The sequence below is a fragment of the Salmo salar genome, chromosome ssa02 (genome assembly GCF_905237065.1).
Source record: "Salmo salar chromosome ssa02, Ssal_v3.1, whole genome shotgun sequence".
Lineage (NCBI taxonomy): Eukaryota > Metazoa > Chordata > Actinopteri > Salmoniformes > Salmonidae > Salmo > Salmo salar.
This window is the reverse complement of record NC_059443.1, coordinates 78,547,603-78,619,691: the sequence shown is the minus strand read 5'-3', so window position 1 is coordinate 78,619,691 and position 72,089 is coordinate 78,547,603. Positions and strand designations below refer to the sequence as shown.

At 42.5% G+C, this 72,089-nt stretch overlaps 2 protein-coding genes across 8 annotated transcripts in view; both read right to left on the bottom strand.

Moving 5' to 3' along the window:
* Window positions 1-8,226, bottom strand: part of LOC106595473 (zinc finger protein 721) — a 28,784-nt gene extending 20,558 nt beyond the window's left edge. Inside the window, exon 1 of the mRNA XM_045710550.1 lies at window positions 7,816-8,226. Within this exon, the coding sequence (XP_045566506.1) occupies window positions 7,816-7,824 (9 nt within the window). The 5' untranslated portion in view covers window positions 7,825-8,226. The remainder of the gene's footprint in view (window positions 1-7,815) is intronic.
* A 7,795-nt stretch (window positions 8,227-16,021) lies between these two features.
* LOC106595501 (zinc finger protein 271) lies at window positions 16,022-49,686 on the bottom strand. Of its 7 annotated transcripts, none has more exons than XM_045710557.1 (9): window positions 49,583-49,659; window positions 49,087-49,119; window positions 48,517-48,682; window positions 45,749-46,177; window positions 45,193-45,597; window positions 44,609-45,034; window positions 18,099-18,503; window positions 16,808-17,938; window positions 16,029-16,584 (listed from the first exon to the last, which is right to left on the bottom strand). In XM_045710557.1, exons 1-9 carry the CDS (start codon window positions 49,604-49,606, stop codon window positions 16,532-16,534), a joined length of 3,072 nt encoding a protein of 1,023 aa, XP_045566513.1. In that variant the 5' UTR covers window positions 49,607-49,659; the 3' UTR covers window positions 16,029-16,531. The 7 variants fall into 7 exon arrangements, with proteins under 7 accessions (XP_045566515.1, XP_014042350.2, XP_045566525.1 ...); XM_045710552.1 differs by having other exon boundaries at window positions 16,032-16,584; window positions 44,609-45,037; XM_045710559.1 differs by lacking the exon at window positions 49,087-49,119 and having other exon boundaries at window positions 16,022-16,584; window positions 44,609-45,037; window positions 49,583-49,686.
* Between the last annotated feature and the right edge of the window lie 22,403 nt (window positions 49,687-72,089).

The following is a 72,089-nucleotide window of genomic DNA, read 5'->3' as shown; positions in this document are numbered from 1 at the left end:
TGTTAAAAGTTAATTTGGGAAATGTCTTTCCTTCTTAACGCATTAATATGATTTAACTGGCTTTCATGGGGAAAGGAAGACCCAGAATTACCTCTGCTGCAGAGAATAAGTTTATAAGAGTTAACTGCCTCAGAAATTACAGCCCAAATAAATGCTTCACAGAGTTCAAGTAACTGACATCAACATTAATTGTTCAGAGGAGACTGCGTGAATCAGACCTTCAAGGTCGAATTGCTGCAAAGAACCCACTACTAAAGGACACCAATAAAAAGAAGAGACTTCCATGGGCCAACAAACATGAGCAATGAACATTAGACCGGTAGAAATCTGTCCTTTGGTCTGGAGTCCAAATTGGAGATTTTTGGTTCCAACCGCCATGTCTTTGAGAAATGCAGAGTAGGTGAATAGATGATCTCGGCATGGGTGGTTCCCACGTGAAGCATGGAGGAGGAGGTGTGATGGTGTGAGGATGATTTGCTGGTGACACTGTTGGTGATTTATTTAGAATTCAAGGCACACTTAACCAGTATGGCTACCACAGCATTCTGCAGCGATACGCCATCCCATCTGGTTTGAGTTTAGTGGGACTATCAGTTTTATTCCAACAGGACAATGACCCAACTAATCTAGGCTGTGTAAGGGCTATTTGACCAAAAATGAGAGTGATGGAGTGCTGCATCAGATGACCTGGCCTCCACAATCATCTGACCTCAACCCAATTGAGATGGTTTGGGATGAGTTGGACCACAGAGTGAAGGAAAAGCAGCCAACAAGTGCTCAGCATATGTGGGAACTCCTTCAAGAATGTTGGAAAAGCATTCCAGGTGAAGCTGGTTGAGAGAATGCCAAGAGTGTGCAAAGCTGTCAAGGCAAAGGGTGGCTACTTTGAAGAATCTAAAACATATTTAGATTTATTTAACACTTTAAGTTACTACATGATTCCATGTGTTATTTCATAGTTTTGATGTCTATACTATTATTCTACAATGTAGAAAATAGTAAAAATAAAGAAAAACCCTTGAATGAGTAGGTGTGTCCAAACTGTTGACTGGTACTGTGTGTGTGTGTATATTTTTATATATGTTCCTTAACTATTTTCCCCTAACCCTACCTCTCCTAACCCTACCTCCCCTCCCCTAACCCTACCACCCCTCTCCTGACCCTACCACCCCTCCCCTGACCCTACCACCCCTCCCCTGACCCTACCACCCCTCCCCTGACCCTACCTCCCCTCTCCTGACCCTACCTCCCCTCTCCTGACCCTACCTCCCCTAACTGATTTTTAATCATTTAGCAAACATTTAAAAAAAAATGTTTTTGCTTTGTCATTATGGGATATTTTGTGTAGATTGATGAGAAAAAATTATTTCATACATTTTAAAATAAGGCTGTAACATAACAAAATGTGGAAAAAGTCCAGGGGTCTGAATACTTGCCGAATGCACTTTAACATTCTATTGGTTGCAAGAATTTTGTATAAATATTTAAAATGAAAAATGTAAAGTTTTGAATCTAGCGTCGTTTTGCGTTTTAGTTCATAAACCATGTGCTATGGAATTGGTACATCAAAAATCTCTTCCCAACTATTTTGCAATCTACATGGCACAGCTGTCAATTTTTGGTCCTTAAATGAAACTGGTATACTTTATTTACTACAATTTTCTTTAACCATTTAAGTTCTTTAATGCAGGGCCGACAGATAAGTTCCTTACTAATCCCCCTTCCACTTGCCTCTTCCATTTTTGCGGTAATGCTGCAATTATTTGGTTGTAATTTTGGGTAGAGCAGACATTCCATATATTTTTGTTAGCAGCATGTAGGGATGAAACGATTACCGGTTTCACGATAAACCATGGAAAAATTCCCAGTGGTTAGTATTACCGTTTGAAATTTGATTACCGCGGTTTGAAAAACTCATGGTAAATACTGTCCAGCATCAACCAAAGTTAGCAACAGTCTGATGCAGGTGCAGCTGCAACGTGGGTTTGGTTTTGTGTGAAAACATGGAGGAAGGCAGTGACGGCGCTCTGGAGATTTTTCAGCCTTCTAAGAGGACCAAATCTGAACTGTGGTTGTATTTTGGGTTTTACAAGGGTGCTGAGGAAAACTTAATCGAAGATGGTCACCCTGTCTGCAGAACATGCAACAAGGCACATGGTTCGCTGCAACTACTGACCTCTGGACCAGTGAAAGCAGGGGGTGGTTAACCCTACATCAGCTTCACTATCCATTACCTCACCCCAGACTGGCAACAGGAATCAAACTGCCTGGAAACACAGTTCTTCCCAGATCACTCGGCTCACAAAAATCAGAGTTTTTTGAGAATATGCTGGAAAAGTGGGGGATCAACAAGAAAGACCTGGTCTGCATAACCAGACCATGCAACAAACATGATCAAGGCTTTTGAAGCGTTCCCAGATCTGTGGCTTGGGTGCTTTGGCCATCATTTGAACCTGGCCATCTCAAAGGCTCTGAAAATTCTGAGAGTTAACACAGCAGTCAAGGCCTGCCGTCATCTGGTCCAATGCTTCTCACGGAGCTGGAAGAGAAGGAGAGAACTGAGAGAAAAGCAAAGCTGCCCTCAACAGGCCACAGAAGGCTCTGATCCATGATGTGGTGACCCGATGGGGATCTACACACAAGATGCTTGAGCGTTTCCTCAGCCAACAGCAGCCAGTCTGTGTGACACTGGCTGGGGAAAGAGGAACATGGCATCTGATGCCCATGGATGCCAACATAAGTGTCATGGAGAAACTGTGCCAGCTTCTTGAACCTCTGAGCAAGTTCACAGATGCACTTGCCTCAGAGACACGAGTGACACTGTCAGTCATCAAGCCTGTCCTGGACCACAACACCTATGATGTTCTGGTGGAAAAGGATACGGAGCCATCCCTGACTAAGGAGATGAAAAGGGTAATGAGAGAAGACCTTAACAACAGATACACCGAGAAGGCAAAGAGTCATGCACATGCCTTGTTTCATTGACCCCTGCTTCAAAAGGAGCTTGTTAGATGAGCCTGAGGCTGCCAAAGTTGACACTGACAGCTGTGTCCAGGAGGCCTTGAAGCTGGCAACTGCACAAGTCAGGGAACAACCACAAAGCACCAGCAGCACCTCCACCACCAACACCCCACAGCAGCATCGGAGGGGAAAGGCCTGGCTGGGTTGCTGAGAAGGATTACCTCAACAAGGCAGCAGAGAGGTGAAGAGGGTCAGATTCCAACCTCCTCAGAAGACAGAGGGAAAGAAGAGATCAAGGTCTACCTGTCTCTGCCACCCATTACAGCAGAAGAGGATCCACTGGTGTGGTGGAGTGGCCATGCATCAGAGCTGCCTCGCCTTGCCAGGGTTGCCAGGAAGCTTTTGTGCATCCCAGCAACCAGCGTGCCATCAGAGAGTGTTCAGTGCCAGCAGGCACATTGTCTCCCCTCGCAGAGCACCATTTAAACCGGACAATGTAAATATGTTGACATTTTTACATTTAAATCTCGAGTGAACAAAGATGCATACATACAGGATGTTAGGCCAGCAGCACCTTGTTTCTTTGTGAAGGAGAGAACATACATACAGGATGTTAGGCCAGCAGCACCTTATTTCTTTGTGAAGGAGAGAACATACATACAGGATGTTAGGCCAGCAGCACCTTGTTTCTTTATGAAGGAGAGAACATGCATACAGGATGTTGTTTCTTTATGAAGGAGAGAACATACATACAGGATGTTGTTTCTTTATGAAGGAGAGAACATACATACAGGATGTTGTTTCTTTATGAAGGAGAGAACATGCATACAGGATGTAGTTTCTTTATGAAGGAGAGAACATACATACAGGATGTTGTTTCTTTATGAAGGAGAGAACATGCATACAGGATGTTGTTTCTTTGTGAAGGAGAGAACATGCATACAGGATGTTGTTTCTTTATGAAGGAGAGAACATACATACAGGATGTTGTTTCTTTATGAAGGAGAGAACATACATACAGGATGTTGTTTCTTTATGAAGGAGAGAACATACATACAGGATGTAGTTTCTTTATGAAGGAGAGAACATACATACAGGATGTTAGGCCAGCAGCACCTTGTTTCTTTATGAAGGAGAGAACATACATACAGGATGTTGTTTCTTTATGAAGGAGAGAACATACATACAGGATGTTAGGCCAGCAGCACCTTGTTTCTTTATGAAGGAGAGAACGGACATACAGGATGTTGTTTCTTTGTTGTTTCTTTCTAGGTCCCAAGAAACAAAGATCTTCTGTTGCATCTGACAATTAATCTTGATGGTTGTACAGTCGTCTCAAATAAAACTGTGAAGGACCTCAACGTCACTCTGGACCCTGATCTCTCTTTTGACGAACATATCAAGACTGTTTCAAGGACAGCTTTTTTCCATCTACGTAACACTGCAAAAATCTGAGACTTTCTGTCTAAAAACGATGCAGAAAAATGTATCCATGCTTTTTTCACTTCTAGACTAGACTACTGCAATGCTCTACTATCCGGCTAAGGCACTAAATAAACTTCAGTTAGTGCTAAACACGGCTGCTAGAATCTTGACTAGAACCCAAAAGTTTGATCATATTACTCCAGTGCTAGCCTCTCTACACTGGCTTCCTGTTAAGATTAGGGCTGATTGCAAGGTTTTACTGTTAACCAACAAAGCATTATATGGGCTTGCTCCTACCCACCTTTCTGATTTGGTCCTGCCGTACATACCTACACGTACGCTACGGTCACAAGACGGAGGACTCCTTATTGTTCCTAGAATTTATATTTCTTATTGTCCCTAGAACAGCTGGAGGCAGGGCTTTCTCCTATAGAGCTCAATTTTTATGGAATGGTCTGCCTATCCATGTCGACCTTTAAGTCTTTACTGAAGACTCATCTTTTCAGTAGGTCCTATGATTGAGTGTAGTCTGGCCAAGGGGTGTGAAGGTGAACGGAAAGGCACTGGAGCCACGAACCGCCCTTGCTGTCTCCGCCTGGCCGGTTCCCTTTTCTCCACTGGGATTGTCTGCCTCTTACCCTATTACGGGGGCTGAGTCACTGGCGCTCTTCCATGTCGTCCCTAGGAAGGGTGCGTCACTTGAGTGGGCTGAGTCACTGACGTGTTCTTCCCGTCCCGGTTGGCCCCCCCTTGGGTTGTGCCGTGGGGGAGATCTTCGTGAGCTAAACTCTGCCTTATCTCAGGATGGTAAGTTGGTGATTGAAGATATCCCTCTAGTGGTGTGGGGGATGTGCTTTGGCAAAGTGGGTGGGGTTATATCCTGCCTGGTTGGCCCTGTTCAGGGGTATTGTCGGACAGGGACACGGTGTCTCCCGACCCCTCCTGTCTCAGCCTACAGTATTTAGTCTACGTGCTGGGGGACTAGGGTCAGTCTGGTGTAATTCTCTTGTCTTATCCAGTGTCCTGTGTGAATTTAAGCACGCTCCCTCTAATTCTTTCTCAATTTCTTCCCTCTGAGGACCTGAGCCCTAGGACCATGCCTCAGGAGTACCTGTCCCCAGTCCACCTGGTCGTGCTGCTGCTCCAGTTTCAACTGTTCTGCCTGTGGCTATGGAACCCTGACCTGTTCACCGGACGTGTCACCTTGTCCAACACCTGCTGTTTTCAACTTTCTCTCTCTCTACCGCACCTGCTCTCTCTAACTCAATGATCGGATATGAAAAGCCAACTGACATTTACTCCTGAGGTGCTGACCTGTTGCACCCTCTACAACCACTGTGATTATTATTATTTGACCCTGCTGGTCATCTATGAACGTTTGAACATCTTAGCCACATCTTAGCCATGTGTTATAATCTCCACCCGGCACAGCCAGAAGAGGACTGGCCACCCCTCATAGCCTGGTTCCTCTCTAGGTTTCTTCCGTGGTTCCTGCTGTTCTAGGGAGTTTTTCCTAGCCACCGTGCTTCTACATCTGCATTGCTTGCTGTTTGGGGTTTTAGGCTGGGTTTCTATACAGCACTTTGCGACATCAGCTGATGTAAAAATGGCTTTATAAATACATTTGATTGATTTTACAATTTGAAAGTAGTCAACTGGGTGGGATGGTTTAAAGAAGGATCCCATAATTCCATCCAGGTAGGCAGGAAGGACCTGCCAATTAATTATACTCATGAGCAAACATACCATAACTGCAGGCCAACCGTGGCATCATATCTGTTCAAATAACACACGCCAGGTGGCAGTATGCACCCTTTCAGTTTGTTTACCAACTCATAGAAGTAGTAAAAGAAGAAAATGAACTACTTCAAAATGGAGATGGCCTCAATGGCGCTGCCCGTGCGCTCAGAGACGCCTTAATGAGACAGATACAACGCTGCGATCTTTAGACATCTCTATTCCCCCACCAACACAATCAGAGACCGGTTAGATCTGGTTCAGGGCATCGGAGCTGAATTCCACAAAGCCTGGTCTCTGCTCAACTCCATTGGTGGAGTTCATCAGAAACTTCCTCCACCATGGAGTTGAGTTTAGTAACCTAGCTAGGTCAGGGGGAGATCTGTAGACCAACCAACAGCAATAACAAGGCATTCCACTAGTACTGAGCAATTCACCAAAATGTCTGTTATTCTTCATTTTTTAGTAGATAAAAAAACATGAGCTGGTGCACACCCAGAATAATAGTTTGTGTGGAGGTGCTGACTAACGGCGAATAAATAAATAAAGTCTTATTTTGATAGCTGATATTCTTAATTTAAACAACTAATTGACCAACATTTTGCTTCTTTCTGTGAGCTCAATGCGCACATTGCAGTTGCTCTAGAGGTACACCAGATCCAGCCTGAACTGTTTGATGTAGTAGGGAGTTCTAGTTTCTAACAAGCTAATATTCCACATAATTACCACTTTTTATGCGCTAAACTAACTACAATGACCATAATCTATTTGTCTGGTCTGTGTTTCTTTTATGCCTGTTACAGCATGATTTGAGAGGTATCGCTACCTGAAAATGCATGATCTAAGTGATTGATAGTTGCTTGGGGGGGCAGGTAGCTTTGTGGTTAGAGGTTTGGGCCAGTAACCGAAAGGTTGCTGAATCGAATCCCAGAGCTGACAAGGGGAAAAAATCTGTCCCTCTGCCCCTGACATGGTGGATGTTGATTAAGGCAGTCCCCGTACCTCTCTGATTCAGAGGGGTTGGGTTAAATGTAGCAGACACATTTCAGTTAAGGCATTCAGTTGTACAACTGACTAGGTATCCCCTTTCCCTATTCAGCAGTCATTAAAGTATGCCTTATTTACTTTAAATTACTACAAAATAGTGATTGTCAGGCAGCAGCTCTGATGAGATGACTTGGCATGAAAGTCATAAAATAAAACAAATGTAATATACACAACTGAAATATTTTAGAGTAAATTAATGGTTAATAGGTTAAACGCAGTAATTGGCATTTACTACCATCCTGGGACTTTTATTAATAGTTGGATCCTGTGTATTCAACCCCAATAATCAAAACCGAAAACAGTAATTTTTCTGAATCGAACCGACCTCAAAAATAACTAATCGCTCAGCACTGCGGGGAATGGTCGTGTTCGTGTGTAAGCCAAGTATATGTCGGGAGAAGAGTGGAGAACGCTAAAGGCTAGCTACTATTCTGCCGACGTGTACTTGGTTTACACAAGATCAATCCCCGCTACTGATAGCTAACGCTAGCTATCTCCATCCAGCCACTACTACTGTGCTAACACCAATCCGATGCTTGTTTTAAATCTGGGAGTGCACACTTTGGGAAAAGGGTGGAGAAACGGGAGGCAACTAGCTAACTAGAGAACGTTTCGTTTGCTAGCAACCAAAGTCATGGTTCTCACCTCATCCATCTTGAATCCTTCAGGAATTGTTGAAGCAGCTAGCTAAATGCTGTAGCGGAAAATGAATTTCTGAAATCGTTCACGTCCTTCCTCTGAAATTAAATGTTCACCACGAGGTCACGTTAGCTAGTTTGCTAGCGAATTAAATAGCCTCGCTACTAGTAGCACTTGCCATTACAATTTGACAAAGGTTAGCTAGCTAACTGCTTTGCTAAACCCGATTACAAAACTATTAAAAAAATAGTAGTTGGAAATATTGCCTGCTCCGTGTTTACAGTTAGAGTTTGGCAACGTCACAACATATTTTTCAACCGTATCATTGTGATATTTTACGAATTTTCCACAAAATTACGTGGACAGCTAATCCAGACTGCTGGCTAGCTACATCAGTGTCTTTCTGCTTCCGGTCTAATTTCCGGTCCGGATTATCTCTACTGTAGACTCTATACCGCCACCGCCAGTTCAGGAGCACACTGCAGTGGTATTTTACTAAATGTATATTTTAATTTCTTAAACCAAATAATGTATTTATAATAATACTGAGTTGACTGCTCCTGAGGCATCACCTAAATGGGTAATACACAGAGTGGAAGAGGAGAAGTCCAGTGGCTACATGACTCAGGTTGCTTCCCTGATTTGCCCTCTACAAGATTATCACCGGATTCCATCACCGTCATCTACCGTCCTCTGTCCACTCCCTCCGTTCAAACCATCAACTGACCCTCTCCTCTTCGGAGGATGCAGCGTTCAAAGACTTGGCCGATATTCGTCGACCCGTCATGATATATTGCTTGTCATTGTTGTTGTTGTTTTTTAAGCGTTTTGGGATTCTATGAAAAACCCTATATAAGTTTAATAAATTATTAGTAGTAGTGTATTGTAAATCCCAGTAATATACTTCTGACGAGGTGTAGCCAACCCTTCTCACGCAACGCTAGTGGAAAAAAGCAACGAGTAGTAACAACTTTTACAAGATGTAGATCACAAATTCTTACTCTTAATACAATTATCAATTAATGGTCTTAATTTTTCGGTTCCGCTTCCTGGACCATGAAACACATTTTCTGAAGCCTGTTTTGGTGGGTGGGCCTTAGAATTTACTTCCATGAAAATTTGACCATTGGAATTTACTTCCTGGATTGAAATCGCTGTGAAAGCGACAGCAAAGATTATGGATATACTGATAGGATACAGTATATGTCTCTCCGTTGGGAGTCGTTGTCCACAAAAGCCGCACGGAGGGCTGTCAAGCTTCGGTCTATCCTTTCTTTGGATTGGTGGATACATCTCATTATTGTAATCCAGTTCTGAATATTCAATGAGGGTTGTTGACGTCAACCGCCGTTATTCAATGGGGAGAGATGCTATGCCCCATTTCATGAATATGCATAGCCATCTTGAGACAACGCGGATTTAAAGTGTTTTTTTTTCTTAAAGTTGCGGGGATGTAACGTGTCCTACTTATATAAGTACACTCGTAACAACTTAAGCGTTACGAAACGCCTATTAGATCAAATAAACCTCAGGTAGCAAATAATGTTTTGTTGTTGAACATATCCGACACTCTCTTTGGCCTCCATACAAAACTCCTTGCTTGGTGGGCGAAACATCGCCACCTGCTGGAGGGAGAAAGATTTTCCGCCGAGTTGGACACCCTTCTTCCTTTTCTTCTGGTGATGGCCACTTCCACGTAATTTCTGGGTCGTGTCCCATAATCTCTTGAATGGGCTTCAAGATTATATGATCAAATTCATGAAAACACAGTCATTTAAGATAAACATTTGCTCTTAACCGTTGCCTTTTATCAAAATATTTGACGCCCAGAAACTAATACCCATCTCCTAAAGTGAGAACATTTGAACTACAACTCTGCAGCCTTGTTACCATTCTGGAGCGTGGTAAGAAGATTATGCTGGGGTTTTTGACTGAACCTTTCCAGCCAGTAGTTTTTTGTAGACCTGCAAACCAGACTGTATAAAATAAGGACCCAGCCATCAATGGCGTCACCCCATTGTTTCCTATGTGAATTCTCAGCGGCGCGTTTGAAGATGAGGAAGTGTCATTTCAGCATGTCGCCATCTTTCTACATGGAGGAGTTTTTGGAAACATCACATGCAGTTTGAGCTACTCCAGGAAGTGAAACATCACATGCAGTTTGAGCTAATCCAGGAACTGAAACATCACATGCAGTTTGAGCTAATCCAGGAAGTGAAACATCACATGCAGTTTGAGCTACTTCAGGAACTGAAACATCACATGCAGTTTGAGCTAATCCAGGAACTGAAACATCACATGCAGTTTGAGCTAATCCAGGAAGTGAAACATAACATGCCGTTTGAGCTACTTCGGGAACTGAAATATCACATGCAGTTTGTGCTAATCCAGGAAGTGAAACATAACATGCAGTTTGAGCTACTCCAGGAAGTGAACAAAACATGCAGTTTGAGCTACTCCAGGAAGTGACGTTGCAGGCTAGCTCAGTGCTGCTCCCTTTCATTGAGTATCTCAAATTGAAGGCCGACTGGGTCACTGCAGGCTGCAAATTATCCTTATAACTTCTGTGTGTGATTTTAAAATAATCGGTTCAAGGACATACTTCTGGTGAAATAGAAGCAAGTATTGGTCACATTGTGTAACGAAAAAATTATGATATCAACAAATATTGACCATGAAGTTTGCCATACTCCCATTGATTATAACGGGTGAATCCAACTTTCTGAAAACATTGCCTCAGTACCCCGGTAGGCCTTGATATCCTAAGTGAGAGAAGGCAGTTTGTTCTCCCCTGCTGCAAACTCTCGAAAGATAGACATATACTTCTGTTGGGAATTGTAGTTCTAATGAAAAGTAACTTCTCGGCTTCGTGCTCCTTCTTGGGCATCAAATAAGTTGAAAACCGATATGGTAAGTACATTCATATGAAAACACATACATTTTATTATGCAGTACCAGTCAAAAGTTTGGACACACCTACTCATTCAAGGGTTTTTCTTTATTTTTCTATATTGTAGAATAATAGTGAAGACATCAAACCTATGAAATAACACATATGGAATCATGTAGTAATCAAAAAAAGTGTTAAACAACTGAATATATTTTTGATTTTTCAAAGTAGCCACCCTTTGCCTTGATGACAGCTTTGCACACTCTTGGCATTCTCTCAACCAGCTTCATGAGGTAGTCACCTGCAGTGGTGTAAAGTACTTAAGTAAAAATACTTTAAAGTACAACCTATACATTTTCCCTGACACCCTAAAGTACTAGTTACATTTTGAATGCATTGCAGGACAGGAAAATTGTCAAATTCACACACTTATCAAGAGAACATCCCTGGTCATCCCTACTGCCTCTGATCTGGTGGAATAACTAAACACAAATGCTTCGTTTGTAAATGATGTCTGTCTGAGTGTTGGAGCGTGCCCCTGGCTATCTGTAAATAAAACAACAACAAAAAACAAGAAAGTTGTCCCATCTGGTTTGCTTAATAGAAGGAAGTTGAAATTATTTATACTTTTGATACTTAAGTATATTTAAAATCAAATACTTTTAGACTTTTACTTGAGTCATTTTCTATTAAGGTATCTTTACTTTTACTCATATGACAATTTAGTACTTTTTCCACCACTGGTCACCTGGAATGCATTTCAATTAACAGGTGTGCCTTGTTAAAAGTTAATTTGTGTTATTTCTTTCCTTAATGTGTTTGAGACAATCAGTTGTGTTGTGACAAGGTAGGGTTGGTTTACAGAATATAGCCCTATTTGGTAAAAGACCAAGTACATATTATGGCAAGAACAGCTCAAAATAGCAAAGAGAAACAACAGTCAATCATTACTTTAAGACACGAAGGTCAGTTAATCTGTAAAATGTAAATAACTTTGAATGTTTCTTCAAATGCAGTCGCAAAAACCATCAAGCGCTATGATGAAACTGGCTCTGATTTGTTTTTCAACAGGACAATGACCCAAAACACACTTCCAGGCTGTTTAAGGGCTATTTGATCAAGGAGAGTGATGGAGTGCTGCATCAGATGACCTGGTCTCCACAATCACCCAACCTCAACCCAATTGAGATGGTTTGGGATGAGTTGGACCACAGAGTGAAGGGAAAGCAGCCTACATGTGCTCAGCATATGAGGGAACTCCTTCAAGACTGTTGGAAACAAAAGCATTATTTATGAAGCTGGTTGAGAGAATGCCAAGAGTGTGCAAAGCTGTCATCAAGGCAAAGGGTAGCTACTTTGAAGATTCTCAAATATATTTCTGTTTAAATATTGATTTGTTTAACACTTTTAGTTACTACATGATTCCATGTGTTATTTCATAGTGTTGATGTCTTCACTATTGTCCTACAATGTAGAAAATAGTACAAAATAATGAAAAACCCTTGAATGAGTAGGTGTGTCCAAACTTTTGACTGGTACTGAATATCTAAAATGAATTTGAAGATGACAATTTGGAGCCCATTCTTAGCCTACAAAACCAGAACCCAGAAGTTAAAATTACACGTCACTTTCATAGGGTATTGAAATTCACCCCAACCCTGCTGTGCCATCTCTAGTATCCTCTCCTCCATACCAGGTAACTGAGTTGTATCTTCCAACACACCTGAGGTAACTCTGTCAATGACATTTGCTTACTGTGTATCACAAATGAAAGGACCAATCGAAGTCCTTATTTACTTGGCTCATTATTTTTCTACACAACAATACAGATAACATATTTCCATCATATTTAGCTGTCTTTGTTGAGTATAAATATCTAAATAAATGAACTTCTTGAAAACATACACCAGTGTTTTTCCAAGAAGCACAGTGCATTCAGAAAGTATTCAGACCCCTTGACTTCTTACACATTCTGTTACGGCCTTTTTCTAAAATGGATTAAATATAAAATCCTCAATCTCCACACAATACCCCATAACGACACAATACCCCACAATGACACAACACCCCATTATACCACATAACAACTCAATACCCCAGAATGCCACAATACCCCATAATGCCCCACAATGCCGCAATACCCCACAACGCCGCTATACCCCACAACGCCGCTATACCCCACAACGCCGCAATACCCCACAACGCCGCTATACCCCACAACGCCGCTATACCCCACAATACCCCACAACGACGCTATACCCCACAACACCGCTATACCCCACAACGACGCTATACCCCACAACGACGCTATACCCCACAACGACGCTATACCCCACAATGACGCTATACCCCACAATGACGCTATACCCCACAATGCTCCATAATGCCACAATACCCCACAACGCCGCAATACCCCACAACGCCGCAATACCCCACAACGCCACAATACCCCACAACGCCACAATACCCCACAACGCCGCTATACCCCACAACGCCACAATACCCCACAATACCCCACAATGACGCTATACCCCACAACGCCACAATACCCCACAACGCCGCTATACCCCACAATAACCCACAACGACAAAGCTGAAACAGGATTTTAGACATGTTGGCAAAAAAAAAAAACACACAAGTATTTAGACCCTTTGCTATGAAACTCTAAATTGAGCTCAGGTGCATCCTGTTTCCATTGATCATCCTTGAGATGTTTCTACAACTTGATTGGAGTCCATCTGGGGTAAATTCAATTGACTGGATATGATTTGTAAAGGCACACACCTGCCTATATAAAAAGGTCCCACAGTTGACAGTGCATGTCAGAGCAAAAACCAAGCCATGAGGTCGAACGAATTGTCCGTAGAGCTCCGAGATAGGATTGTGTCGAGGCACAGATCTGGCGAAGGGCAGCAAAACATTTCTCCAGCATTGAAGGTCCCCAAGAACAGTGGCCTCCATCATTCTTAAATGGAAGAAGTTTGGAACCACCAAGACTTTCCTAGAGCTGGCCGACTGGCCAAACAGAGCAATCGGTGTTGAAGGGCCTTGGTCAGGGAGATATCCAAGAACCCGATGGTCACTCTGACAGAGTTCCTCTGTGTTCCTCTGATTGGAGAACATTCTAGAAGGACAACCATCTTTGCAGCACTCCACCAATCAGACCATTATGGTAGAGTGGCCAGTCAGAAGCCACTCCTCAGTAAAAGGCACACAACAGCAGAATATGAGACACCATATTCTCTGGTCTGATGAAACCAAGATTGAATTCTTTGGCATGAATGCCAAGCGTCACGTCTGGAGGAAACCGGGCACCATTCCTACGGTGAAGCATGGTGGAGGCAGCATCATGCTGTGGGAATGTTTTTCAGTGGCAAGGACTGAAAGTCTAGTCAGGATTGAGGGAAAGAAGAACAGAGCAAAAGTACAGAGAGATCCTTGATGAAAACCTGCTCCAGAGCTCTCAGACCGGGGCGAAGGTTCAACTTCCAACAGGACAACGACCATAGCACACAGCCAAGACAATGCAGGAGTGGCTTCGGGACACGTCTCTGAATGTCCTTGAGTGGCCCAGCCAGAGCTTGGAATTGAACCCGATTGAACATCTCTGGAGAGAACTGAAAATAGCTGTTCAGCAATGCTCCCCTTCCAACCTGACAGTGCTTGAGAGGATTTGCAGATAAGAATGTCAGAAACTCCGTAAATACAGGTGTGTCATGCTTGTAGCGTCATACCCAAGAAGACTCAAGGCTGTAATCGCTGCCAAAGGTGCTTCAACAAAGTACTAAGTAAATGGTCTGAATACTAACAGTTGAAGTCGGAAGTTTACATACACTTAGGATGGAGTCATTAAAACTCGTTTTTCAACCACTCCACAAATTTCTTGTTAACAAACTATAGTTTTGGCAAGTCAGTTAGGACATCTACTTTGTGCATGACACAAGTCATTTTTCCAATAATTGTTTACAGACAGATTATTTCACTTATAATTCACTGTATCACAATTCCAGTGGGTCAGAAGTTTACATACACTAAGTTGACTGTGACTTTAAACAGTTTGGAAAATTCCAGAAAATAAGGTCATGGCTTTAGAAGCTTCTGATAGGCTAATTGACATAATTCGAGTCAATTGGAAGTGTACCTTTGGATGTAATTCAAGGCCTACCTTCAAACTCAGTGCCTCTTTGCTTGACATCATGGGAAAATCAAAAGAAATCAGCCAAGAATATCCAAACATCTGAAGGTACCATGTTCATCTGTACAAACAATAGTATGCAAATATAAACACCATGGGACCACGCAGCCATCATACCGCTCAGGAAGGAGATTGGTTCTGTCTCCTAGAGATGAACGTACTTTGGTGCGAAAAATAACAAATCAATCCCAGAACAGCAGCAAAGGACATTGTGAAGATGCTGAAGGAAACAGGTACAAAAGTATCTATATCCACAGTAAAATGAGTCCTATATCGACATAACCTGAAAGGCTGCTCAGCAAGGAAGAAGCCACTGCTCAAAAACTGCCATAAAAAAGCCCGACTACGGTTTGCAACTGCACATGGGGACAAAGATCGTACTTTTTGGAGAAATGTCCTCTGGTCTGATGAAACAAAAATAGAACTGTTTGGCCATAATGTCCATCGTTATGTTTGGAGGAATAAGGGGGAGGCTTGCAAGCCAAAGAACACCATCCCAACCGTGAAGCATGGGGGTGGCAGCATCATGTTGTGGGGGTGCTTTGCTGCAGGAGGGACTGGTGCACTTCACAAAATAGATGGCATCATGAGGAAGTAAAATTATGTGGATATATTGAAGCAACATCTCAAGACATCAGTCAGGAAGTTAAAGCTTGGTCGCAAATGGGTCTTCCAAATGGACAAAGACCCCAAGCATATTCCAAAGTTGTGGCAAAATGGCTTAAGGACAATAAAGTCAAGGTATTGGACTGGCCATCACAGAGCCCTGACCTCAATCCTATAGAAAATGTGTGGTCAGAACTGTTAAAGCGTGTGCACGCAAGGAGGCCTAGAAACCTGACTCAGTTACACCAGCTCTGTAAGGAGGAATGGGCCAAAATTATTGTGGGAAGCTTGTGGAAGGCTACCTGAAACGTTTGACCCAAGTTCAACAATTTAAAGGCAATGCTACCAAACACTAATTGAGTGTATGTAAACTTCTGACCCACTGGGAATGTGATGAAAGAAATAAAAGCTGAAATAAATAATTCTCTATTATTCTGACAATAAAGTGGTGATCCTAACTGACCTAAGACAGGGAATGTTTACTAGGATTAAATGTCAGGAATTGTGAAAAACTGAGTTTAAATGTATTTGGCAAAGGTGTATGTAAACTTCCGACTTAAACTGTATGTAAATGTGACATTTCCAGAAAAAAAATACCTGTTTTTGCTTTGTCATAATGGGGTATTGTGTGAATGTTGATGAGGAGGGAAAAAACTATGTAATTAATTTTAAAAATAAAGCAGTAACGTAACAAAATGTGTAAAATGTCAAGGGGTCTGAATACTTTCCGACTGCACTGTATATCTTTTACGTCAAGATGTTTAGGGCTAGTTCTTGTTTCCCCCGTGCTACCGTTGACATAAGAGGTTGCCTCCTCCTCTTCATCTATGATACTATTGGAGTGCTCTTCAGTCTTGATCCCGCCAGCCTGGTCCTCCTCAGGAAGTGGGCTGTGGTGTCTCTTCTTCTCTCTCCCAAGACTCTGAGAAGTGGTAAATCTCTGGCCACTTGTCATGTGTCTTTTCAGATCAAATAACCATTGCCAGTCTTTCCAACACACAGAGCAACTATCTCTGAGCTTTGAGATTCCCCTAGGTTTCTTTAGGTTTTCCTGATGTAGAGGCTCTCCCCTCCGAACTCTCGTCTGTGTGAATGAGAAAACATAGGTTAAAAGGTCCAGTGCAGTGAAAAATGTGATTTCCTGACTTTTATACACATTTCCACACTATGAGGTTGGAAAAAAAAAAAACATTTAAAAGTCATATAGAGTTAAAACTAGCAGCATTGGATTTTTAAATAAAATAGCGATGTTCATTCAAAGTCAATATTGTATTAATGTAGTTCATGGCTGTTCTGCTTCCACTTACCGAGACGATGAAGATCCCAACCAACCTCTTCTCCATCTGAATGAATCAGACCACCAACTTCCTCATCTTCTCCCTCCCTCTCTCCTTCAATTGTTACAGGGTTTTGAAACTCAACAGGTGGTAAACCAGCATGAGATTTCTGGTGTCTCTGAAGTTTTTGAGAACTAATGAAGCTCTGGCCACATTTAGCACAGCTGTAGGGTTTCTCTCCTGTATGATATCTGTGGTGGACTTTAAGGCTTGCTGATCTTGCAAAACTCTTCTCGCAGACAGAGCAGGAGTAAGGTTTCTCTCCAGTGTGTGTCCGGAAATGCTCCTTCAAGTTACGTGCTTCAGAAAAACTCTTCCCACACACAGAGCAGGAGTGGGATTTCCCTTCTATGTGCAACAGTCTGTGTTTACGCAGGGATGAAGCACATCCAAACTTCTTGTCACAATCAGGGCAAGGATGTCGTTTCTCTCCAGTGTGCACTGACCGGTGGTCTTCAAGATACGCCTTCTCGCTGAAACTCTTCCCACATACAGAGCAACTGTAAGGTCTCTTTCCTGTGTGAGTCTTCTCATGCTTCAGGAGTTGTTTAGACAAGGCAAAGCTTTGCTCACACATAGAACAGTGGTGGGGTTTCCCTGCGTGTTGCAGAGAGTGGTCCTTTAACTGATCTGGACGGCTGAAACTCTTTCCACAGACAGAGCAGGAGTGGGGTTTCTCTCCTGAGTGCATCAGGAAGTGTTCCTTCATGCGTGATTGTAAGCTAAAACCCTTCCCACACACAGAGCAGGAGTAAGGCTTCTCTTCTGTGTGTAACCACTGGTGCCTTTTCAAGGCTGAAGCGAAACCAAAACTCTTGTCACATTTGGAGCAGACATAAGGTTTCTCTCCAGTGTGCACTTTCTGGTGGTCTTGAAGATGTCTTTTTACACGGAACTGCTTTCCACACACAGAGCAAGGGTAAGGCTTTTCTCCTGTGTGTATTCTCATATGTATTATCAGTTTTGATAACTTTTTGCAGTCTTGTCCGCACACTGAACAGCAGTGAATTTTCTTAGCTGTGTGCTTCCCCTGGTGTTGTTCAGGTAGTCCTGATGTAGAGGGACTCCCTTCACCGTCAGAGCAGTGGTCATGTCTCTCTGCTGTGGGATAAGATGGGATGGATAAACTATGCGAAAATGTGGAACTGTAACAAAAAAATATTTTTTGTCCTTTGAATAACTGAAAGTAATACAAAGATGTATATAAAAAAAAAAATGTTTTGCAATTCAAGCCCTTACAGAATAAGTCCCTTTAACTTACCAAAAGCAGGATCCTCCTCCTCCTCTTTCACTTTAATAACCAGTGCTGGTGTCAGACCATGACTCTCTCCTGTGTGCGTTTTCTGGTGTTTGGTAAGAATTGACGATGAAGAGAAACTCTCCCTGCACACGGAGCAACTGTACAGCTTCTCTCCTGTGTGCAACGTCTGGTGTTTTTTCAGGTTTCCTTTGTCACTGAATTGCTTCCCACAGACAGAGCAGGAGTAAGGTTTTTCTCCTGTGTGAGTTCTCATATGTATTTGTAGTTTTGATAACTTGTGACAGTTTTTTCCACACAGCAAACAGCAGTGAATCTTCTTAGCTGTGTGATTCCCCTGGTGTTGTTCGGGTAGTCCTGATGTAGAGGGACTCCCTTCGCTCTCAGAGCAGTGGTCAGGTCTCTCTGCTGTGGTAAAGACATAAGTATGGATTTACTCAAATTAGTCAACTGACTAAGTCAAAATGCTGTTCCTGACTAAACAGAAAATAATAAATATTGTAAAATTATAGGGTCCATACTTTTCCCGAAAATTCTACATGTTAGCTTTTCCCATGAGATAACCTGGCACAGTTAGCACTAAGCTAACCACCAGAGGGATATTTTAAACCTCCAAGTCAAGGTTGTTCCACTTAAAATCAAATGAAATGTTATTGGTTGTGTACACAGTATTCTGCCGTTGTTATAGCAGGTGCAGCGAAATGCTTATGTTTCTCGCTCCAACAGTGCAGTATTACCTAATAATACATACAAATCCCACCAAAATGTATCAGAACAGTCCGGAATATGTACAGTATCTCACAAAAGTGAGTACACCCCTCACATTTTTTAAATATTTGAGTATATATATATATATCTTTTCATGTGACAACACTGAAGAAATGACACTTTGTTACAATGTAAAGTAGTGAGTGTACAGCTTGTATAACAGTGTAAATTTGCTGGCCCCTCAAAATAACTCAACACACAGCCATTAATGTCTAAACCGCTGGCAACAAAAGTGAGTACACCCCTAAGTGAAAATATCCAAATTGGGCCCAAAGTGTCAATATTGTGTGTGGCCACCATCATTTTCCAGCACTGCCTTAACCCTCTTGGGCATGGAGTTCACCAGAGCTTCACAGGTTGCCACTGGAGTCCTCTTCCACTCCTCCATGATGACATCACGGAGCTGGTGGATGTTAGAGATCTTGCACTCCTCCACCTTCCGTTTGAGGATGCCCCACAGATGCTCAATAGGGTTTAGTTCTGGAGACATGCTTGGTCAGTCCATCACCTTTACCCTCAGCTTCTTTAGCAAGGCAGTGGTCGTCTTGGAGGTGTGTTTGGGGTCGTTATCATGTTGGAATACTGCCCTGCGGCCCAGTCTCCGAAGGGAGGGGATCATGCTCTGCTTCAGTATGTCACAGTACATGTTGGTGTTCATGGTTCCCTCAATGAACTGTAGCTCCCCAGTGCCGGCAGCACTCATGCAGCCCCAGAGCATGACACTCCCACCACCATGCTTGACTGTAGGCAAGACACACTTGTCTTTGTACTCCTCACCTGGTTGCCGCCACACACACTTGACACCATCTGAACCAAATAAGTTTATCTTGGTCTCATCAGACCACAGGACATGGTTGCAGTAATCCATGTCCTTAGTCTGCTTGTCTTCAGCAAACTGTTTGCGGGCTTTCTTGTGCATCATCTTTAGAAGAGGCTTCCTTCTGGGACGACAGCCATGCAGACCAATTTGATGCAGTGTGCGGCGTATGGTCTGAGCACTGACAGGCTGACCCCCCACCCCTTCAACCTCTGCAGCAATGCTGGCAGCACTCATACATCTATTTCCCAAAGACAACCTCTGGATATGACGCTGAGCACGTGCACTCAACTTCTTTGGTCGACCATGGCGAGGCCTGTTCTGAGTGGAACCTGTCCTGTTAAACCGCTGTATGGTCTTGGCCACCATGCTGCAGCTCAGTTTCAGGGTCTTGGCAATCTTCTTATAGTCCAGGCCATCTTTATGTAGAGCAACAATTCTTTTTTTCAGATCCTCAGAGTGCTTTGCCATGAGGTGCCATGTTGAACTTCCAGTGACCAGTCAGTATGAGGGAGTGTGAGAGCGATGACACCAAATTTAACACACCTGCTCCGCATTCACACCTGAGACCTTGTAACACTAACGAGTCACATGACACCAGGGAGGGAAAATGGCTAATTGGGCCCAATTTGGACATTTTCACTTAGGGGTGTACTCACTTTTGTTGCCAGCGGTTTAGACATTAATGGCTGTGTGTTGAGTTATTTTGAGGGGACAGCAAATGTACACTGTTATACAAGCTGTACACTCACTACTTTACATTGTAGCAAAGTGTCATTTCTTCAGTGTTGTCACATGAAAAGATATACTCAAATATTTACAAAAATGTGAGGAGTGTACTCACTTTTGTGAGATACTGTATATATAATGTATAGACAGTATATGAATAGGAAAGATGTGTACAGCAGTAGTTATATTGGACGAACATTGACTAGAATACAGTATATACATATGAAGTGGGTAAAACAGGATGTAAACATAATTAAAGTGACCAGTGTTCAATGACTATGTACATAGGGCAGCAGTCTAAGATGCTGGATAGAACACATGGTGGTAGCCAGCTAGTAACAGTGACTATGTACATAGGGCAGCAGTCTAAGATGCAGGACTGAACACAGGGTGGTAGCCAGCTAGTAACAGTGACTATGTACATAGGGCAGCAGTCTAAGATGCAGGACTGAACACAGGGTGGTAGCCAGCTAGTAACAGTGACTATGTACATAGGGCAGCAGTCTAAGGATCAGCTCCTTCATTTTGTTGACGTTGAGGGAGAGGTTATTTTCCTGGCACCACTCCACCAGGGCCCTCACCTCCTACCTGTAGGCTGTTTCGTTGTTGTTGGTAATGAGGCGTTCCCAACACAACAGGCTGAAATTTCAGGCGGCAGTTTCAAACAGCTCTTACACAAAAAGGGTATTATCATAGTTTTTACATTTTCACAGTATTATTCCATCCTCAACCAGTCAAAAGTTTGGACACACCTACTCATTCAAGGGTTTTTCTTTATTTTTACTATTTTCTACAATGTAGAATAATAGTGAAGACATCAAAACTATGAAATAACACATATGGAATCATGTAGTAACCAAAAAAAGTGTTGAACAAATCAAAATATATTTTATATTTGAGATTCTTCAAAGTAGCCACCCTTTGCCTTGATGACAGCTTTACACACTCTTGGCATTCTCTCAACCAGCTTCATGAGGTAGTCACCTGGAATGCATTTCAATTAACAGGTGTGCCTTGTTAAAAGTGAATTTGTGGAATTTCTTTCCTCCTTAATGCGTTTGAGCCAATCAGTTATGTTGTGACAAGGTAGGGTTGCTATTCAGGAGATAGCCCTATTTGGTAAAAGCAAGTCCATATTATGGAAAGAAAAGCTCAAATAAGCAGAGGAAGGACAATCCAACATTATTTTAAGACATGAAGGTTAGTCAATTCAGAAAATTTAAAGAACTTTGAAAGTTTCTTGAAGTGCAGTAGCAAAAACCATCAGGTGCTATGATGAAACTGGCTCTCATGAGGACCGCCACAGGAAAGGAAAACCCAGAGTTACCTCTGCTGCAGAGGATAAGTTCATTAGTTACCAGACTCAGAAATTGCAGCCTAGATAAATTCAAGTAACAGACACATCTCAACATCAACTGTTCAGAGGAGACTGCGTGAATCAGGCCTTCATGGTTGAATTGCTGCAAAGAAACCACTACTAAAGGACACCAATGAGAAGAAAAGGCTTGCTTGGGCCAAGAAACACGAGCAATGGACATTAGACCGGTGGAAATCAGTCCTTTGGTCTGATGACTCTAAATTTGAGATTTTTGGTTCCAACCGCTGTCTTTGTGAGACGCAGAGTAGGTGAACGGATGACCTCCGCATGTGTGTTTCCCACTGTGAAGCACGGAGGTGGTGGTGTGATGGTCCTTTGTTGGTGACACTGTCAGGGATTTATTTATAATTCAAGGTACACCTAACCAGCATGGCTACCACAGAATTCTGCAGTGATACGCCATCCCATCTGGTTTGCGCTTAGAGGGACAATCATTTGTTTTTCAACAGGACAATGACCCAACACACCTCCAGGCTGTGTAAGGGTTATTCTACCAATTTTGTACAGGACCAGTGCTCAGCATATGTGGGAACTCCTTCAAGACTGTTGGAAAAGCATTCCAGGTGAAGCTGGTTGAGAACATGCCAAGAGTGTGCAAAGCTGTCATCAAGGCAAAGGGTGGCAATAAATTGTTGTGGTTCCTACATGATTCCATATGTGTTATTTCATAGTTTTGATGTCTTCACTATTCTATAATGTAGAAAATAGTGAATATAAAGAAAAACCCTTGAATGAGTAGGTGTGTCCAAACTTTTGACTGGTACTGTATATATAAAGCACAATATGTATATAAATTGTTTTTTTTTTTAATATTGGCTGATGTGGAATTTGTTACAGGAAATAATCATGCAGTCAGCTGGCCGTGTTAGAATAGAGTTACGTTTTCTCATGCTGTCAGCTGGTCGTGTTAGCATATGGCTAAGTTTTATCATGGTTAAAGCTTAAGCAAGAGGTCGCAAGTATGGACCCATTAAATATCAAAGCTATAGTACAAAATACACGCTTTTACTCACCAAAAGCAGGATCTTCCTCCTCTTTCACTTTGACATCCAGTACTACAGACTCCTCCTCAGCTGCAGACACCTGCTGCTGTGATCCCTGTCCAGGAGCACGGCTCAGGCTAGCCACAGTTCCTTCTCCGGCATGGAGACAGGATTGATTTGCTGATGAGGAGAATTTCTTTCTGCAGAGAGAGCAGGGGTAAGGTTTCACCCTAGTATGAACTATCTGGTGTCTTCTGAGAAGGGCCGAAGCTGAGAAACTCTTATCACACTGACAGCAGTGGTGCGGTTTCTCTCCAGTGTGCTGTTGCATGTGTATCTTAAAAGTCTGCAATTGGCTGAATTCCTTCCCACATTCTGAGCAGCTGTATTGTGCGACAGTAGTGTGGGATTGTTTGTGTTTTGCTAGAGAGCTACGGTGAACAAAGGTATTTTTACAGGAGGTACACTGGTAAGGTTTCTCTCTATCAGCATAGACAAAAACACCAATTTCCTCCTCCTCCTCTTTGACATTAATTGCCAGCTCCTGTTCCTCGTCTTTGATCTTGATATTCATAGTTTGACTGTCTGATGACGCCGTATCTGGAATTCCCAGTGTACCCTGGTTGCTAAGGTCACTGGCATGGCTGCATTGACATTTGCGAAGACCTTCGGTCGAAACGAAACCCCTCCCGCAATCAGAGCACTCGTAAGGTTTCTCTCCAGTGTGCATAGTCTGATGCTGCCTGAGCCTCGATGGTGACTCGTATCTCTTCCCACACTGTGAGCATTGGTAAGGTTTTGGTGTGGGTGCTCCTGTATGGCGTCGTACGTGTCTCGATAGAGTTCCCTTACAGCCAAAGCTCATCTCGCAGAAGGAGCACTGGTGAGGTCTCTCCCCTGTGTGCCTTCTCATGTGCATCTTCAGTTCATATGCAGAGAAACATTCCTTTCCACAATCGGAGCACGGGTGCTTCTTTGTCGCGTCTGGCTGCTTCTCTCCAGGGTGGGTCATCTGATGTCTTTCCAGGTGGGGCTTCAGTGTGAATCGCTTCCCGCACACAGAGCACTGGTAAGGCTTCTCTCCTGTATGTGTTCGGAGGTGTCTCTTCAGTTTGGAGGGGTGAACAAAGTCTTTTCCACATATTGGACAGACGGAAGACTCCTTAGCAAGGTTTGTGTGTGTTCTGAGGTGTCTGTTGAAATTAGATGGATGAGCGATCTCTATTCCACATTCTGGGCAGCGCCAAAGCTTCTTAGCTCTAGGATTCTCTTGGTGCTGTTCAGGTTCTGCTGAGTTAGAACTCTCTCCTCTTTCAACTGGAAAATAAGGGGGGGGGGGGTCATTCAACCTCAAAAAACACAAGAAAAAGGCTTTCAACACCAGCCCTCTCAGATTGTTCTGAAATCATTTCTATAGTTAGACACAGATAAGATAAGCGTTCCTGAAACATTATTTTTGTTCAAACGTAATTTGATCTCTGAGAAATTCAGCTGATTGATTGCACCCAAATTGGACATTCTAATTTAAGGGATTCATTCATATGATCTTCAGTAAATATAGTACCGGACATCCAATTAAAATGGTCAAAAGTCATCAGCAGAAACCAATCTCACCTAAACAACCAGTGTTACAGTATCAGTTCTTTATAGTGCCTTGCAAATGTATTCACTCCCCTTGGTGTTGTTGCATTACAACCTGTAATTTAAATGGATTTTTATTTGGATTTCATGTAATGACATATACAAAATATTCCAAATTGGTAAAGTGAAAAAACTTTTTTAAAACTGAAAAGTGGTGCGTGCCTATGTATTCACCCACTTTGCTATGAAGCCCCTAAATAATATCTGGTGCAACCAATTACATTCAGAAGTCACATAATTATTTTAATAAAGTCCACCTGTGAGCAATGTAAGTGTCACATGATCTCAGTATAGAGTTGAAATCAGAAGTTTACTTACACCTTAGCCAAATACATTTAAACTCAGTTTTTCACAATTCCTGACATTTAATTCTAGTAAAAATTCCCTGTCTTAGGTCAGTCAGGATCACCACTTTATTTTAAGAATGTGAAATGTCAGAATAAAAGATAATTATTTATTTCAGCTTTTATTTCTTTCATCACATTCCCAGTGGGTCAGAAGTTTACATACACTCAATTAGTATGCGGTAGCATTGCCTTTAAATTGTTTAACTTGGGTCAAACATTTCGGGTAGCCTTCCACAAGCTTCCCACAATAAATTGGGTGAATTTTGGCCCATTCCTCCGGACAGAGCTGGTGTAACTGAGTCAGGTTTGTAGGCCTCCTTGCTCGCACACGCTTTTTCAGTTCTGCCCACACATTTTCTATAGGATTGAGGTCAGGGCTCTGTGATGCCCACTCCAATAACTTGACTTTGTTGTCCTTAAGCCATTTTGCCACAACTTTGGAAGTATGCTTGGGGTCATTGTCCATTTGGAAGACCCACTTGCGACCAAGCTTTAACTTCCTGACTGATGTCTTGAGATGTTGCTTCAATATATCCACATCATTTTACTTCCTCATGAAGCCATCTATTTTGTGAAGTGCACCAGTCCCTCCTGCAGCAAAGCACCCCCACAACATGATACTGCCACCCCCGTGCTTCACGGTTGGGATGGTGTTCTTTGGCTTGCAAGCATTCTCCTTTTTCCTCCAAACGTAACGATGGACATTATGGCCAAACAGTTCTATTTTTGTTTCATCAGACCAGAGGACATTTCTCCAAAAAGTACAATCTTTGTCTCCATGTGCAGTTGCAAACCGTAGTCTGGCTTTTTTATGGCGGTTTTTGAGCAGTGGCTTCTTCCATGCTGATCAGCCTTTCAGGTTATGTCGATATAGGACTCATTTTACTGTGGATATAGATACTTTTGTACCTGTTTCCTCCAGCATCTTCACAAGGTCCTTTGTTGTTGTTCTGGGATTGATTTGTTCTTTGTCGCACCAAAGTACGTCCATCTCAAGGAGACAGAACGCGTCTCCTTCCTGAGCGGGATGATGGCTGCGAAATCCCATGGTGTTTATACTTGCGTACTATTGTTTGTACAGATGAACGTGGTACCTTCAGACGTTTGGAAATTGCTCCCGAGGATGAACCAGACTTGTGGAGGTCTACAATTATTTTTCTGAGGTATTGGCTGCTTTCTTTTGATTATCCCATGATGTCAAGCAAAAAGGCAGTGAGTTTGAAGGTAGGCCTTGAAATACATCCACAGGTACACCTCCAACTGACTTAGGCTAATTGACATAATTTATCAGAAGCTTCTAAAGCCATGACATAATTTTCTGGGATTTTCCAAGCTGTTTAAAAAAACTTCTTAGGGATAGGGGGCAGTATTTTCACGTCCGGATGAAAAGCATGCCCAAAGTAAACTGCCTGTTAATCAGGCCCAGAAGCTAGGATATGCATATAATTAGTAGATTTGGATAGAAAATACTCTGAAGTTTCTAAAACTGTTATAATGTCAGAATAATGTCTGTGAGTATAACAGAACTGATTTGGCAGGCGAAACCCCGAGCAAAATCCATTAAGGGAATTTTTGTTTTGAGGTCATTGTGTTTTCCAATGACTTTGTATGGGAAACCTGATTTATTAGGGCCCAGATTGCAGTTCCTATGGCTTCCACTAGATGTCAACAGTCTTTAGAACTTGTTCGATGTTTTTCTTTTGAGAAATGAAAAAGTCGTCCTCTTCTTTCTATGTGTCACTCAGAAGGTCTCTAGTCTTTTGTTGCGGGTGAACAGGAGCGCTCTCCGTGTTATAAGTTTACAGGTAACTTATTAGATACTTTGTAGTCATGTTGGGCGAGTTGGAAGCGGTGTATTTCTGAATCAAACGCACCAAATAAAACTGACATTTTGGGGATATAAAGAAGGAATTTATCAAACAAAATGACCATTCATTGCATCACAGACATTTGAGATTGCAAAAAGATGAAGATATTCAAAAGGTATTTATTACATGGCTATTTCTGACTTTCGTGTTGCACCTGCCTGGTTGAAAGTGGTTTTCATGTTTTTGTATGCGGGGCGCTGTCCTCAGATAATCGCATGGTGTGCTTTCGCCGTAAAGCCTTTTTGAAATATGACACAGCGGCTGGATTAACAAGAAGTTAAACTTTATTTTGATGTATTACACTTATATTTACGTGAATGTTGAATATTTATATTTCTGTAGTTTGAATTTGGCGCTCTGCAATTTCACCGGATGTTGTCAAATCTGTCCCGTTAACGGGATTTGATCTGTAAGAAGTTAAAAGCACAGTCAACTTAGTGTATGTAAACTTCTGACCCACTGGAATTGTGATACAGTGAATTATAAGTGAAATAATCTGTAAACAATTGTTGGGAAAATTACTTGTGTCATGCACAAAGTAGATGTCCTAACCGACTTGCCAAAACTATAGTTTGTTTACAATAAATTTGTGTAGTGGTTGAACAACTAGTTTTAATGACTCCAACCTAAGTGTATGTAAACTTCCGACTTCAACAGAAAGGCCCCAGAGTCTGCAACACCACTAAGCAAGGGACACCACCAAGCAAGCGGCACCATGAAGTCCAAGGAGCTCTCCAAACAGGTCAGGGACAAAGTTATGGAGAAGTACAGATCAGGGTTGAGTTATAAAAAAATATCAGAAACTTTGAACATCCCACAGAGCACCATTAAATCCATTATTAAAAAAATGTAAAGAATATGGCACCACAACAAACCTGCCAAGAGAAGGCTGCCCACCAAAACTCACGGACCAGGCAAGGAGGGCATTATTCAGAGAGACAACAAAGAGACCAAAGATAACTCAGAAGGAGCTGCAAAGATCCACAGTGGAGATTGGAGTATCTGTCCATAGGACCACTTTAAGCCGTACACTCCACAGAGCTGGGCTTTACGAAAGAGTGGCCATAAAAAATTCACTGCTTAAAGAAAAAAATAAGCAATCACGTTTGGTGTTTGCCAAAAGGCATGTGGGAGACTCCCCAAACATATAGAAGAAGGTGCTCTGGTCAGATGAGAGTAAAATGTAGCTTTTTGTCCATCAAGGAAAACACTATGTCTGGCGCAAACCCAACACTTCTCATCACCCCGAGAACACCATCCCCACAGTGAAGCATGGTGGTGGCAGCATCATGCTGTGGGGATGTTTTTTCATCGGCAGGGACTGGGAAACTGGTCAGAATGGAAGGAATGATGGATGGCGCCAAATACAGGGAAATTCTTGAGGGAAACCCGTTTCAGTCTTCCAGAGATTTGAGACTGGGATGGAGGTTCACCTTCCAGCAGGACAATGACCCTAAGTATACTGCTAAAGCAACACTCGAGTGGTTTAAAGGGAAACATTTAACCTCTATGGGCTAGGTGGGACGCTAGCGTGCCACCCGTGGTGCACTCCATCAACAGCAGGTGCATTTCAAGAGCGGCAAATTTGAATCCAAATAAATGTCAAAATTCAAATTTTTCAAACATACAACTATTTTACACCCTTTGAAAGATAAACATCTCCTTAATCTAACCACGTTTTACGATTTCAAAAAGGTTTTACGGCGAAAGCATAAATTTAGAGTATGTTAGGACAGTACATTTACAAGAGTTGTGTGTAATGTTTTGTCAATTCAAAGACAGGGTCACCAAAACCATAAAACCAGCTAAAATGATGCACTAACCTTTTACAATCTCCATCAGATGACACTCCTAGGACATTATGTTAGACAACGCATGCATTTTTAGTTCTATCAAGTTCATATTTATATCCAAAAACAGCGTTTTACTATGGCATTGATGTTGAGGAAATCGTTTCCCTCCAATAACCGGCAGTCAAGTCAGCGTCACAAATTAAATAATTAAAATTAGAAAACATTGGTAAAATATTATATTGTCATTTAAAGAATTATAGATTTACATCTCTTGAACGCAATCAACTTGCCAGATTTAAAAATAACCTTACTGGGAAATCACACTTTGCAATAATCTGAGCACTGCGCCCAGAAAAATACGCGTTGCGATACAGACTAGACGTCATGTTGGGGAGATCTAAAATCGAAAATACTATGTAAATAATCCATTACCTTTGATTCTCTTCATCAGATGTCACTTCCAGGTATCACAGGTCCATAACGAATGTAGTTTTGTTCAAAAAAGCTCATCATTTATGTCCAAAAATCTCCGTCTTGTTAGCACATGATCTAAGCCAGCCGGACTTCTCGTCATGAACGAGGGGAAAAAATATATTTACGTTCGTTCAAACATGTCAAACGTTGTATAGCATAAATCATTAGGGCCTTTTTAACCAGAACATGAATAATATTCAAGGTGGACGAATGCATACTCTTTTATAACGTATTGGAACGAGGGTACCCAACATGAACTCGCGCGCCAGGTGTCTAATGGGCCATCATCGTTCCATGGCTCTTGTTCGGTCAGATCTCCCTCCAGAAGACTCAAAACACTTTGTAAAGGCTGGTGACATCTAGTGGAAGCAATAGGAAGTGCCAAAATATTCAACAGCCCCTGTGTTTTTCAATGGGATAGGTTTAAAGGCAATACAACACATCAGGTATCCACTTCCTGTCAGAAAATGTCTCAGGGTTTTGCCTGCCAAATGAGTTCTGTTATACTCACAGACACCATTCAAACAGTTTTAGAAAATTTAGGGTGTTTTCTATCCATATGTAATAAGTATATACATATTCTAGTTACTGGGTAGGAGTGGTAACCAGATTAAATCGGGTATGTTTTTTTATCCAGCCGTGTCAATACTGCCCCCTAGCCCTAACAGGTTAAATGTCTTGGAATGGCCTAGTCAAAGCCCAGACCTCAATCCAATTGAGAAGCTGTGGTATGACTTAAAGATTGCTGTACACCAGGGGAAACCATCCAACTTGAAGGAGCTGGAGCAGTTTCGCCTTGAATATTGGGCATAAATCCCAGTGGCTAGATGTGCCAAGCTTATAGAGACATACCCCAAGAGACTTGAAGCTGTAATTTCTGCAAAAGGTGGCTCGACTTCAGGGAGTTAATAGTTATGCACACTCAAGTTTTAATTTTTTTGTCTTATTTATTGGTTCACAATATAAAATATTTTGCATCTTCAAAGTGGTAGGCATGTTGTGTCAATCAAATGATACAAACCCCCCCAAAAAAAATCTATTTTAATTCCAGGTTGTAAGGCAACAAAATAGGAAAAATGCCAAGGGGGGTGAACACTTTCACAAGCCACTGTATGTCTGATAAGAACTGCGGCTTGGAGTATTGCTTATTCGTTCTTTAATCCTTGTGAATCTGGCGATTTTATTTTATTTCTGTTCAGACAAAATTGCCATTGAAAATGCTTGCATTATTTGCCATTAATTATTGTGGAAGAACCAGGTTTTGCCCACTAGAGTTTGGTTAAAGTATCAGGCTGCTAAGAGATGGACAAACTCGATTGCTTTCATGGGAGGACTGGCTTGACTTGTGAGGATGACCTCATTCATCATCATTCAAATTCATCATAATCAAAAGCTATTCGTTTTCTACCCAAAGTTGCATGGAAAATGTTTTTGATCAATTTAATAAACACAGGAGACCAGTAAAATGTATAAAATGATGTGGCAGCAGCAGGAACAGCAACATCTCGTGGGAAAAACCTGGAACTTGCACATAAATTTATGGTAAATAATGCAAGTTATTTAAATGGTTAATTTCTCTGAACAGAGGGAAAAAAAACATCACCAGATTCACAGGGAATGCATTACATAGTATGGAGAAGCAATACTCCAAGCCGCAGCTTTGTACTACTTGTCAGACAGAGAACTGATACTGTACTGGTTGTTAAGGTGAGATTGGCATTGGGGTCGGTTGATGCCTTTTGAGAATTTGATTGGATTTCTCAGTTGAGCTCTTCAATACGGGCCATTCTATTACCAATGTTTGTTTATGGCGATGGCATGGCTGTGTGACTGATTTTAGTTTATAAATATCAATTTAATTTTAAATGTTTTATTTTTTTACCCCTTTTTCGTGATATCTAATTGGTAGTTACAGTCTTGTCCCATCGCTGCAACTCCCGTGCGGACTCGGGAGAGGCGAAGTTCGAGAGCCGTGCGTCCTCCGAAACACGACGCCACCAAACCACACTGCTTCTTGACACAATGCTCACTTAACCCGGAAGCCAGTCGCACCAATGTGTTGGAGGAAACACCGTACACCTGGCGACCATGTCAGCGTGCATTTTTCATTTTTTTATTTGACCTTTATTTGACCAAGTAGGACAGTTGAGAACAAGTTCTCATTTACAACTGCAACCTGGCCAAGACAAAGCAAAGCAGTGCGACAAAAACAACAGTTACACATGGGATAAACAAACGTACAGTCAATAACACAATAGAAAAATCTATATACAGTGTGTGCAAATGGAGTAAGACAGTAAGGCAATAAATTGGCCATAGCAGCGAAGTAATTACAATTTAGCAAATTAACACTGGAGTGATAGATGTGCAGATGATGATGTGCAAGTTGAAATACTGGTGTGCAAAATAACAAAAAAAGTAAAAAACAATATGTGGATAAGGTAGGTTGTTGGACGGGCTATTTACAGATAGGCTGTGTACAGCTGCAGCGATCAGTGAGCTGCTCAGATATCTGATGCTTAAAGTGGGTGAGGGAGATAAGTCTCCAACATCAGCGATTTTTGCAATTCGTTCCAGTCATTGGCAGCAGAGATCTGGAAGGAATGGCGGCCAAAGAAGGTGTTGGCTTTGGGGATGACCAGTGAGATATACCTGCTGGAGCACGTGCTACGGGTGGGTGTTGTTATGGTGACCAGTGAGCTGAGATAAGGCGGAGTTTTACCTAGCAAAGACTTATAGATGACCTGGAGCCAGTGGGTTTGGCGACGAATATGTAGCATGGGCCAGCCGACGAGAGCATAGAGGTCGCAGTGGTGGGTAGTATATAGGGCTTTGGTGACAAAACGGATGGCACTGTGATAGACTGCATCCAATTTGCTGAGTAGAGTGTTGGAGGCTATTTTGTAAATGACATTGCCGAAGTCGAGGATTGGTAGGATAGTCCGTTTTACGAGGGTATGTTTGGCAGCGTGAGTGAAGGAGGCTTTGTTGTGAAATAGGAAGCCAATTCTAGATTTAATTTAGGATTGGAGATGCTTAATATGCTTAACCACTTAACCGTCCAGAGTAGTGATGCTAGTCGGGCATGCAAGTGCGGGCAGTGATCGGTTGAAAAGCATACCTTTAGTTTTACTAGCGTTTAAGAGCAGTTGGAGGCCACGGAAGGAGTGTTGTATGGCATTGAAGCTCGTCTGGAGGTTTGTTAACACAGTGTCCAAAGAAGGGCCAGATGTATACAGAATGGTGTCGTCTGCGTAGAGGTGGATCAAGGAATCACCCGCAGCAAGAGTGACATCGTTGTTATATACAGAGAAAAGAGTCGGCCCGAGAATTGAACCCTGTGGTACCCACATAGAGACTGCCAGAGGTCCGGACAACAGGCTCTCCGATTTGACACACTGAACTCTGTCTGAAAAGTAGTTGGTGAACCAGACGAGGCAGTCATTTGAGAAACCAAGACTGTTGAGTCTGCCGATAAGAAAACGATGATTGACAGAGTCGAAAGCCTTGGCCAGGTTGATGAAGACGGCTGCACAGTACTGTCTTTTATCGATGGCGGTTATGATATTGTTTAGTACCTTGAGCGTGGCTGAGGTGCACCTGTGACCAGCTCGGAAACTGGATTGCACAGCGGAGAAGGTACAGTGGGATTCCAAATGGTCAGTGATCTGTTTGTTAACTTGGCTTTCGAAGACTATAGGTCTGTAACAGTTTCGGTCAAGAGGTCTAGAGTGTGACCCCCTTTGAAGAGGGGGACGACCGCGGCAGATTTCCAATCTTTAGGAATCTCCGACGATACGAAAGAGGTTGAACAGACTAGTAATAGGGTTGGAACAATGGCGGCAGATAATTTTAGAAAGAGAGGGTCCAGATTGTCTAGCCCAGCTGATTTGTACGGGTCCAGGTATTGCAGCCCTTTCAGAACATCTGCTATCTGGATTTGGGTGAAGGAGAAGCTGGGGAGGCTTGGGCAAGTAGCTGCGGGGGGTGCGGAGCTGTTGGCCGGGGTTGGGGTAGCCAGGAGGAAAGCATGGCCAGCCATAGAGAAATGCTTATTGAAATTCTCGATTATCGTGGATTTATCGGTGGTGACAGTGTTTCCTAGCCTCAGTGCAGTGGGCAGCTGGGAGGAGGTGCTCTTATTCTCCATGGACTTTACAGTGTCCCAGAACCTTTTGGAGTTAGAGCTGCAGGATGCAAATTTCTGTTTGAAAAAGCTAGCCTTTACTTTCCTAACTGACTGTGTGTATTGGTTCCTGACTTCCCTGAAACGTTGCATATCGCGGGGACTATTAGATGCTAGTGCAGTACGCCGCCAAAGGATGTTTTGTGCTGGTCGGGAAAAGGACATGCTTATTTAAGATGGTGAGGAAATTACTTTTAAAGAACAACCTGGCATCCTCTACTAACGGGATGAGGTCAATATCCTTCCAGGATACCCGGGCCAGGTCGATAAGAAAGGCCTGTTCGCAGAAGTGTTTTAGGGAGCGTTTGACAGTAATGAGGGGTGGTCGTTTGACCGCTGACCCATAACGGATGCAGGCGATGAGGCAGTGATCACTAAGATCCTGATTGAAAACAGCAGAGGTGTATTTAGAGGTAAAGTTGGTCAGGATAATATCTATGAGGGTGCCCATGTTTACAGATTTAGGGTTGTACCTGGTGGGTTCCTTGATCATTTGTGTGAGATTGAGGGCATCTAGCTTAGATTGTAGGACGGCCGGGGTGTTAAGCATATCCCAGTTTAGGTCACCTAGCAGAACGAACTATGAAGATAGATGGGGGGCAATCAATTCACATATGGTGCCTAGGGCACAGCTGGGAGCTGAGGGGGGTCTATAACAGGCAGCAACAGTGAGAGACTTATTTCTGGAGAGATTCATTTTTTAAATTAGAAGCTCGAACTGTTTAGGCATAGACCTGGAAAGTATGACAGACCTTTGCAGACTATCTCTGCAGTAGATTGCGCCCGGCCTGACACAGGAGTCGCTAAAGAGCGATGGGACAAGGACAACACGGCTGGCCAAACCCTCCCCAATTGTGCAACGCCCCATGGACCTCCCAGGCGCGGCCGGCCGCAACACAGCCTGGGAACGAACCAGGATCAGTAGCGACACAGCTAGCACTGCGATGCAGTACCTTATACCGCTGCGCCACTCGGGACGCCCTGCTTGATTTTATACACATGTCGGGTGTGTCTGAAATATCCTTATCATCTAAATTAAAAGATTGTCCACATACTTTTGGCCATGTAGTGTATCTTACTCAATGGTAGGAATAAGTTTGGTCCAGATCAGATGTTGGTATTTTTTGACTATTATGTGAATCCTATAAATCAAAAGGGCCCATTTGGATGCAATCAATTAGCTTCATTTCTCAGAGATTAAATGTAATTTCAACAAAATAATGTTGCAGGAATACTAAGTTTATCTGTTACTAACTACAGACACAATTTCATAAGAATCTGTGACGGTGGGTGTCATGGAAGAATTCAGGGGTAAACAAAATCTATTACTATTTTCTAGCTATTATCGGTCATTGTCCTGTGTTTTTATTCCATAAACAATTAACCTTTCATTGAATTAAACAGATAGTCCATCTACAGATGGTCACACTATCAACAAACTCATCTGTTGATAAGCAACTGCTTGCCAATTTTACATTACGGGTTATGTTTAGAATAAGGGTAAGGTTGGGGCTAGTAGATAGATAGTTGACATGCTACTGATAGCCTGTAGAGAATGTACAGATGGATTTAAAATTAAACTGCTGTATGTCATGGAACTGTATAATCTCTGAGATGTAATTAATTAAGCATGTTTATTTACCAGTATTATCCACGTCCCAGTCTTCCTCCTCCTTGACTACAATGTTAAATCTGGGTATTTCTCTATGGTTAGAGTCAGGAACCAGTGAATCTGGAGGATTAGGTTCAGTGGAGTAGGAGAGAGGGGGGTTGGATGGGTCAGCAGAATCCTAAAACAAAGAATAAGACGTTAAAGAGGCAATCTGCTAGAGCTACATTCATTTCATGACATATGAAATACTTCTATATACCATTGATTCTTGAAGAATACAACTTATAAATGCCTCATTAGCGTAGTTCAACTGTGGTTCCCCATCAGAACCCAATATATCAGCTTGTTTTACTCCAATGTTTGTCAACAAAGTAAATGTAAACAAACACTGTATAACCTCAAAACATGGTTGAAACTATAATTTTGATATCATGGATGGTCAGTCCTTGCATCAATATCCCTGCTTATGAATTTGAGAGTGGTTACATTTCTTCAGCCCACCCCTCAGCTTTTTATTAGCTTTAAAGAGGGGAAGCAAGACGCTTTGTGATTGTTTCAACTGATGATTGCCACTTTAAGAAATAGCTAAATGAATTAGCTAACTAGCTAATACTTTAGGCATAGACATCCCGACTGGTTTAGCATTATCTATAGACATTCTCACCTCATTCATCGTGAATTCTTCAGAAATAGTTTCCTATGAACGTTTTGGTTGACTGAATTTAACTAAAGCAGATTCTTCTCAAATCCCCGACTGTTCACCACGAGGCCACATTAGCTAGCGGATTACTTTCCATACAAAACTATTCGACAACTCAGTTAGCTAACTATTTGCGCCAAAGGTAGCGAAAATGTACTTTCCTAGACCCGATAACAAAACTGTATGAAATGGTCGTTGAAAACATCGCTAGCTCCACGTATATAGTCCGAGTTGGGCAATATCAAAGTCTAATTTAAACGGTATCAAATGATATCAGACACATTTCACACACTACCAAACTAAGCTAGCTAGTTATCAACATAAGCATCTTCTTTCTTCCCGGCCAGCTTCCGGGTTAGATTCTTCTGTCAATCCGCATTACCGCAAAACAGCAGAAGGCTCTTTGGGACACTAGCTTGTTACTAACGTTACAGTTTGAAAATATATAATTGTTTTTACCGGTACAATTAATAATATATGCATGGTTAGCTACATTACTGTCTTCCTGCTTCCGGTCTAACTTCCGGTCCGTCCTAGACTCTGCTGCCGACTCATTCTGCGTTACCGCCAACACCAGTTTATCTTTCTCTATGGTATCATGGCGGTCCGCAAACAAACGTTTAAGTGCATGCCGCCACCTACTGTGCTGGAATGTACGATTAATCATGATCTTCCCCATTCTGTACTACCATGAAAATAATATAACAACCAATAATATAACAACCAAATACTGTCTTCTACCCCCCCCCCCCCCCAAAAAAAAAAAACACTCCCCAACCCTCCTACCCCATTAAACTGTATCTACAGTACATTGGGAAAGTATTCAGACCCCTTGACTTTTCCACATTTACATAAGTATTCAGACCCTTTACTCAGTACTTTGTTGAAGCACCTTTGACAGCGATTACAGCATCAAGTCTTCTTGGGTATGACGCAACAAGCTTGGCACACCTGTATTTGGGGAGTTTCTCCCATTCCTCTCTGGAGATCCTCTCAAGCTCTGTCAGGTTGGATGGAGAGCGTTGCTGCACAGCTATTTTCAGGTCTCTCCAGAGTTGTTTGATTGGGTTCAAGTCCGGTCTCTGGCTGGGCCACTCAAGGACATTGACTTGTCCCGAAGCCACTCCTGTGTTGTCTTGGCTGTGTGCTTAGGGTCATTGTCCTGTTGGAAGGTGAACCTTCACCCGAGTCTGAGGTCCTGAGCGCTCTGGAGCAGGTTTTCATCAAGGATCTCTCTGTACTATGCTCCGTTCATCTTTGCCTTGATTCTGACTAGTCTCACAGTCCCAGTCGCTGAAAAACATCCCCACATCATGATGCTGCCACCACCATGCTTCACCGTAGGGATGGTGCCAGGTTTCCTCCAGAAGTGACGCTTGGCATTCAGGCCAAAGAGTTAAATTTTGGTTTCATCAGACCAGAGAGTCTTGTTTTTAGTTTTTAGGAGCCTTATGGAAAACTCCAAGTGGGCTGTCATGTGTATTTTACTGAAGAGTGGCTTCCGTCTGGCCACTCTACCATAAAGGCCTGATTGGTGGAGTGCTGCAAAGATGGTTGTTCTTCTGGAAGGTTCTCCCATCTCCACAGAAGAACTCTAGAGCTCTATCAGAGTGACCATCGGGTTCTTGGTCACCTCCCTGACCAAGGCCCTTCTCCCCCGATTGCTCAGTTTGGCCAGGCAACCAGCACTAGAAAGAGTCTTGGCAGCTCCAAACTTCTATTTAAGAATGATGGAAGCCACTGGTCTTGGGGACCTTCAATGCTGCAGAATTTATTTGGTATCCTTCCCCAGATCTGTGCCTCGACGCAATCCTGTCTCGGAGCTCTACGGACAATTCCGTCGACCTCATGGCTTGGTTTTTGCTCTGACATGCACTGTCAACTGTGGGACCTTATATAGACAGGTGTATGCCTTTCCAAATCATGTCCAATCAATTGAATTTACCACAGGTGGACTCCAATCAAGTTGTAGAAACATCTCAAGGATGAGCAATGGAAACAGGATGCACCTGAGCTCAATTTCGAGTCTCTTAGCAAAGGGTCTGAATACTTATGTAAATAAGGTATTTCTGTTTTATTTTTATTTGCAAAAATTTCTAAAAACATGTTTTTGCTTTGTCATTATGGGGTATTGTGTGTAGATTGATGAGGAACATGTTTTATTTAATCCATTTTAGAATAAGGCTGTAACTTAACAAAATGTGGAAAAAGTCAAGGGGTCTGAATACTTTCCGAAGGCACTGTATATCATACTGAAACACTCCTTAGGATTATTCAGCAGTTCAACAACCATTTCAAATGTCACATCTGTTACCCCCAATATCTCTTTTGCCGTCTCCACAATAACCTTCAATATGGCATTTCTTCTTTCCACAACCCGAGTCGTATTGATAACCTTACCAATAAAAGCTATGAAGTCAACTTCATTCATTATTCAAAGTGTCCTGGAAACCATGCCAGGACCAGCAGAAACACCAGCCCCGACATTAGGTCCACTTAGTCAGGAGCAGCCATGGAAGTTCCATCACTCCACTGTAGCTCCACCAATCTGTCTACCAGCCTCTGCATACGATACATCATGACTAATTCTATATCTCTGAGCCTCTTTCTTCACCTGACATCCACCAAAAGCTGCACAATGCCCCCCCCCCCCCCCCCACACACACACAATTACAACACAAACTTCACATTGCTTCCACATTTGCAGTAATCCTGTTCCCCTTCACACATCGTTTCCCTCCTTTACATTGAACAGCTACATGTCCCATTCTTTGGCATTTAAAACACTGCAATAGGGATGGGACATATTCTCTGACATTGAAACTGATGAATCCTCTCTATACTTGTCTGAGCAGCACTGATAAGCTTTCACTTCTTTGACCCTCTTTCCTACTGATCAAACTTTTGGGCCTCAATCACTCTGCCTCCCTTCACATGTTCTTTAATATCATCTGTGGACATAGATATTGGGACACCAATGATGACTCCCCTCAACCTAACAGAAGCACCAGGAACATGGTTTTTAATCTTCTTTTCACTCCAACACATTACTGCTCTTACTTCCTACCTTCACCACCAGTTCAGGAGCACATAAATGTTCCCCGTTACAGAAAGCTGGGCACATGACGCATGTCACTATTTCACAGGAGAGGCTTTTTAACGTCATCAAACTGGTTTTTTTCTTCTTCCAGAAATGCCTTCTTGAACATGTGAACTTTCATGTGCCTTAACAACAAACTCGTATATAATCTATAAATATAAATAAAATGTGAAATCACAAAGCTGTTTAGACGCAGAGAAAATACAGAATCTTGGCTATCCATGATTGGTGGTGATTTTTGTAGTAGCACTTCATCACAACCTGTAAAATCTGTCAAAAAGGGAAAAGCTAGCAGGTGGATTAAATTGGGGGAAGTGGCTGTTGAGTTCGAAGTTCAAAGCTGGTGAAGATTTATGTCCTGAATGGACAACAGTAGTGTCGAAAAAAACTGGAACAACAATGAAATTGTCTAAAATCGGAGTGGAGGTAAACGTCATGAATGATAACGATTCGCTTCTTGTTCGGATGCATTTGTTGAGAGAGGATGCATATGTGGGAAACCCGTTTGAGGTGTTGAAAATGTTGAATATGTGAAATACACATTGGGAAAAGTGGAGTCTGTCAGAGTGACCAGGAGTGGTCTTATTTTGATTAGTTATATTTCTGAAGAACAGAGGAAGTTTGCAGTGGGTTTCAAGAGAATCCAGAACAACAGAAGTATCGTGCTTTGAACTTGGGAGTAGAACACCTGTCAGAAGAGTCATCTGGGGTGAAGATTGAGGTGGCAAAAGTTAGAGCGACCAATCAAATCTCCTATGCAGAGGCGATTAAAAGAATTGAGAAAACAAGTGATGTTTGTGAAGATATGGTAGTGGAGGCACCACAGCCTGTAGTAAATGTTTGCTGCCAGTCAAAACATATCCGGTGTGTTAAAAAGGTAGATTTTGTGGCGTTCATTGCCACAGTTATAAACTGTATGACTCAAGTCTCAAAGAAGTCTAAGAAACTGGACATTATTGTAGATGCAGCAGAAAAGTATCAGGGACTTTTTTACAACAAAAGACTTGCCGGAAGACGGCCCGCCCTCCCAGGATCCCCTTGAGCCTGTGTAGGGATCTGTTGTCTGATTTAGTTTATTTTAGGTACTTTTTGGTTCTTTGTTCAGTTTTTTGGGGGAGAATCCGGTTTCCATCCCGCACAGTAGGTGACGGGATGCCCATTAAATTCTGCAATTAAGCAATAAGGCCCGATGAGGTGTGGTATATGGCCAATATACCACGGCTAAGGGCTGGTCTTATGTACTACGCAATGCGGAGTACCTGGACACAGACATTAGCTGTGGTATACTGGCCATATATCACAAACCCCTGAGGAGCCTTACTGCTATTATAAACTGGTTACCAATGTAATTAGAGCAGTAAAACTAAATGGTTTGTCATACCCGTGGTATACGGTCTGATATACCATGGCTTTGAGCCAATCAGAATTCAGGGCTCAAACCACCCAGTTTATAATTGCCAATATACGAGAGAAGAAGAAGGAGGCTGCAAGCTGGGCAGCAGCTGCTTTACAAGTGGGATGCACTGTTGAGTGCTACATCCCCAGGGGTTCGTGCTGATTGTACTGAGATTATGGAAGACAGTTAAGGGCTATTTGACAAAGAAGGAGAGTGATGGAGTGCTCCATCAGATGACCTGGCCTCCACAATCACCCTACCTCAACCCAATTGAGATGGTTTGGGATGAGATGGACCGCAGAGTGAAGAAAAAGCAGCCAACAAGTGCTCAGCATATGTGGAGATTCCTTCAAGACTGTTGGAAAAACATTCCTCATGAAGCTGGTTGAGAGAATGCCAGGAGTGTGCAACCCTGTCAGCAAGGCAAAGGGTGGCTACTTAGAAGAATCTTAAAAATCTCAAATCTATTTAACACTTTTTTGGTTACTACATGATTCCATATGTGTCATTTCATAGTTTTGATGTCTTCACTATTCTTCTACAATGTAGAAAATAGTTAAAATAAAAAAAAGCCTGTAGGTGTGTCCAAACTTTTGACTGGTACCTGTATATGTTTAAGTAAGATTATAGTTTTAGAATTTATAGCAATGGTTATCAACTGTATTGCAGGGATGGAACGTAATCGCAGAAAATAGAGGTTGTGGTGGCAGCTGCAGAGGTATTTGGGTGTGTGAGACTTGACATCAGAAGTTACAGGGTGTGTTAAGTGGTGGTGTCCCATCCTTTCAGGTTGTTGACCTGAAGTAAATAGATTTACATAGATAAATATTGAGTAGGGTGGTGTTTCCTTTTTTATTTTACTGAGTGTTAGATGGGATAGGGTATTTGTTTATTTCTTTCAAGCAAAGTATGAGGGCATTGTACTTCAGTCCAGTAGGTGGCGGTAATGCAACATTTACTGGATGACAACCGCCTTCAAACCTTATCGAAGAAGAAGCCATGATTGGTTGAGATAATAAGGGGGCTTGGACATTCACCAGAAAGAGTCCATTCTGTCACTCAAGGCTTCTCTGTCAAATGGCACCTCCTGCTCTCTGTTACCGTGGACATTTGAAAGATCCATTGGATATATGAACATGTTCATCATGGACAACATGCAACGTGTAGCTACAGCTTTCAATACCAGTGTTGTCCAGTGGTGATTTCAGCATGTCAACCTTGTTGGGGAAAACATTTCTTTATTTTTTAGATGAATGACAGCAAAGCCACTACACTATAACTGTAAACAATACATTAAATGAACTTCAAACGGTGACAAACGTTGCCCACAAACGATTAGGGTCTACACATGAATCTGTCCGAGAGTGGAGCGGATGGCCGACTGGCTTCAATAAGGATGGTTTCTAATGACTCCTTGTGGATTTGTGTAACTGGGTTAGAACAGCATTCTCCTTCAATAAGGATGGTTTCTAATGACTCCTTGTGGATTTGTGTAACTGGGTTAGAACAGCATTCTCCTTCAATAAGGATGGTTTCTAATGACTCCTTGTGGATTTGTGTAACTGGGTTAGAACAGCATTCTCCTTCAATAAGGATGGTTTCTAATAACTCCTTGTGGATTTGTGTAACTGGGTTAGAACAGCATTCTCCTTCAATAAGGATGGTTTCTAATGACTCCTTGTGGATTTGTGTAACTGGGTTAGAACAGCATTCTCCTTCAATAAGGATGGTTTCTAATGACTCCTTGTGGATTTGTGTAACTGGGTTAGAACAGCATTCTCCTTCAATAAGGATGGTTTCTAATGACTCCTTGTGGATTTGTGTAATTGGGTTAGAACAGCATTCTCCTTCAATAAGGATGGTTTCTAATGACTCCTTGTGGATTTGTGTAACTGGGTTAGAACAGCATTCTCCTTCAATAAGGATGGTTTCTAATGACTCCTTGTGGATTTGTGTAACTGGGTTAGAACAGCATTCTCCTTCAATAAGGATGGTTTCTAATGACTCCTTGTGGATTTGTGTAACTGGGTTAGAACAGCATTCTCCTTCAATAAGGATGGTTTCTAATGACTCCTTGTGGATTTGTGTAACTGGGTAAGAACAGCATTCTCCTTCAATCATAATGAATGTCGACATGAGTTTTAACTTTTGAAGCCATACACACACACACATTATTACATTCACGTTCAGTAAATTCACAAATGATTGTTCTTTTATAATTAACACTTAGCTCTTAAGTATAAGCAACTGTATAAGAAAACGAACTGCGATGAGGTAGGCCTATTCGTTCAGCAATTCCGAAATGGACAGCGACAGAAATTCAGATGATGTTGAGGCCTCAACTTTTACTCTTCTTTAAGTTACCACAGAAAAAACAAAAGCCCAGACTCAGCGGTTAGCCTACTATTTGAAGTATTTTATTAGGCCTAAGTGGTCTAAAAAGGAAGGACAATACAATCACGAGGATTCACTTTTATAAGACAGACGCACTGAAAAAGCATTGAGAAAACAACCCTCGCAATATGAGCTGGAATTACATGGGTATATTACTGAACTTTTTAATGAACAAAAATATTTGAATGGGAAGAGACTGTCACTGGCAAACATGGTTACGAGGAAGGGATACTATAATATGTTGTTGGGTCTTCACCACCCTCATGGAGAAAATCACTAGAGATAATTATACACAAAGTAAGGAAAAACAATTAAATGCATCATTCTTACATTACCTAAAATTATTAATAAGCTACTAATGAGATAGACCTATATAAGCAATATAACAACGCAAATGTACAAACTATGGCAAAAAGCTCTGGCCACATTCAGCACAGCTGTAAGGTTTCTCTTCTGTGTGAACTCTATTGTGCATTTTAAAGGTCTGATGATCTTGCTAAAGCCTTCCCACAGACAGAACAGGGTTAAGGTTTCTCCCCATGCATCTCCTTTGTGTGTCCAGAGGTGTGGTTTCACAAGGTCTGCTCATCTAAAACTGTTCCCACACACAGAACAGCTGTACGATTTCTCTCCTGTGTGCATTGTCATTTGTCTTTTCAGATCAAATAACCGTTGCCAGTCTTTCCCACACACAGAGCAACCATATCTCTGAGCTTTGAGATTCCCCTAGGTTTCTTTAGGTTCTCCTGATGTAGAGGCTCTCCCCTCCGAACTCTCATCTGTGTGAATGAGAAAACATAGGTTAAAAGGTCCAATGCAGTGAAAAATGTGATTTCCTGTCTTTTATACACATTAACATACTATGAGGTTGGAAAAATACAGTGAAATGATGATAATACCCTTTTAGTGTAAGAGCTGTTTGAATTTGAAATTTCAGCCTGTTTTGGTGGGATGGAGTTTTGGCCTGTAGTTAACAGACCAATAAGAAAGAGAGTTCCAAACCTCTCTGTTAATAACAGCTCATTTTCAGTTTTCCCCTCCCTACTCAGAAAACTCCCAGACAGTCCTAGCAAAATTCTTGCTTGAGATATTGCTCTTATCTAAGAAACTATTTCTGCTTATTTTTGACCATTTTAATTGAAAACAATCACAGCAAGGTACTTAATTTTTACCCAGAAATGATTTCATATGGAGTTAAAAATGGCCGCATTGGATTTTTAAATAAAAGAGCGATGTTCATTCAAAGTCAATATTGTATTAATGTAACTAATGGCTGTTCTGCTTCCACTTACCGAGACGATGAAGATCCCAACCAACCTCTTCTCCATCTGAATTAATCAGACCACCAACTTCCTCTTCCTCATCTTCTCCCTCTCTCTCTCCTTCAATTGTAACAGGGTTTTGAAACTCAACAGGTGGTAAACCAGCATGAGTTTTCTGGTGTCTCTGAAGTTTTTGAGAACTAATGAAGCTCTGGCCGCATTTAGCGCAGCTGTAAGGTTTCTCTCCTGTATGATATCTGTGGTGGACTTTAAGGCCGGCTAATCTTACAAAACTCTTCTTGCAGACAGGGCAAGGGTGTCGTTTCTCTCCAGTATGCACTGACTGGTGGTCTTCAAGATACCCCTTCTCACTGAAACACTTCCCACACACAGAACAGTAGTGGGGTTTCCCTGCATGTTGCAGAGAGTGGTCCTTTAACTGATCTGGACGGCTGAAACACTTCCCACACACAGAACAGCAGTGGGGTTTCCCTGCGTGTTGCAGAGAGTGGTCCTTTAACTGATCTGGACGGCCGAAACCCTTCCCACACACAGAGCAGGAGTAAGGTTTCTCTTCTGCGTGTAACCACTGGTGCCTTTTCAAGGCTGAGGCGAAACCAAACCTCTTGTCACATTTGGAGCAGACGTAAGGTTTCTCTCCAGTGTGCACTTTCTGGTGGTCTTGAAGATGTCTTTTTACACGGAACTGCTTTCCACACACAGAGCAAGGGTATGGCTTTTCTCCTGTGTGTATTCTCATGTGTATTAGTAGTGATGATAGCTTTTGGCAATCTCTTCCGCACACTGAACAGCAGTGAGAGCTCTTTGCTGTGTGATTCTCCTGTTTTTTTTTAAGTTCTCCTGATGTAGAGGGAGTCACTTCACTGTCAGTGCAATGGTCATGTCTCTCTGCTGTGGGATAAGATGGGATGGATAAACTATGCGAAAATGTGGAACTGTCACTATATATTTTTTTTCCTTTGAATAACTGAAAGTAATATAAAACATTATTAAAAAAACATTTTTGCAATTCAAGCCCTTACAGAATAAGTCCCTTTAACTTACCAAAAGCAGGATCCTCTTCCTCCTCTTTCACTTTGATAACCAGTGCTGGTGAAAGACCACACACTTCTACAGCTACAGACACTTGACTCTCTCCTGTGTGCGTTCTCAGGTGTTTGGTAAGATTTGACGATGAAGAAAAACTCTCCCCACACACGGAGCAACTGTACAGCTTCTCTCCTGTGTGCACAGTCTGATGTTTTTTCAGGTTTCCTTTGTCACTGAATTGCTTCCCACAGACAGAGCAGGAGTAAGGTTTTTCTCCCGTGTGAGTTCTCATATGTATTTGTAGTTTTGATAACTTCTGACAGTTTTTTCCACACACTGAACAGCAGTGAATCTTCTTAGCTGTATGATTCCCATGGTTTTGTTCAGGTAGTACTGATGTAGAGGGACTCCCTTCACTGTCAGAGCAGTGGTCATGTCTCTCTGCTGTGGGATAAGATGGGATGGATAAACAATACGTAATGTGGAACTAACTATATATATATATATTTCCTTTGAATAACTGAAAGTGATGCAAAGATTGATAAAAATAAAAAGGTTTGGCAATTCAAGCCCTTACAGAATAAGTCCCTTTAACTTACCAAAAGCAGGATCCTCCTCCTCCTCTTTCACTTTAATAACCAGTGCTGGTGTCAGACCATGACTCTCTCCTGTGTGCGTTCTCTGGTGTTTGGTAAGAATTGACGATGAAGAGAAACTCTCCCCGCACACGGAGCAACTGTACAGCTTCTCTCCTGTGTGCAACGTCTGGTGTTTTTTCAGGTTTCCTTTGTCACTGAATTGCTTCCCACAGACAGAGCAGGAGTAAGGTTTTTCTCCTGTGTGAGTTCTCATATGTATTTGTAGTTTTGATAACTTGTGACAGTTTTTTCCACACACTGAACAAAAGTGAATCTTCTTAGCTGTGTGATTCCCCTGGTGTTGTTCAGGTAGTCCTGATGTAGAGGGACTCCCTTCGCTCTCAGAGCAGTGGTAAGGTCTCTCTGCTGTGGGATAAGATGGGATGGATAAACTATGCAAAAATGTGGAACTGTAACTATATATATTTTTCCCTTCGAATAGCAAAGTAATGCAAAGAGTGATAAAAACAAATGTTTTGCAATTCATGCCCTTACAGAATAAGTCCCTTTAACTTACCAAAAGCAGGATCCTCTTCCTCCTCTTTCACTTTGATAACCAGTGCTGGTGAAAGACCAGACTCTTCTACAGCTACAGACACTTGACTCTCTCCTGTGTGCGTTCTTTGGTGTTTGGTAAGATTTGACGATGAAGAGAAACTTTCCCCACACACGGAGCAACTGTACAATTTCTCTCCTGTGTGCAACGTCTGGTGTTTTTTCAGGTTTCCTTTCTCACTGAATTGCTTCCCACAGACAGAGCAGGAGTAAGGTTTTTCTCCTGTGTGAGTTCTCATATGTATTTGTAGTTTTGATAACTTGTGACAGTTTTTTCCACACAGCAAACAGCAGTGAATCTTCTTAGCTGTGTGATTCCCCTGGTGTTGTTCGGGTAGTCCTGATGTAGAGGGACTCCCTTCGCTCTCAGAGCAGTGGTCAGGTCTCTCTGCTGTGGTAAAGACATGAGTATGGATTAACTCAAATTAGTCAACACCCTGACTAAGTCAAAATGTTTGTTCCTGACTAAACAGAAAATAAATATTGTAAAATTATAGGGTCCATACGTTTCTCGAAAATTCTACGTTAGCTTTTCCCATGAGATAACCTGGCACAGTTAGCCCTATGCTAACCACCAGAAGGATATTTTAAACCTCCAAATCAAATCAAATGTTATTGGTTGTGTACACAGAGTATTCTGCCATTGTTATAGCAGGTGAAGCTAAATGCTTATGGTTCTAGCTCTAACAGTGCAGTGTTACCTAACAATATAAAACAATACATACAAATCCCAACAGAATGTATCAGAACAGTCCGGAATATATATATATAATGGTGTGTATAGACAGTATGGACAGTATATGAATAGAAAAGGTGTGTACAGCAGTAGTTAAAAAGGATGGTGTGTATAGACAGTATATGAATAGAACAGGTGTGTACAGCAGTAAAATAGGATGGTGTGTATAGACAGTATATGAATAGAAAAGGTGTGTACAGCAGTAGTTAAAAAGGATGGTGTGTGTATAGACAGTATATGAATAGAAAAGGTGTGTACAGCAGTAGTTAAAAAGGATGGTGTGTATAGACAGTATATGAATAGAACAGGTGTGTACAGCAGTAAAATAGGATGGTGTGTATAGACAGTATATGAATAGAAAAGGTGTGTACAGCAGTAGTTAAAAAGGATGGTGTGTGTATAGACAGTATATGAATAGAAAAGGTGTGTACAGCAGTAGTTAAACAGGATGGTTTGTATAGACAGTATATGAATAGAAAATGTGTGTACAGTAGTAGTTACATAGGATGGTGTGTATAGACAGTATATGAATAGAAAAGGTGTGTACAATTGTAGTTACATAGGATGGTGTGTATAGACAGTATATGAATAGAAAAGGTGTGTACAGTTGTAGTTACAATAGGATGGTGTGTATAGACAGTATATGAATAGAAAAGGTGTGTACAGTTGTAGTTACAATAGGATGGTGTGTATAGACAGTATATGAATAGAAAAAGGTGTGTATAGACAGTACGGACAGTATATGAATAGAAAAGGTGTGTACAGCAGTAATAAATAGGATGACCATTGACTAGAATAAAGTATATACATATGATGTCAGTAAAACAGGATATAAACATAATTGCACATCAATCACTCCAGTATTAATGCTAAATTATAATTATTTCACCTCTATGGCCTACCTCCCTTTTTAAATTATTATTATTATTTATTTCACCTTTATTTAACCAGGTAGGCCAGTTGAGAACAAGTTCTCATTTACAACTGTGACCTGGCCAAGATAAAGCAAAGCAACAACACAGAGTTACACATGGAATAAACAAACATACAGTCAATATCACAATAGAAAAGTCTATATACAGTATGTGCAAATTAGGTAAGATTAGGGAGGTAAGGCAATAAATAGGCCATAGTTGCGAAGTAACTACAATTTAGCAATTAAACACTGGAGTGATAGATGTGCAGAAGATGAATGTGCAAGTAGAGATACTGGGGTGCAAAGGAGAAAAATAAAATAAAATATGGGGATGAGGTAGTTGGATGTGCTATTTACAGATGGGCTATGTACAGGTGATATTGAATTAAACAGATAGTCCATCTGTAGCTGCTATACAGATGGTCACACTATCTGTTGATAAGCAACTGCTTGCCAAGGTTACGGTTATGTTTAGAATAAGGGTAAGGTTAGGGCCAGGGTTATGTTTAGAATAAGGGTAAGGCTAGGCCAAGGGTTATGTTTAGAATATGGGTAAGGTTAGGGCTGGTTGACAGATAGTTTGCGCAGGTGGTAGGTCATGGCACTTGTAACGCCAGGGTTGTGGTTCGATTCCCACAGAGGACAAGTACAAAAAAAAAGTGTGAAAAAGTAACTAACTGTAAGTCGCTCTGGATCAGAGTCTCTGCTAAATGACTCACTACTGTAGTGGCTCTGGATCAGAGAGTCTGCTAAATGACTCATTACTGTAGTGGCTCTGGATCAGAGTGTTTGCTAAATGACTCACTACTGTAGTGGCTCTGGATAAGAGACTCTGCTAAATGACTCACTACTGTAGTGGCTCTGGATCAGAGAGTCTGCTAAATGACTCACTACTGTAGTGGCTCTGGATCAGAGAGTCTGCTAAATTACTACAATGTAAATGTATTAGTTGACATGCTACTGATAGTCTGTAGAAAATCTACAGGTGGACTATCCAAATAAAGTGTTACCAATTAAACTGCTATATATGGAATGGAACTGTATAATCTCTGAGATTTAATTAAGCATGTTAATTTACCAGTATTATCCACGTCCCAGTCTTCCTCCTCCTTGACTACAATGTTAAATCTGGGTATTTCACTGCAGTTGTCAATGTCCCTATGGTTAGAGTCAGGAACCAGTGACTCTGGAGGATTAGGTTCAGTGGAGCAGAAGAGAGGGGGGTTGGATGGGTCAGCAGAATCCTAAAACAAAGAATAAGAATTAATTAGTTATATATACCCATTGACCCATTCTGTGGTTCCCCATCAGAACCCAAAATATAAACTTGTTTTACTCTAATGTTTGTAAACAAAGTAAATGTAAACAAACACTGTATAACCTCAAAACATGGTTGAAACTATCATTTTGATATCATGGATGGTCAGTCCTTGCATCAATAGCACTGTTTATGAATTTGAGAGTGGTTACATTTCTTCAGCCCACCCCTCAGCTTTTTATTAGCTTTTAAGAGGGGAGGCAAAACGCTTTGTGATTGTTTCAACTACTAATTGAAGCTTTAATAAATAGCTAAATGAATTAGCTAACAAGCTAATACTTTAGGCATAGCCATCCCGACTGGTTTAGCATTAGCTATAGACATTCTCACCTCATTCATCGTGAATTCTTCAGAAATAGTTTCCTATGAAAGAGTTGGGTCACTCAATTAAATTAAAGCAGATTCTTCTCAAATCCCCGACAGTTCACCACGAGGTCACATTAGTTAGCGGATTACTTTCCATACAACTCAGTTAGCTATCTAGCTAGGCCAACGGTAGCTAGATAATTTACTTTCCTAGACCAGATAACAAAACTATATGAAATGGTCGTTGAAAACATCGCTAGCTCCACGTATATAGTCCGAGTTGGGCAATATCAAAGTCTAATTTAAACGACATCAAATGATATCGGACACATTTCACACACTACCAAACTAAGCTAGCTAGCTATCAACATAAGCATCTTCTTTCTTCCCGGCCATCTCCCGGGTTAGATTCTTCTGTCTATCCGCATTACCTCAAATCAGCAGAAGGCTCTTTGGGACACTAGCTTGTTACTAACGTTACAGTTTGATAGAAACCTGAGGAATTATTGACAATATTTACCTGTACACTAAATAATATATTCATGGTTAGCTACCAGCTAGCTACATTAGTCATTTCCTCCTTCCGGTCTAACTTCCGGTCCATACCAGACTCTGCTGCCTACTCATTCTGCATTACCGCCACCACCAGTTCATCTTTTTCTATGGCATCATGGCGGTCCGCAAACAAACGTTTAAGTGCACGCCGCCACCTACTGTGCTGGAATGTACGATCAATCATGATCTGACCAATTCTGTACTACCATGAAAATATCATAACAGCCAAATACTAACTTCTACCACCCCCCTCCCTCCCAAAACACTCCCCAACCCTCCTACCCCATTAAACTGTATGTATATCATGCCGAGACACTCCCCCTTAGTATTGTTCAGCATGTCAATAACCATTTCAAATGTAACATCTGTTACACCCAATATCTCTATGTCTCCACAATAAACTTCAATCTGGCATTTCTTCTTTCCACAACCCGAGTCGTATTGATAACCTTACCAATAAAAGCTATGAATTCAACTTTATTCATTATCAAAGTGTCCTTTGACACCAGACATTCATGAGAGCAAGATTTCTGAACAGAACCTCCAAACCAGCAGAAACACTAGCCAGGACCAGCAGAAACACAACCAACATTAGGTCCAGTTGTTCCATCAGTCCTCACTGCAGTTCCACCAATCTGTCTTAACAGCCTCTGCATACGATACATCATGACTAATTCTATATCTCTGAGCCTCTCTAGCCTCTCTCTGCACCTGGCATCTACCAAATCGGTACCGAGTCAATGTGCGGGGTTACAGGTTAGTTGAGGTAATTTGTACATGTAGGTAGGGGCAAAGTGACTATGCATAGATAATAAGCAGCGAGTAGCAGCAGTGTAAAAATAAAGGAGGGGGGTCAATGTAAATAGTCCGGAAGGCCATTTGATTAATTGTTCAGCAGTCTTATGGCTTGGTGGTAGAAGCTGATACGGAGCTTTTTGGACATCGACTTGGCGCTCCGGTACCACTTTCCATGCGGTAGCAGAGAGAACAGTCTATGACTTGGGTGACAGGAGTCTTTGACAATTTGTTGGGCCTTCCTCTGACACAGCCTGGTATATACAGTACCAGCCAAAAGTTTGGAGACGCCAACTGATTCAACCTGTCAAATGTCAGTGAGGACACGTGCTAGTTGGTCCGCGCATGTAGATGTCCTGGTAATCTGTCTGGCCCTGCGGCTTTGTGAATGTTGACCTGTTTATAGGTCTTGCTCACATCGGCTACGGAAAGCAGGATCACACAGTCATCCGGAACAGCTGGTGCTCTCATGCATGCTTCAGTGTTGTCCCGCTCCTTGAAAGTGGCAGCTCTAGCCTTTAGCTCGGTGCGGATGTTACCTGTAATCCATGGCTTCTGGTTGGGACATGTATGTACGGTCACTGTGGGGACGACATCGTCAATGCACTTCTTGATGAAGCCTGTGACTGAGATGGTATACTCCTCAATGCCATTTATTTTGTATGTATTTTTTATTTAACCTTTATTTAACCAGGTAAGTTCTCATTTACAACTGCAACCTGGCCAAGATAAAGAAAAGCAGTTCGACACAAACAATAACACAGAGTTACACATGGAGTAAAACAAACATAGTCAATAATACAGTAGCAAAATAAATCTATATACAATGTGAGCAAATGAGGTGAGATAAGGGAGGTAAAGGCAATAAATAGGCCATGGTGGCGAAGTAAATACAATATAGCAAGTAAAACACTGGAATGGTAGATTTGCAGTGGATGAATGTGCAAAGTAGAAATACTGGGGTGCAAAGGAGCAAAATAAATAAATAAATACAGTAGGGGAAGAGGTAGTTGTTTGGGCTAATTATAGATGGGCTATGTACAGGTGCAGTAATCTGTGAGCTGCTCTGACAGATGGTGCTTAAAGCTAGAGAGGGAGATAAGTGTTTCTAGTTTCAGAGATTTTTGTAGTTCGTTCCAGTTATTGGCAGCAGAGAACTGGAAGGAGAGGCGGCCAAAGGAGGAATTGGCTTTGGGGGTGACCAGTAAGATATACGTGCTGGAGCGCATGCTACGGGTGGGTGCTGCTATGGTGACCAGCGAGCTGAGATAAGGGGGGACTTTACCTAGCAGGGTCTTGTAGATGACCTGGAGCCAGTGGGTTTGGCGACGAGTATGAAGCGAAGGCCAGCCAACGAGAGCGTGCAGGTCGCAGTGGTGGGTAGTATATGGGGCTTTGGTGACAAAACGGATGGCACTGTGATAGACTACATCCAGTTTATTGAGTAGGGTATTGGAGGCTATTTTGTAAATGACATCGCCGAAGTCGAGGATCGGTAGGATGGTCAGTTTTACGAGGGTATGTTTGGCAGCATGAGTGAAGGATGCTTTGTTGTGAAATAGGAAGCCAATTCTAGATTTAACTTTGGATTGGAGATGTTTGATGTGAGTCTGGAAGGAGAGTTTACAGTCTAGCCAGACACCTAGGTATTTGTAGTTGTCCACATATTCTAAGTCAGAACCGTCCAGAGTAGTGATACTGGACGGGCGGGCAGGTGCAGGTAGCAATTGGTTGAAGAACATGCACTTAATTTTACTTGTATTTAAGAGCAGTTGGAGGCCACGGAAGGAGAGTTGTATGGCATTGAAATTCGTCTGGAGGGTTGTTAACACAGTGTCCAAAGAAGTGCCAGAATTATACAGAATTGGCTGAATCCCGGAACATATTCCAGTCTGTGCTAGCAAAACAGTCCTGTAGCGTAGCATCTGCATCCTCTGACCACTTACGTATTGAGCGAGTCACTGGTACTTCCTGCTTTAGTTTTAGCTTGTAAGCAGGAATCAGGAGGCTTGAATTATGGTTAGATTTGCCAAATGTTGTATTTGTATTTATTAGGGATGCCCATTAGCTGATGTCAAGGTAACTACTCTTCCTGGGGTCCAAACACACCAAAGCACCTGTGAACTATGTTTGTACTGAATGAACTAAAGATAAAACCGTACATCAAGTGGTCTAGAGTTCTGGTTGCACAAGTGACATGCTGGTAGAAATGAATTAAAACCGATTTTTGTTAAAGAAGAATGGTAGAAAGTAGAGTGAGCTGAAGACAGGAGGAGAAATGAGAATGAGGGCGAAGTATCAGAGGTGGTAGGTGTGATGAAGTTCTCGGAGCCCGAGGCACTGAGGGTCAGGATAAAGATGAGTCTGTGATAGTAGGAGTGAAGTTTTTTGGAAAAAGTGGACCCCTGCCTTATGGCTGATCCATTAGTGGTTTCTTGGTGGGTGAAAACAGAGTTGGGTGCTGTGGAATCGGTGAGGGTAACCAGAAGTGGTGTTCTGATAATTGTTTGTGTTTCTGCTGGTCAGAGGGAGCAGGTGCTCAGAGTTAAATGAATGGGGGCAAGAAATGTGAATTGTTTTTGCTCTCAAGAAAAGGGCACCATTAAAATGAGTGATTACTGGGGTAGCAGTAAATGTGAAAGTTGACCAACTGAAGGAGAAGATTCCCGGTGTTTGTGATGCTCGTCGCTTGTTTGCGACACAGACGGTGTTATGAGTGGTGAAACAAAAGAGTCGTTGTCTGATGTTGAGTCTTTGCCTAAGTGATGTTAGGATATACAAATTATCCTGTACAAGCTTTTGTGCTGAATACGATACGTTGTTACAGGTGTCAAGCTTATGGCAGCATTGTGTAGCAGGGAGGTTCCTAGGTGTTTTTATTTTTTACCTTTATTTAACTAGGCAAGTCAGTTAAGAACAAATTCTTATTTTCAATGACAGCCTAGGAACAGTGGGTTAACTGCCTTGTTCAGGGGAAGAAGGACATATTTGTACCTTGTCAGCTCAGAGATTTGATCTTGCAACCTTTTGGTTACTAGTCCAACACTCTAACCACTAGGATACCTGCCGCCCCTACCTGCCAAAAAAGGAATGTGTAGCATTGGGGAAAGTAGTGGTATGTGTTAATTGTAAGGTTGCCTATGGGTCTGGGGATCAGAGATGTCCGGTGTGAGAGAGGCAGGTTGAGATTTCCAGGGTTAGAGTAATGCAGAAGGTGTCAGAGTAATGCAGAAGGTGTCATATGCTGAGGCAGTGAAGAAAGTAGAGGAAGATGGGTCAAGGGAGAGGGATCCTAAGAGGAGTGTTAGTAGTAGATCTGTACCAGGAGAGGGATAGGCCGAGGAGTGATATATGTTTCAGTAAGATTGGATTTTTATCATTTATAGCAATGGTTATCAACTGTACTGCAGGGATGGAACATAAGTCACAGAAAATTGTTGTGGTGGCAGCTCCAGAGAGGTATTTGGCCTGAAGTAGGAATAAATAGATTTAAATAAATAAAAATAGAGTAGGGTGGTTTATTTATAACATTTCTTACTGAGTGTTAGATGGGATAGGGTATTTGTTTATTTTTTTCAAGCAAAGTATAAGGGCGTTATACTCCAGTCCAGTAGGTGGCGGTAATGCAACATTTATTGGATGCCAACTGCTGTTAAACCTCATCGAAGAAGAAGCCATGATCGGTTGAGATAAAAAGGGGGTTTGGACATTCACCAGAAAGAGTCCATTCTGTCACTCAAGGCTTCTCTGTCAAATGGCACCTCCTGCTCTCTGTTACTGCGGATATTTGAAAGATCCATTGGATTTAGTCATATGTTCATCATGGACAACATGCAACGTGTAGCTACAGGTCTCAATAATAATGTTGTCCTAAATACAGCTCTGTCTTTTGTGGCTAAAGCTGTCTGGACTGGTTGAAGCCCAGTGGGAAGGATTATTCTGAAAGTGTTTCTGTCTGCCGTGAATCACCATAATCCATACATTGGTAAGAGTCTATAGTTAAAATGCCAATATAGTTACATGCACAGTACCAGTCAAATGATGACACACACCTAATCATTCCAGAGTTTTTCTTTATTTTTACTATTTTCTACATTGTAGAATAATAGTGAAGACATCAAAACTATGAAATAACACATATGAAATCATGTAGTAACCAAAAAAGTGTTAAACAAATCAAAATATATTTTATATTTGAGATTCTTCAAAGTAGCCACCCTTTGCCTTGATGACAGCTTTGCACTCTTGGCATTCTCTCAACCAACTTCATTAGGTAGTCACCTGGAATGCATTTCAATTAACAGGTGTGCCTTGTTAAAAGTGAATTTGTGGAATTTCTTTCCTTCTTAATGCGTTTGAGCCCATCAGTTGTGTTGTGACAAGGTAGGGGTGGTATACAGAAGATAGCCCTATTTGGTAATTGACCAAGTCCATATTACGGCAAGAACAGCTCAAATAAGCAAAGAGAAACAACAGTCCATCATTACTTTAAGACATGAAGGTCAGTCAATCCAGAACATTTCATGAATTTTGAAAGTTTCTTCAAGTGCAGTTGCAAAAACCACCAAGCGCTATGACGAAACTGTCTCTCATTAGGACTGTCACAGGAAAGGCAGACCCAGAGTTATCTCTACTGCAGAAGATAAGTTAACTGCACCTGAAATTGCAGCCCAAATAAATGCTTTAGAGTTCAAGTAACTGTCACGTCCTGACCCTAGTAAAATGTCATTTTCTATAGTAGAGTAGGGCAGGGCGTGACAGGGGGTGTTTTGGGTTGTTCTATGTTTTCTATTTCTATGTTTATGTTCTAGTTTTTCTATTTCTATGTTTGGATTGTTTGGGGTTGATCTCTAATTGGAGGCAGCTGATCCTCATTGCCTCTGATTAGAGATTATATTTAAGTAGGGTTTTTCTCATTGTTGTTTGTGGGTTATTATCTTTTGAGTAGTGTGTTTCCCTCTCTGCGTCACGGTTTGTTGTTTTTTTCAAGTTATTTATGTATTGCATTCAGTTTCACGTCTAATAAATATGTGGAACTACGAACACGCTGCATTTTGGTCGAATCCTTCGAACAGCCGTGACTGTAACAGACACATCTCAACATCAACTGTTCAGAGGAGACTGTGTGAATCAGGCCTTCATGGTCAAATTGCTGCAAAGAAACCACTACTAAACAACACCAATAAGAAGAAGAAGAGACTTGCTTGGGCCAAGAAACCCGAGCAATGGACTTTAGACCGGTGGAAATCTGTACTTTGGCCTGATGAGTCCAAATTTGAGATTTTTGGTTCCAAGCGCCGTGTCTATGTGAGAGGCAGAGTAGGTGAACGGATGATCTCCGCATGTGTGGTTCCCACCGTGAAGCAAGGAGGAGGAGGTGTGATGGTGCTTTACTGGTGACACTGTTTATTTAGAATTCAAGACACACTTAACCAGCATGGGTACCACAGCATTCTGCAGCGATACACCATCCCATCTGGTTTGCGCTGAGTGGGACTATCATTTGTTTTTCATCAGAAGAATGACCCAAAACACACCACCAGGCTGTGTAAGGGCTATTTGACCAAGGAGAGTGATGGAGTGCTGCATCAGATGACCTGGCCTCCACAATCACCAGACCTCAACCCAATTGAGACGGTTTGGGTTGAGTTGGACCGCAGAGTGAAGGAAAAGCAGCCAACAAGTGCTCAGCATATGTGGGAACTCCTTCAAGACTGTTGGAAAAGCATTCCTCATGAAGCTGGTTGAAAGAATGCCAAGAGTGTGCAAAGCTGTCATCAAGGCCAATGTAGAAAATAGTAAAAAATAAATAAAGACCTTTGAATGAGTAGGTGTGTCCAAACTTTTGACTTTCATGGCTTTAATTTGCCATTGTGCGGCTCCCAAGTGGCGCAGTGGTCTAAAGCACTGTATATCAGTGCTAGAGGTGTCACTACAGACCCTGGTTTGATTCCAGGCTGTATCACAACCGGCCGTGATTGGGAGTCCCATAGGGCAGCGCACAACTGGCCCAGCGTCGCCCGGGTTAAGGTTTGGCCGGGGTAGGCCGTCATTGTAAATAAGAATTTGTTCTTAGCTGACTTTCCTAGCTAAATAAAGGTTAAATAAAACATTTAATAATTTATTTGACCTTGAAAGATATTATTATTATTTTCTTACATTGTTGTGTCTCAATGGGCCACTAGGCTATAAATAGGAATTAAGTGTAATGGTCAGGTCACTCTGAGGAAGAGGTCATCTTGACATCAAACTGTTATCATCCTGTACAATGGATTAAAGTAAGCTAAAATAAATCACTCTGCTTTTTTTGTTGAGTGCTACAACTCCTTTTTGCCTCGAATTAGTCCTTTTTGACGTTGGTCTTGATAAGCCCTTCCCATGATTTTTGTCATCGAGGACCCTTCCTTTCCTTTGTTTGCTGAAGTACAGTAGCTTTTACATCATGATATATAAGGCCAGTCCTTGTTTTCCTCCTTCCACCGAGCTACCATCCACAGCAGAGGTTTCCTCCTTCTCTTCATCACTGATACTAGTGAAGTTCTCTTCACTCGTTACCTCTGCAGCTAGTTCCTCCTCGGGAAGTGAGCTGTGGCGTCTCTTCTTGTGTCTCCCAACACTCTGAGAAGTGGCGAAGCTCTAGCCACATTCGTCACAGCTGTAAGTTTTCTCTCCTGTATGAACTCTATTGTGTATGTTAAGGTCTGAATATGTTGTCAAACCCTTCCCACAGACAGAACAGGGGTAAGGTTTCTCCCCTGCATCTCCTTTATGCATCCAGAAGTGTTGTTTCAATAGGTCTGCTCGTCTAAAACTCTTCCCACACACAGAACAGCTCTATGGTTTCTCTCCTGTGTGCGTTGTCATTTGTCTTTTCAAATCAAATAACCATTGCCAGTCTTTCCAACACACAGAGCAACTGTATCTCTGAGCTTTGAGATTCCCCTAGGTTTCTTTAGGTTCTCCTTATGTAGAGGCTCTCCCATACGAACTCTCGTCTGTGTGAATGAGAAAACATAGGTTAAAAGGTCCAGTGCAGTCAAAAATGTGATTTCCTGTCTTTTATACACATTTCCACACTATGAGGTTGGAAAAATACTGTGAAATGATAATACCCTTTTAGTGTAAGAGCTGTTTGAATTTTGGAATTTCAGCCTGTTTTGCTGGGATGGAGTTTTGGCCTGCCTGGTGACATCACCAAGAAAGAGAGTTCCAACCCTCTCTGCTAATAACAGCTCGTTTTCAGTTTTCCCCTCCCTACTCAGACAGCTCCCTGACAGTCCTAGCAAAATCCTTGCTTGAGATGTTGCTCTTACCTAAGAAACGACTTTTTGACCATTTTAATTGAAAACAATCACAGCAAGGTACTTAATTTTTTACCTAGAAATGATTTCATATGGAGTTAAATAAAAGAGTAATGTTCATTCAAAGTCAATATTGTATTACTGTTTTTTGTGATTGCTTAGACACTTGTTGCAGAATTTGGCTCATTGTGTCAACTCTACACACAAGCCAAATAAGACACAACACTTGGAGATAAACATCTCACTTCTATGTCAAAATGAAACTCTGCAATCAAAACCTAACAATCCTTTTTCAAAATGGCATTTTTGCAACAAAATGATACACACATGCACCATTTGAATTACTCTTTCGAAGCAGCAACAACACACTGATGTACTTTATACAAAACACTGCTGTCTTTAGTACTTTGTATACCTTTTTAATTTTCTCATACAGGCTTCTGTGAAAGATTGTTCCAGTACAGTACATCTACTCACATTTCAATGAACACAAAAATAGAAAGGCTTCAAAAAAATATATATACAGCTTATTTTTTTGCCATTGCAGGTTTTTACAACAACAAAAAAACACAAAGAAAAGTAGAATTACAGTACAGTAATCAATACAATGTTACTGTAAACTCACGGAAACAAAAATAATTACTGTAAAATTACCATGCAATGGTAAAATAAGAATTATTGTAAGGGATGGGGTGGATGGTTTATGGATCCCGCCTTCTGTTAGGGTCTGGCCACATCACCTCATCCACATCACAAGCAATGTCATCCCTGGCTAGGCAACGGGGAAAATATTGCCTTGCGTGCCGTATCCAACCCTGGACTGACCCCACCTCAATGTCTCTGCATGCCTCTCCCATTGCTTGCAGAAGAGGCAGGCGGGCATGTGGTTGGCGGTCATACACTTTCCAACGCTAAGCCGAAAATAATTCCTCAATCGGATTGAGGGGTAAGGGGGCAAATATACAATTGTGAAGTTATGTGGTTGGTGAACCAGTCCCTGACCAGAGCTGCCCGGTAGAAAATAACATTATCCCAGATGACAACAAACCAGGCTGCTCTGGTCCATCCTGTACAACTGTATTAGGTAGTGCATCCAGAAATATGATTATGTGTGCAGTATTGTAGGGACCTAGGGTGGCATGGTGATAGAGAACTCCTTGCAGACTAATGGCTGCACACAAGGTGATATTTCCCCTGCGCTGCTCTTAGGGTTCGTTCCTTTCGTCCTTGTCAATCATTGGCTCATTGGTGAAATTATCATTATGACAATGTCTTTAATTAAATCATTCAAAAACCTTTATTAATGCAATTGCAGACAGAAGTTGACAATCAGGAACATAGCATGCATGTTTCCGAGTGAGGTCTGCCCTATAGGTCCACGTTGCTTTTATCATGCTTGTAGTCAACCCCTGTGATGTCATTGCATACGTCATTACCTGCTACTCCTCATACCAAGTCCATGCATACACAGCTATACTAACTTGCAAGAGAAACAATAGTTCCAGTGTTTTCTAAGGCCTCAGCAGTAAATGTCCACTCCCCCAAGTTGATGTATTGTGGAATGTCTGACTAGTCTCTTATTGTCACGTCCTGACCAGCAGATGGAGCTGTTGTTGTAGTTTTGGGGTCAGGACGTGGCAGTCTTGTGTTCTGTGTTGGTCTTGTGACTCCTGATCAGGAACAGCTGGGGATCGTTGTTCCTGATTGGGAGTCATATATGTAGGAGTATGTTTGTCACTTGGTTTTGTGGGTAGTTGATTTTGCACTGCTGTATGTAAGTACTTAGCCTGTAAAACTGTCGGTCTGTCGTTCTCTTTTGTTTATTGTTTTTCCCGTGTTCACGTTTATTTAATAAATTATCATGATGAACACGCAACCTGCTGCACCTTGGTCCATTTCCACAGAAGACAGCCGTTACAGAACTACCCACCACCAAAGGACCAAGCAGCAGAAGAGGAGGAAGCCACAGGAGAAGGAAATGGAAGAATGGACCTGGCAGGACGAAAGAAAATTCTGGGCGGACAAGTTAAGGGAGCTAAGGGAACCCGAGAGGCAGCCCCAAGATTTTTTTTGGGGGGGGCACACGGGTAGTTTGGCCAGGCCAGGGAAGAGCCGTAAGCCAGCTACCCGTGACTACAGGGAGGTGCGTACGAGGTGGAGGGCGTCATGTTACGCTGAGGTGCGCACCATCTCGCCTATACGGACGCACAGCCCACTTCGCCCAGTACCAGCGCCCCGCAGGTGCCAGGGCAAGGGGAGCATCGAGCCGGAAGGGGTGATGCCAACCCTGCACTCAAGACCGCCAGTGCGCCCTTTCGGTCCGGTGTTTCCCGCTAGACACACTAGCATGGAGGTGCGTGTCTCCAGGCTGGCACGTCCTATACCAGCCCCACGCATCAGGAGTCTAGTGTGTCAACCCAGCCTCGCCAGTCAACAGTCACCAGAGCTGCCCGCCAGTCAACAGTCGTCGGAGCTGCCCGCCAGTCAACAGTCGTCGGAGCTGCCCGCCAGTCAACAGTCGTCGGAGCTGCCCGCCAGTCAACAGTCGTCGGAGCTGCCCGCCAGTCAACAGTCGTCGGAGCTGCCCGCCAGTCAACAGTCGTCGGAGCTGCCCGCCAGTCAACAGTCGTCGGAGCTGCCCGCCAGTCAACAGTCGCCGGAGTGGCCGGACTGCGCTGAACTGCCGGAGTGGCCGGACTGCGCTGAACTGCCGGAGTGGCCGGACTGCGCTGAACTGCCGGAGTGGCCGGACTGCGCTGAACTGCCGGAGTGGCCGGACTGCCCTGAACTGCCGGAGTGGCCGGACTGCCCTGAACTGCCGGAGTGGCCGGACTGCCCTGAACTGCCGGAGTGGCCGGACTGCCCTGAACTGCCGGAGTGGCCGGACTGCCCTGTTCTGCCGGAGTGGCCGGACTGCCCTGTTCTGCCGGAGTGGCCGGACTGCCCTGTTCTGCCGGAGTGGCCGGACTGCCCTGTTCTGCCGGAGTGGCCGGACTGCCCTGTTCTGCCGGAGTGGCCGGACTGCCCTGTTCTGCCGGAGTGGCCGGACTGCCCTGTTCTGCCGGAGTGGCCGGACTGCCCTGTTCTGCCGGAGTGGCCGGACTGCCCTGTTCTGCCGGAGTGGCCGGACTGCCCTGTTCTGCCGGAGTGGCCGGACTGCCCTGTTCTGCCGGAGTGGCCGGACTGCCCTGTTCTGCCAGAGTGGCCGGACTGCCCTGTTCTGCCAGAGTGGCCGGACTGCCCTGTTCTGCCAGAGTGGCCGGACTGCCCTGTTCTGCCAGAGTGGCCGGACTGCCCTGTTCTGCCAGAGTGGCCGGACTGCCCTGTTCTGCCAGAGTGGCCGGACTGCCCTGTTCTGCCAGAGTGGCCGGACTGCCCTGTTCTGCCAGAGTGGCCGGACTGCCCTGTTCTGCCAGAGTGGCCGGACTGCCCTGTTCTGCCAGAGTGGCCGGACTGCCCGGTTCTGCCAGAGGTGCCCGCCTGCCCTGATCTGCCAGGGTGCCCGGCCTGTCAGGATCAGCCCGAGGGGTCCTCCTGCCCTTCGGTCCAGCCCGAGTGGTCCTCCTGCCCTCCGGTCCAGCCCGAGTGGTCCTCCTGCCCTCCGGTCCAGCCCGAGTGGCCCGCATGCCTTCCGGTCCAGCCCGAGTGGCCCGCATGCCTTCCGGCCCAGCCCGAGTGGCCCGCATGCCTTCCGGCCCAGCCCGAGTGGCCCGCATGCCTTCCGGCCCAGCCCGAGTGGCCCGCATGCCTTCCGGCCCAGCCCGAGTGGCCCGCATGCCTTCCGGCCCAGCCCGAGGGGCCCGCATGCCTTCCGGCCCAGCCCGAGGGGCCCGCATGCCTTCCGGCCCAGCCCGAGGGGCCCGCATGCCTTCCGGCCCGGCCCGAGGGGCCCTCCTGCTCCCCGGCCCGGCCCGAGGGGCCCTCCTGCTCCCCGGCCCGGCCCGAGGGGCCCTCCTGCTCCCCGGCCCGGCCCGAGGGGCCCTCCTGCTCCCCGGCCCGGCCCGAGGGGCCCTCCTGCCCCCCGGCCCGAGGGGTCCTCCTGTCCTCCGGCCCGGCTCGAGGGGTCCGTCTGCCTGGCGCAGCTATCGGCTCCACCGAAGTGGGCGACGCCGAGGTGGAGCAGGGTCCACGTCCTGCACCGGAGCCACCTCCAGGATAGGTGGGTTGGGGAGGGAGGGTGTAGCACAGTGCCGTCGTTGACGGCAGCCACCCTCCCTTCCCTCCCTTATTGTTTAGGGGTTATTGTTTATGGGTTTTGTTGGGGATTTTGTTTGTTGGTGTTTTTTCGTTGTTAGGTGCATTCCGGGGTCTGCACCTTGAGGGGGGGGTACTGTCACGTCCTGACCAGCAGATGGAGCTGTTGTTGTAGTTTTGGGGTCAGGACGTGGCAGTCTTGTGTTCTGTGTTGGTCTTGTGACTCCTGATCAGGAACAGCTGGGGATCGTTGTTCCTGATTGGGAGTCATATATGTAGGAGTATGTTTGTCACTTGGTTTTGTGGGTAGTTGATTTTGCACTGCTGTATGTAAGTACTTAGCCTGTAAAACTGTCGGTCTGTCGTTCTCTTTTGTTTATTGTTTTTCCCGTGTTCACGTTTATTTAATAAATTATCATGATGAACACGCAACCTGCTGCACCTTGGTCCATTTCCACAGAAGACAGCCGTTACACTTATCTCCCCCACAGAGCTCCTTCTTCACAGTCACACATTTCTCAGAGGGGCCTCTTTATAATGAGGCAGAGAGAGAGAATTAGAAAACAACTGTGGAACAATATTAAAACCTCAATGTATATATATTGTTAATCTGTAGTCTAGGACCCTATAAATGTAAGGAGGGAGGGGTCTTATAACCCCTCCACTTCTATTCATATAACATAAGCAAAATGTATTATTCTAATACATCAAACATTTGAACAGTCCATATCATGACCCCTAGGTGAACTGCCCAAAGTTCTCACAACAGAGGTGAGCTTACCTGAGGTCTATTTGTAGTGCTAAGGCTCAGACTAATTGGTGTTCAATTACTGTAGAAGGGTCAAAGACGTATAAGGTTTTGAAAGTAGCAAAAAATTATATTAGTTCAAGAATAAAGCCAATAATTCATTTTTATTGTGATTCATATGAATGTACCCTAGTAAAACGTCATTCAGTATTCAGTTTTTCTTTTATGCCCATTTTTAATAATCACAAGGTTATATATCCATGCTTACACTGGCAGAAATATAACTACCCAGAACAAAAATTACATTATTTTATTTTGAATACCACTTATTTGATGTGCTTTTTACAAAAACTTCCTGCCTTACACTGAAGAAAAATGCAAAAATCTACAAAAAATATCTTACACTTCATCCTTTGTTAATAATGTTAATAATAATCACTTTACTATAATTTGAGCCTGCGTCAACACTTTACGTTGCATTAAGGTGCATTATTACACGATTCATGATAGTTAATGTTGTAATTCTGCATTGTTACACTGTAACTGGTCAATTTATATTCAATGCAGGTACACAAATGCAATTTCAAGATACCTAAACAAAATTGCTACATAAAATGCCCATCAAACTACTTCAATTCAAACTTGTACAGTCTCGACTTTTCATAAAATGCCCCAAATGTGAAGCTGCTATTAACTAATATAATTCATAATCAATTTTTTTATCCATAATTGTGCGTGTAATATTATTTTAACTAATATAATCCATCAGTTATACCTTAACTGCAGTGCAATTAAACACTAACTACAGTGTAATAGTGCAACTTAATGTTGTGTTATCCACCCAGCTATATATACTATTGTATCCTATTCTGTTGCTGAAACCATGAAAACAATGCCTTGCTTTTCTTCTGGCTAGTCTTTCCTCCCTAGCAACTGGATCTGCGTTAATAATTTGTCTGTGCTGTGCAGCCTTCTCCTTATTAGACAACGGCATCAACAGTATAAAGATAATGTGCCTTGAAAATACCTTAAAATGCCATAAAATAGTTTAAAATGATAATATTCAGTATTCATACAAGTAAATATGCATGATATTGCATGATTAAATGTTGTAATCTAGTGAAAACATGGGATAACAAAGCTACTGTCATTCAGCATAATGGGTGACATTTTGGTATAACATGAAACTTTTGTTGTGCTGAAGGACAAAAGCGTGATACCGAAGGACGGATTTCATACATAAACATATTTAACAGGCAGTTCCTTGGCCACCTATATAAAGTAATGACCTTGACCTATAAAGATTATCCTTACCTTTTCATATTTAATATAGATTTTATAAAATAATAACATGAATTGTATGTTTTCTGTGTTGTACTGAAGGACATGTGTTTTTGTTACAAAGGTTACTAGAGGGTGAAAAGGTGAATTCATCAAATATTTCAGAGAGATTTACTCACCTCATCACATTGATAGAGGGTCTTCAATGGGTCTTCTTTGTGATGTCACACACTGTCACATGATTACCATCATGTGATATGCTTTAAAATGGCTTTTTACCTTTGTTATACTGAATGACATTGATGAAGCGTCAAAGTCCGGACAAAAGTTATTCAAGTTTTAAAATAATTTTTAGATACAGTACGTCGCCCATTATTCAATATATTGTTGCAAACACTAACACAATTATGCCATGGGTATTCATTTATATTTTTAGGATGAATTTCTACATTTAAAAACACTTTTGTCATTAAAATTGTAACCCAGACAGTTACACTGAAAGACATTTTGACACTTTAGGGCTCAATAACTCCCTTAATTTAATAGTTTGCAACACAAATATTTCTGGGTCAAAAGAAGGGTAAGAGTTGAGTGATTTAATATTATATTAATACATATTTATTTTTTTATGTTAAATGAATGGCCTTCGGACACCAAGTGTTTTCTCTCCAGTGTGCACTTTCTGGTGGTTTCGAAACCACCAGAAAGTGCACACTGGAGAGAAACCTTATGCCTGCCCCGACTGTGACAAGAGCTTTGCTTTCACTTCAGCCTTAAAAAGACACCATACGTTACACACAGTAGAGAAAACCCACTCCTGCTCTGTGTGGGGGAAGAGATTTACTCAATCATCCACCTTGAAGGATCCCTTCAGGACGCATTCAGGAGATAAACCCTGCTCTGTCTGCGGCTTATCTCCTGTGTGAGTTCTCATGTGTCTTTCCAGTGATGAAAGCTTTTGGCAATCTCTTCCACACACTGAACAGCAGTGAGAGCTCTTAGCTGTGTTGTACTCCTGCTGTTGTTCAGGTTCTCCTGATGTAGACGGACTCTCCTACTGGTTATTCTCTCCTATGGGAATAACAAAGCATGGGTTAGACAAAGCAGAAAACTAGTTAATGTTGGATTGTTCATAGAAATAGAATCCAATCATTAAATTCAATGATGTCACAATGGGTGGACTAAAGATACCCAGGTTAGGACAAGAGGATTCTAATATCCCATACATTTTTGCATAAAATGCAGACAAATTCTAAAATACAGGACCAGCAATGCAAGCAAATATGGCTGAGAGTGAACGTTAGCAGTGCAATCCAGCATCACAATACCAGGAAATGACTGCATCACAATACCAGGCAGCCATTGCGAATGTACCCATGAGTTTACCAGTCAAATTGCCAGGGTTAGAGGTTCCAAACCCTTCCTAGGAATTCTATTTTTATGGTATTGTTGTTTGACTGCAGTCTGATTCCCCACCATTTTTCCCCAAACTGTATACCTGCTCACTCCCCCTCATGGATTTACAAAATACTGGGTCAGTGAAAGCATTGGCTAGAGGGAGTTTCTTACATCACTCCATTCCTATTGAATCCATAAGGGGGAGTGAATGAACGCACCCTTAATGAAGAAAAGGAGAGAATGGGACCTCCACTTACCATGATGATCCAACCCAACTTCTTCTCCATCAGAATTGATCAGACCACCACCAACTTCTTCTTTTACCTGCAGTTCCTCTAAGGCATCACTAATCCCAGGTATCTGACGGAGGCCCTCGAGGTGCTCAGGTAACATTGACACATGGTCGTTGGAGGTACAGTCAGTCGGTGGATCAAGAGCATCACCATCAGCAGGGACCAGGCTAGCATCAGGGACCTGGCCAGCCTCTCTGGAGTGGATCAGCTGATGTCTTCTCAGACTTCCTGATTGTGAGAAGCCCCTTCCACAGTCAGAGCACTGGTAAGGTTTCTCTCCAGTGTGTGTCCTCTGATGGGCCCTCAGGTGTGTGGATTCAGAGAACCCTTTCCCACAGACGTCACAGACGTGACCCCTTTCTCCTGTGTGTCTTTTCTGCTGTTTAGTGAGATTCCACGTAGAGAAAGTCATTCCACATATAGAGCAAGAGTGAGGTTTCTCTTCTGTGTGCATCCCCTTGTGTTTCAGGAGTACTGTGTGCTTCAGCAGGTGTATTTTCATGGCTCCTGTTTGAGCAAACCTCTTCCCACAGTCAGGGCAGGGGTAAGATTTCTCTCCTGTGTGTATTTTCTGGTGTTTGTTAAGGTTGCCCCTCTCACTGAATTGCTTCCCACACACATAGCAGGAGTATGGTTTGTCACCAGTGTGTGTTCTCGTGTGTTTGTGAAGGTCTGATAACCTTTGCCAACCTTTTCCACACACAGAGCAGGGGTAAGGCTTCTCTCCTGTGTGTATCCTCATATGTATTTGCAGTCTTCCTCCTCCTTGACTACAATGTTAAATCTGGGTATTTCACTGCAGTTGTCGATGTCTCTATGTTCAGGAACCAGTGACTCTGGAGGGTTGGGTTCAGTGGAGCAGGAGAGAGGGGGGTCGGATGGGTGAGCAGAATCCTAAAATAAGGGATGACTATAAAATAGCAACGTTCATCATCAGCTACCACTTGTGCTTATCAAGGTTCCAAAACGCGTACGCACTGCAGTGTTCTAGAACGTTTGCTTTAATACTTTTTGAATTGTGTCCCATTGTGTTGAAATTGTGGGAAGGCATGCGTTCGGGCTCTGTCCCCCGCGTTGAACGCATACATTTCCCTAACACCCAACTGCCTCTGATCTGGTGGAGTCACTAAACACAAATGCTTCATTTGTAAATGATGTCTGAATGTTGGAGTGTGCCCCTGGCTATCCGTAAACAAAAAAATCAAGAAAAATCATGCCATTTGGTTTGCTTAATTTATTTTTTACTTTCACTTTTCATACTTAAGTATATTTTAGAAATTACACTTAGTTTTGATACTTAAGTATATTTAAAACCAAATACTTGCTGGGTGACTTTTACTTGAGTCATTTTCTATTAAGGTATCTGTACTTTTACTCAACTATGACAATTGGTTACTTTTTGCAACACTGTAAATGTGAAGCATCCGGTTGGCGTTTCCACACTACCAAACATGGTGATGAGAGGAAACCCAGTGTCCGGCTGTGGGAGAAGATGGAGTGAGATGGATTTAGGGCGACATTCTGCAAATTTTCTCACCGATTAAACATTTGATCTCCATTCAGTATTCTGTTTCCAAAACTAGAATCTGTAACACAGTGGACTGCGTTTTGTAGACTTTACCCTTTGCCAAAGTTTCCAAAAAATGGTGTTGTTTAGACGGGCGTATTGAGCACACACACACTTAAGAGTAGACGTTCCCTAACGCAAATATGCAAATAAATGCTAGGATCTCACTAGCTCGTGTTCGGCTCTGCCCACTTCTTTGCTTGTTCTGAAAACTATGATACATTTTCTCCCATTGGAAACGACAGGCTATGGTTGATCTTGGGTTAGTTATAAAAAATATTTGGTAATACTGTTGACCAATCACCGACGAAGGGGCGTAGACTTCAGCTACCAAATTTCAACTTGCCTCAAGAAAATGAAGTGTCCTCGAACGTCACAAATGTTCGTCATAGTACATGTGCACACTATTTCGACTGGAAAGCAACGCCAGAGGTTTAGCATTAACCACCTAACATTAGCTACAGTCATTCCATAGAGGTTGCACCATTGTATATGTTCTACTACGGCATCTCTCAGAGCATGGGCAGCGCCATTGAGGCTATCTCCATTTTGAAGTAGTCCATTTTCTTCTTCTACTACTTCTATGAGTTGGTAAACAAACTGAAAGGGTGCATACTGCCACCTGGACTGTGTTATTTGAACAGATATAAAGCCAAGGTTGGCAATTGACTGTCACCTGCAGTTTTGGAACGTTTGCTCACAAATATAATTAATTGGCTGATCCCTCCTGATGACCTGAATGGAATTATGAGATCCTTCCGTAACCCACAGGAAGTCCCACCCAGTTGATTACTTCTAAATGGTCAACGTCCTCAATGGTACTAGTCCTCCATCTATCTCTGAGTCTATCTCACCTCACCCATCATGAATTCTTCTATAGCTTCCTAGGAATGATGTAGTTAGCGCACTGAATTATAGCAGATTATTCTGAAATCACCGTCATCATTCCACTGACCGTTCACCACGAGCCCACATTAGCTAGATAGCTAATTGCTTTCTATGCAGAACTGATTGAAAACTAACTAAGTTAGCGAGTTAGTAAGCTAGGCTTTAGCTAACAAGCTAACTTGCTTTCCTTGACCCGATAACACAAGGATATGGAATTGTGGTTGGTAACATCGTTGGTTCCACGTTTATAGTCCGTGTTTGGCAATATCAAAATCTAATTTAAACCGTATCAAATGATATCGGACACATTTTCACACACTTGGAAAATAACCCAGCTAGCTAACTATCAACGTTAGTGTGTTTCTTCTTCCGGGCCAGCTTCCGGGTTAGATTCCTCAGTCGATCCGCGTTAGCGCCACCATCTGTTCTGGAGTTCAAACAGCAAAAATATTAATGGGACTTTGTCTACAGTACAGTAGTGTACATACAACACAGTATGATATAAACAGGGTTGGGTAAGTAACTTTCTAAATGTAATCTGTTACAATCTGTTACCGGTCCAAAATTGTACTCAGTAGGATTACCCAAACTCAGTAATGTTATCTGATTACGTCCCCTTAAGAGGCATAGATGGGTTGGTTGTTTAGTAACAAAACCAACACATGCGCAACTATGGGGAAAACAGAGTTGGCTGATGCCGCGTTCACATGCTAGTCAGAACTAGGAGGACATTTACGACTTGCTGATTCGTTGAATACAGCAGGTGTATAACTACAAGTTAGCAAGTCGAACATTTTATAGTTTCGACTAGCACTTGTACTTAGCATTAGACTGTTGACAACATGTATACTATATTTAATCTCCAAATGTTTATTGAAAACAAATACATTTTCACAATGAGCACTTGTCTCACATACATTGTTATGGTTGTTGGTTAGCTTGCTAGTGAATTTTTGCCATATTAGCATAAACATGACATCAGTCAAAACACCTCAAAACAAGACATTAATACAATGAGCACCACCTACTGTTGCCCCACATGGCAACTTATTTCATTTATTTTACTCCTTTTTCTCCCCTATTTCGTGATTTCCAATTGGTAGTTACAGTCTTGTCCCATCGCTGCAACTCCCATACAGACTCAGGAGAGGCGAAGGTCGAGAGCCATGCGTCCTCCAAGCCGCACTGCTACTTAACCCGGAAGCCAGCCGCACCAACGTGTCGGAGGAAACACCATCCAACTGGCAACCATGTCAGTGTGCATTGCGCCCGGCTCGCCATAGGAGTCACTAGAGAGCGATGGGACAAGGACATCCCAGCCGACCAAAGCCTCTCCTAACATGGACGATGCTGGGCCAATTGTGCGCCGCCTCATGGGTCTCCTGGTCGCAGCCGGTTGATACACAGCCCGGGATCGAACCCAGATCTGTAGTGACACCTCTAGCATTGCGATGCCGTGGCTTAGACCGCTGCACCACACGGGAGGTCCCCATGGCAACCTCTTGTCACTGAGGGGGTTTGTTTATCTGGCCCGGCTTACACCGGTGGGAGGAGTTTGAACCAGGTGGAAAGTGATTGCAGTAGTTTTGGAAGCAGGCTGCCTCCTGGGCATGAGCCAGGTGCTCTGGCTGACATGAAGTTGCCTCCAAACAAAAGTTCCATAATAGAGTAACAATTTCATTAGTCATTACTCATTGCTGATTAAAACAGACACTCTTCATTTCTTGAGCTCAGCAGTTTCATAGTTTATATAAAATAAAATAAAAATGGAGATTGGTTTGTGAAATCATTGCAATGATTTATTTAATCATGATACGACTACTGTGCACAGGTACTGTTGTATCAGGTGGTGACATTCCACACAGACACCGAGACCCGTCTGCGAGAACTTCAGATAAAACATTTAAGTGCTTATGAATGAGAGACAATTGAACAGAGTAATATGACATACAATAAAAAATAAAGTTACTCAAATAGTATATTTAGTGTAAAACAGACAACGGATGGTCATAAAAAAGGCATTGATCACAAATCTTAATCGTAAAATAACACTTGCTTGGCTTTTCACCCGCTCCCAGAACCTGAACGTAAAGGACTAATGCACCTCTATGTGTGGACTCCCACTGATGATGGCATAACAGCCTGAACCTTGGTTTTTGGCCCTCCTCAGTCTAAATTAAGAAAAGAGCATACAAATAATTTTGAAAATAATATTTGTTTTTGTGCGGACCCTCCACAAATGAAACTCTCAAGGCAAACAGAGCCCAGTTAGCATCCATCTTTCATAACTGTGGTGGGGATCGGAGAAGGGGAACATACATAAATAACGGTAACCCCTGTATATAGCTCCGCTATTGTTATTTTACTGCTGCTCTTTAATTATTTGTTATTTGAACTTTTTTTTTAATGTATTTTCTTAACTTCATTGTTGATTAAGGGCTTGTCAGTAAGCATTTCACTGTAAGATCTACACCTGTTGTATTCGGCACGTGTGCCAAATACAATTTGATTTGATGCTAGCAAGCACATGAATTCCCACTACTTTTAACAGTCGAGACAAAAGTAGTGAGATTAACCACAGAGATAATATACTTGTCTGGTTTCCCGGATATAGATTAAGCCTAGTCCAAAGGCTGTATGTATGAAGCGGATATAGATTAAGCCTAGTCCAAAGGCCGTCTGTATGAAGTGGATATAGATTAAGCCTAGTCCAAAGGCTGTCTGTATGAAGCATCTTAAAGTAGGAGTGCTGATTGATGGTCAGCTTCACCTTTTCAGATCCCAATAAATAAGGTTACATGGACAGGGACCTGATCCTAGATCAGCACTCCTACTCTGAGACACATGATACTATTGAACATGCTTTTTAAATCCTGAACGAATCTTAAATCGGTGTCCGGGAAAGTGGCCTTAAATGTTGTAAGCAACGTAGCGGTGGTTAAAGGCGCAATCTGCAGTTCAAACTAGAGGTCGGCCGGTTAATTAGGGCCGATTTCAAGTTTTCATAACAAATCAGCATTTTTGGACGCCGATTATGGCCCGATTACATTAAATTCCATGAGGAAACTGTGTGGCAGGCTGACCACCTGTTACGCGAGTGCAGCAAAGAGCCAAGGTAAGTTGCTAGCTAGCATTAAACTTATCTTATAAAAAAACTATCAATCTTCACATAATCACTAGTTAACTACACATGGTTGATGATATTACTAGGTTAACTAGCTTGTCCTGCGTTGCATATAAATCAATGCGGTGCCTGTTAATTTATCATTGAATCACAGCCTGCTTCGCCAAACGGGTGAGGATTTAACAAAAGCACAATCATTGCACTAATGTACCTAACCATAAACATCAATGCCTTTCTTCAAATCAATACACAGAAGTATATTTTTTGAAACCTGCATATTTAGTTAAAAGAAATTCATGTTAGCAGGCAATATTAACTAGGGAAATTGTGTCACTTCTCTTGCGTTCATTGCACGCAGAGTCAGGGTATATGAAACAGTTTGGGCCGCCTGGCTCGTTGCGAATTAATTTGCCAGAATTTTACATAATTATGACATAACATTGAAGGTTGTGCAATGTAACAGCAATATTTAGACTTAGGGTTGCCACCCGTTCGATAAAATACGGAACGGTTCCGTATTTCACTGAAAGAATAAACGTTTTGTTTTCGAAATGATAGTTTCCGGATTTGACCATATTAATGACTAATGGCTCGTATTTCTGTGTTTATTATATTATAATTAAGTCTATGATTTGATAGAGCAGTCTGACTGAGTGGTGGCAGGCAGCAGCAGGCTTGTAAGCATTCATTCAAACTTTACTGCGTTTGCCAGCAGCTCTTAACAATGCTTGAAGCACAGCGCTGTTTATGATTTCAAACCTATCAACTCCTGAGATTAGGCTGGCAATACTAAAGTGCCTATTAGAACATCCAATAGTCAAAGGTATATGAAATACAAATGGTATAGAGAGAAATAGTCGACGTGTCATAATTCCTATAATAA

Coding starts and splice junctions, on each gene's coding strand:
- LOC106595501 (XM_045710552.1), bottom strand. CDS start 49,606: ATGAATATATTATTTAGTGTACAG. Junction 18,504..44,608: donor GGAAGAGGATCCTGCTTTTG/GTAAGTTAAAGG, acceptor TCTTTACCACAG/CAGAGAGACCTGACCACTGC. Junction 17,939..18,098: donor GGAGGAGGATCCTGCTTTTG/GTAAGTTAAAGG, acceptor CTTATCCCACAG/CAGAGAGACATGACCACTGC.